The sequence below is a fragment of the Temnothorax nylanderi genome, unplaced genomic scaffold (genome assembly GCF_030848795.1).
Source record: "Temnothorax nylanderi isolate EJ_2023f unplaced genomic scaffold, tnyl_v1.0 TNYL_tig0147_pilon, whole genome shotgun sequence".
In the NCBI taxonomy this organism is placed as follows: domain Eukaryota; kingdom Metazoa; phylum Arthropoda; class Insecta; order Hymenoptera; family Formicidae; genus Temnothorax; species Temnothorax nylanderi.
The window spans coordinates 1401-73489 of NW_027249209.1; the positions used below are offsets into that span (position 1 = coordinate 1401).

The 72089-nt window shown below is 38.3% G+C and overlaps 2 protein-coding genes, 2 long non-coding RNA genes and 1 other non-coding gene across 5 annotated transcripts; 4 read left to right on the top strand and 1 right to left on the bottom strand.

The window, feature by feature from the left end:
* Positions 1 to 9009: 9009 nt before the first annotated feature.
* Positions 9010 to 9755, bottom strand: LOC139777404 (uncharacterized). Its single transcript, XR_011719349.1, has 3 exons — positions 9554 to 9755; positions 9218 to 9380; positions 9010 to 9131 (listed from the first exon to the last, which is right to left on the bottom strand). It is a non-coding gene; the product is annotated as an uncharacterized lncRNA (long non-coding RNA).
* A 7267-nt stretch (positions 9756 to 17022) lies between these two features.
* LOC139777413 (uncharacterized) lies at positions 17023 to 19902 on the top strand. The gene is made up of 3 exons (XM_071714830.1): positions 17023 to 17479; positions 17772 to 18012; positions 18130 to 19902. The coding sequence occupies exons 2-3, from the start codon at positions 17773 to 17775 to the stop codon at positions 19693 to 19695; spliced, it is 1806 nt and encodes a 601-aa protein (XP_071570931.1). The 5' UTR covers positions 17023 to 17479; position 17772; the 3' UTR covers positions 19696 to 19902.
* Positions 19903 to 23838: 3936 nt separating this feature from the next.
* On the top strand, positions 23839 to 26733 carry LOC139777410 (uncharacterized). Its single transcript, XM_071714818.1, has 3 exons — positions 23839 to 24259; positions 24551 to 24791; positions 24909 to 26733. Exons 2-3 carry the CDS (start codon positions 24552 to 24554, stop codon positions 26472 to 26474), a joined length of 1806 nt encoding a protein of 601 aa, XP_071570919.1. The 5' UTR covers positions 23839 to 24259; position 24551; the 3' UTR covers positions 26475 to 26733.
* Positions 26734 to 38139: 11406 nt separating this feature from the next.
* On the top strand, positions 38140 to 40438 carry LOC139777407 (uncharacterized). The gene is made up of 4 exons (XR_011719350.1): positions 38140 to 38491; positions 39219 to 39303; positions 39957 to 40157; positions 40390 to 40438. It is a non-coding gene; the product is annotated as an uncharacterized lncRNA (long non-coding RNA).
* A 2836-nt stretch (positions 40439 to 43274) lies between these two features.
* On the top strand, positions 43275 to 43394 carry LOC139777426 (5S ribosomal RNA). The gene has a single exon (XR_011719355.1). It is a non-coding gene; the product is annotated as a 5S ribosomal RNA (ribosomal RNA).
* The last annotated feature ends 28695 nt before the right edge of the window (positions 43395 to 72089 follow it).

Consider the following 72089-nt stretch of genomic DNA (forward strand, 5'->3'; position numbering starts at 1 on the left):
GCACGATTGTTATCTGCCCAAATTGATGCGCAAATTAAAAGCAAACGTGGAAGACGGTATAGTTCCGAATTTAACAATTCGCTTTAAGTATATACTTTCTAAGTCCGCGATGTTATAAAGAACTTCAAAAAGAATTAGCATTACCTGCCATACGCAGTCTACACAAGTTTACACAAACGTGGCAAATTAAACCCGGTATAAATGATAAAATTTTTGATGTGTTAGCTGTAAAGTTAAATTCATTGCCACTATTAGAACGTCATTGCATTTTGTGCATAGATGAAATGAGTCTACAAGCTCATTTATTTTACAATGTTTCACAAGATGAAATAATTGGTTTTCAAGATACCGGTAATGATCAGAAAGAACCGTTACCTGCAAAAAGTGTTTTAGTTATTATGGCACGTAGCATTGCAGGTAATTGGAAACTTCCCCTTTGCTTTTGTTTTGTCGAGAATGCATGTAAATCTAATGTATTGAAACCTATTCTATTTGATGTTATACGTAAATTACAACATTGCGGTGCTACTGTGCATGCTTTAATTTCGGACATGGGATCTAACTTTACACAACTATCCCGAGAATTAGGTATTTCTGTACAAAATTCAATCTTTTTAGTTGACGAACATGAGGTACTATATATATTCGATACTCCGCATTTAATGAAAAGAACTCGTGATAATTTGTTGAAACATAATATACAATTTGGAAATAACAAAGTTGCTTCATGGGATTATATTATTGAATTTTATAACAGAGACAGTAAACAGTGGATAAAATTGGTCCCAAAGTTAACTAAAAAGCATATCGAGCCAAATAATTTAGATAAAATGAGAGTATCATACGCTGTTCAAGTTCTCAGTAATCGTATGTGTGCAGGCATGTGCACTTACTTGCCCTTGGGCCTTCTTCCAAGCGCAGCAGTTGGAACAATAGATTATATCGACCATTTTGATAATTATTCGATATTTTAAATTCTTCCAGTTTAAATAGTCCAAAGGAATATGGGCAAGTATTTACAGGAAGCGAAAAACAAATTAAATTTTTAGAAGAAATGTTATGTTTGTTAAAAACTATTAATGTAATTAATGAGAAAGGATCTCGTGTAAAAGTTAATTGCTTCGAATGTTGGCAAATAACTATTAATAGCATGATGCAACTTTGGGAAAAATTAAAATGTCATAATTTTCCACATATTCGGACACGAAGAATCAATCAAGATTGTTTAGAAAATTTCTTTGGCTGTGTTAGACAACAAGGCGGTAATTCTGTAAATCCGACACCGATACAATTTAGTCGTGCCTTTAAAAATTATTTAGTATGAAGATGTTACAACATTCAGATGCGCAAAATTGTGCTGCAGATACTGATCGCATGTTAAGTTTAGTTGGTGTGTCATGTTCGAATCCGTCTACTTCCTCAGAATTTATTCCATCTACGGCACGTGTAATTTTAGATATTCCCAATCACGATTATCATAACATGGAACTACCAGAAGAAAATGCCTTTAAATATGTTTGCGGATATTTAATAAAAAAATGTACAGAAATGCATACGTGTGAAGCGTGTACAGATTATGTAAATGAAAATATGACTGTCTTAGATGATACTGCTTTGTATTGTTCTTTCCGAGCTTACAATACAGAGAAAATCCTTTTGGAAAATTAAATTTACCAAGTAATAATTTTTGTGCTATATACATCAATTAGAGGAAATATTTGTGAAAACGTTTGAAAGTAATTGCTTTAAAAAAAACATTGGTATCTATTTATTTCAACTTGCACAGAATGTAACTTTTGAAGCGCCGTGTCCACATTTCCCAACAATTTATTTAATAAAATTATTTTTCCGTATGCGCATTTATTATACTTTAAAACAACATAATAAGGCATGTAAACGTATTGGTAAAGAAACAGAAAAATGTTGAATATTTTACATTTATAAGTCTTTCTTTCATATATAATATATATTGATTTCTTTATTTCACTTCACACACACACACACACACACATATACAGGGTGTCCCATTTTAACTTGGACAGCAAATATCTCAAAAACTAAGCTCCACATACAAAAATGTTTCAGACAAAAGTTGTATGGTTTCAAGGGGGACATAAGATGGTACCATTGGTTTGACCTTGGATGGTCGTTTAAAGCTCACATAAACGACACCTTTAATTTCTTAAATGGAAACCCCTATTTTTCAATGCATATTCTTGTAGCTAATCTCGAGAGCTTTTCAAAACACTATAATAAAGTATTTTTTCGTTAAGAACTTTTGGAATTATGAGGCTTGAAAGTTCTAGTATTTGACATAAATTACAAATATTCTTGTAAAACATTAAGTTTTCGGTAATGTTACCTTAAACTTTTATGCACAGAATCATGAGACGAATCAATTGGTATGAAAAAAGACATAGTTGCTTTTAGAAAAGTATGCAGAGCGTGTTGCAAATTACATATTTTTTCTTAAAGGAACTGTGCCTTTTTTTATACCACTGATTCGTCTCATTATTCTGTGCATAAAAGTATAAGGTAACATTACCGAAAACTTAATGTTTTACAAGATATTTTGTCATTTATGTCAAAATACTAGAACTTTCAAGCCTCATAATTCCAAAAGTTCTTAACGAAAAAATACTTTATTATAGTGTTTTGAAAAGCTCTCGAGATTAGCTACAAGAATATGCATTGAAAAATAGGGGTTTCCATTTAAGAAATTAAAGGTGTCGTTTATGTGAGCTTTAAACGACCATCCAAGGTCAAACCAATGGTACCATCTTATGTCCCCCTTGAAACCATACACTTTTGTCTGAAACATTTTGTATGTGGAGCTTAGTTTTTGAGATATTTTGCTGTCCAAGTTAAAATGGGACACCCTGTATATATATATATATATATATATATATATAGACAGTTTTGTTTTTATATACTATTACTAATTTATATTTCTTAAGTGTATGACTGATTGTGACATTGTATTTGCGAGCATATACTTTCACGTGTTATGTTATAACAGTTTATGGTCATGGTAATAACAACTTATAATTTTCTTAATCTTTATTTTCTGTTTGCATGCTATGTTTATAATAAATAGATTTCATAGTTACATACAGTGTTATAAGTATTAAATATTAAAGTTTTAACTGTAAATATTAAGTTACTTTCTTTACCACTCTTTCTTTGGTTCGTACTGAGGTGGATCGAGTAACTGAAGTACGGACTAATGATTGAGTTGGACACAAGAAATTAATAAATATATTTTAGGTATAGGAATATTAGGAGTCAAGACATTTTGTTATGTTTTACACAAATTGCATATTTTTATTATTGTATACTTTTAACTTTAGTATGACGTTCTTTTATTTTCATGTATTAATATTTGTCAATAAAATTTCTATTTTATATATGTATGCTTGGAACTAACTTTGTTAACTTACATTAATATATTAATATGTGTTTTCTATCTGGCCGCATTAGCCCCGATGAGGCTAGGTGCCATTATAAAGGAAGAAGAAGATTTACTATGTATTTGGTTGGTGTAAGCTATCTATGATTCTCTTTTAGCTACTTTTTTTCACTATTTGCATATTGTACTTGTTTTATATATTTTGTGAAATTGTACACTAGAATAAAATTTTTTCAAAGAAACATGACCTCAATATACTATTTGCATTTCTATACACACTATCTTTTACTTAAACTATATTTAACATTCTTTTTACATCTTATGCACTTTTTATTATTTTTTATTTTGTTTTACTATTCTTTAATTTGCATGATATTTACATATATATTATTGTATTATTTATATAATTAAGTTTTTGTATGTTTTGTTTATTTTTTTATTTCATAATTTTTATATTTTTTTTCTTTTTTTTCACAGAATATTGCCAACACGAGTCATCAACTTATTTACATACTTTTTATCCGCTTTTTAAAAAGGCATGTAACAGATTTAACTTTTATTAGTTTTTTCATTTCGTTTACTTTGTCATTGCAATTATCATTGCAGAAATCATGTAACTTGACAGTTTATACATTTGTCACATATACATATACCTAGATATATTACATATACATAATTGTCATTGTGAATAAAAAGAATTAGATAAAATTAAGTTACAAGTTGTATTATATAATTTTCTTAATATTTCCTTGATATTTCCTTTTGTGACCGTTTAAATATTGATAGCATAAATAATTTATTGATTTGTGTTATACAACTCGTGTATAACACGAAGAAGTAATATGGCACATTTGTACAATTGCTATACAAATTATTAAAATTTATCTGTATTTTGTATATACCTATATATATATATAATTAAAAAATATATAGTGCCAATAAATAAATATATAGCGCGCGTCTGGTTGTACATCATGTTTTATTTCTATCTCAAATGTAACCCTTGTTGTTTATGCATGCGTTTCTGCGCGTTATAACGCACGTCAAACATGCGTCTCCATACATTATCCCAATCAAAACGCGCGCGTCTGACACGCAACGATAAATTAGAAAGAGAGAGAGACTTATAACAGTGAGAGGAAGTGAGACAGATTATCGGTGCTCTGATTGGTTACATACCTCGCACGCGCATGTGCAGTTCATTTTCATCCACGCTAACATCAAAAGTGCCGACAGAGAGTTGCGCTACTGTATATACTGTGGTTGGGGGCTGGCGTTTTTTTACCCCCTCTAATTCCTTAACCCTTTAGGAACAAACGATTTAAACGGTGGTACAAACGGGTACAAACGATTCTCCTTCGAATGCCGTTGGGCGTTTCCGATATCTTAAGTTGGGGCTGGCGTTTTTTTACCCCCTCTAATTCCTTAACCCTTTAGAAACAAACGATTTAAACGGAGGTACAAACGGGTACAAACGATTCTCCTTCGAATGCCGTTGGGCGTTTTCCGATATCTTAAAGTTGGGGGCTGGCGTTTTTTTACCCCCTCTAATTCCTTAACCCTTTAGAAACAAACGATTTAAACGGAGGTACAAACGGGTACAAACGATTCTCCTTCGAATGCCGTTGGGCGTTTTCCGATATCTTAAAGTTGGGGGCTGGCGTTTTTTTTACCCCCTCTAATTCCTTAACCCTTTAGAAACAAACGATTTAAACGGAGGTACAAACGGGTACAAACGATTCTCCTTCGAATGGCGTTGGGCGTTTTCCTGATATCTTAAAGTTGGGGGCTGGCGTTTTTTACCCCCTCTAATTCCTTAACCCTTTAGAAACAAACGATTTAAACGGAGGTACAAACGGGTACAAACGATTCTCCTTCGAATGGCGTTGGGCGTTTTCTGATATCTTAAAGTTGGGGGCTGACGTTTTTTTACCCCCTCTAATTCCTTAACCCTTTAGAAACAAACGATTTAAACGGAGGTACAAACGGGTACATACGATTCTCCTTCGAATGGCGTTGGGCGTTTTCTGATATCTTAAAGTTGGGGGCTGTCGTTTTTTTCACCCCCTCTAACTCCTTAACCCTTTAGATACAAACGATTTAAACGGAGGTACAAACGGGTACAAACGATTCTCCTTCGAATGGCGTTGGGCGTTTTCTGATATCTTAAAGTTGGGGGCTGGCGTTTTTTTACCCCCTCTAATTCCTTAACCCTTTAGAAACAAACGATTTAAACGGAGGTACAAACGGGTACATACGATTCTCCTTCGAATGGCGTTGGGCGTTTTCTGATATCTCAAAAATTAACGAATTTACCTCTTGGACGTTTTTTGAAGAGGTTGTAATTTCCGGTTCCTTTGAGATACAAACGATTTAAACGGAGGTACAAACGGGTACAAACGATTCTCCTTCGAATGCCGTTGGGCGTTTTCCGATATCTTAAAGTTGGGGGCTGGCGTTTTTTTTACCCCCTCTAATTCCTTAACCCTTTAGAAACAAACGATTTAAACGGAGGTACAAACGGGTACAAACGATTCTCCTTCGAATGGCGTTTGGGCGTTTTCTGATATCTTAAAGTTGGGGGCTGGCGTTTTTTACCCCCTCTAATTCCTAACCCTTTAGAAACAAACGATTTAAACGGAGGTACAAACGGGTACAAACGATTCTCCTTCGAATGGCGTTGGGCGTTTTCCAATATCTTAAAGTTGGGGACCGGCGTTTTTTTACCCCCTCTAATTCCTTAACCCTTTAGAAACAAACGATTTAAACGGAGGTACAAACGGGTACATACGATTCTCCTTCGAATGGCGTTGGGCGTTTTCTGATATCTTAAAGTTGGGGGCTGGCGTTTTTTTACCCCTTCTAATTCCTTAACCCTTTAGAAACAAACGATTTAAACGGAGGTACAAAACGGGTACAAACGATTCTCCTTCGAATGGCGTTGGGCGTTTTCTGATATCTTAAAGTTGGGGGCTGGCGTTTTTTTACCCCCTCTAATTCCTTAACTCTTTAGGAACAAACGATTTAAACGGAGGTACAAACGGGTACAAACGATTCTCCTTCGAATGGCGTTGGGCGTTTTCTGATATCTTAAAGTTGGGGGCTGGCGTTTTTTTTACCCCCTCTAACTCCTTAACCCTTTAGAAACAAACGATTTAAACGGAGGTACAAACGGGTACAAACGATTCTCCTTCGAATGGCGTTGGGCGTTTTCTGATATCTTAAAGTTGGGGGCTGGCGTTTTTTTACCCCCTCTAATTCCTTAACCCTTTAGGAACAAACGATTTAAACGGAGGTACAAACGGGTACAAACGATTCTCCTTCGAATGGCGTTGGGGCGTTTCTGATATCTTAAAGTTGGGGGCTGGCGTTTTTTTACCCCCTCTAATTCCTTAACCCTTTAGGAACAAACGATTTAAACGGAGGTACAAACGGGTACAAACGATTCTCCTTCGAATGGCGTTGTGCGTTTTCTGATATCTTAAAGTTGGGGGCTGTCGTTTTTTCTCCCCCTCTAACTCCTTAACCCTTTAGAAACAAACGATTTAAACGGAGGTACAAACGGGTACATACGATTCTCCTTCGAATGACGTTGGGCGTTTTCTGATATCTCAAAAATTAACGAATTTACCTCTTGGACGTTTTTTGAAGAGGTTGTAATTTCCGGTTCCTTTGAGATACAAACGATTTAAACGGAGGTACAAACGGGTACAAACGATTCTCCTTCGAATGGCGTTGGGCGTTTTCTGATATCTTAAAGTTGGGCGCTGGCGTTTTTTTCACCCCCTCTAACTCCTTAACCCTTTAGAAACAAACGATTTAAACGGAGGTACAAACGGGTACAAACGATTCTCCTTCGAATGGCGTTGGGCGTTTTCTGATATCTTAAAGTTGGGGGCTGGCGTTTTTTTTACCCCCTCTAATTCCTTAACCCTTTAGGAACAAACGATTTAAACGGAGGTACAAACGGGTACAAACGATTCTCCTTCGAATGGCGTTGGGCGTTTTCTGATATCTTAAAGTTGGGGGCTGGCGTTTTTTTACCCCCTCTAATTCCTTAACCCTTTAGGAACAAACGATTTAAACGGAGGTACAAACGGGTACAAACGATTCTGCTTCGAATGGCGTTGGGCGTTTTCCGATATCTTAAAGTTGGGGCTGGCGTTTTTTTACCCCCTCTAATTCCTTAACCCTTTAGAAACAAACGATTTAAACGGAGGTACAAACGGGTACAAACGATTCTCCTTCGAATGGCGTTGGCGTTTTCTGATATCTTAAAGTTGGGGGCTGGCGTTTTTTTACCCCCTCTAATTCCTTAACCCTTTAGAAACAAACGATTTAAACGGAGGTACAAACGGGTACAAACGATTCTCCTTCGAATGGCGTTGGGCGTTTTCTGATATCTTAAAGTTGGGGGCTGGATTTTTTTTACCCCCTCTAATTCCTTAACCCTTTAGGAACAAACGATTTAAACGGAGGTACAAACGGGTACAAACGATTCTCCTTCGAATGGCGTTGGGCGTTTTCTGATATCTTAAAGTTGGGGGTTGGCGTTTTTTTACCCCCTCTAATTCCTTAACCCTTTAGGAACAAACCCGAGCAGCACATAAACATTGGTCTGATATTGGATCTATGTTGATTGCCCAACTTATATTATGTCGGCCCGACGTTCCAAATTATCAATGGACCGATGTTGGTGGCGTCACGCTGGTTTACCGACGGCCAATGATTGGTGAAATATTGGATGTTACATTTAGCCAACATTGTACCAACGATTAAAAATGATTCAATCGCACAAAAACATTGGCCCAATATTGAACATATGTCGACTATTTAAATTCTAGATATTGGCCCAACGTTCCTAAATGATAATGGACCAACATTGGGTGCATCCGGTGCATTAAAATAAGTATACGGTGTTTAACTAATATTATTTTTAATAATATTAGTAATCTAAAAAATAAAATGGACGTCAATACATTTTATACTTATATCTGTTGTATTTACTAATTACATGTTATTTATACAGTTCTAGGTATTCTTGTAGGAATGAGTTAAAATTTATGTAATTATATATATATATATAATTAATTATATAATTTATAATTTAATAAAATTATAATGTATAAATAACATGTAATTAGTAAATACAACAGATATAAGTATAAAATATATATGTATTGACGTTCATTTTATTTTTTAGATTTACTAATATTATTAAAAATAATATTAGTTAAACATCGTATATTTATTAATTAAAAATTGTCGATATTAATTAAACCTCAAAAATGTAAGATTATAAGCAGCGAATGTATAAAAGTAAATAAATTTCTATAATAAAATTAACATGTCTAAAATTCGGATATAGAATTATCTTTATTATATAATATATAGTACACGCAATAAAATAAACAGTTACACAATTAAATATTTTAATTCTAAGACTGAATAGTACACAATTTAAAATAAATATGAACAAAATAATATAATTTGTATTGAAAAACAAATAAAAAAAAGTAATTTTTTTATAGAAAGAGAATAAAACATTAAAATATTTAATTCTTAACTCGAATAATTTGTGCTTCATCAGTCTGGTTATTATTTATAGTTTCCTTATTCCTTCTGTTTCGACCACCATCTCGATCCATTGCATAACGTAACCAAGATTTAATTGTTTCTTCGGATATCTTATAAGATGTTTCTTGATTAGTGCTTGCTGATCCTATAAAGTATAAGAAAACTCAATTTTACAATATGAAAATTGCATTACAATTTATTTTCAAGAATCACTTGCAATTGTAGACTTACTAAGGATGAGTTTGCATATGGCATCAAAAGATTGAAGACTTGTTTTGGCTCCTCTTCCTGCCCAGTTTAATTTTTGTGCTAATTCATTATGGATAATCCGTCTGAGAATCCTCCGCGTGTGATCCGCTTGCGAAGTTCCTCCAAGGCGGCGAAAATGATTAACCTGAGAACAAAAATAAAATAACCTTAATTTTTTGGATAATTTTTTTTGAAGACATATTCCATGAATAACAAGAATTTCTTTATAACAAAATACGAACAGTTTTGGAAAAACAAAACAAAGTTTTTACAATTTTAAAAGAAAACATAAATCAACATATATGTATAATTGCTTACGTAAAGTTCAAAAATAGATTTTTGTTTCAAAAATTCATTGAAAATTGACAGATTCCTCAATGACAAGGCAGGTATAAGAGTCTCTGTTTCCTCAGGTAACTTTTCCTCTGCAATGTTGTCACTGAACAGTTTATTTTTTATACATTTGATGTCCTTTTTTATGCTGCTTATGTCAAATTTAATATCTTCAAATGTAGTAACTAAGTTCTTGAATTGACCTAAAAGCATGTTTAATTATCAGCAATTTAATGTTTGTAATAGTCAGTATTGATTTTTTCATGATAGTATAAAAGCTTATTTTACCTTCAGATGAACTTGTACTTGCTCGCGATTGTACTCTTGCCGGGGTCTTACAATTAGTAAGTACAGAAGAATAATGCGAACTCATTTCTTTATCTATAAACATAAGTCAAAAAAAGCTATCAAAAAATTCTATAATTTACTAAAAACATAAAAATATTTTAACTTACTTTGGATATTTTTATTAGCCGGTAACCGAATAGGTTCCGGTTCTGGTAAAAGTTTGCCTTTCTTTTGTTCTTTGAAATAGTCATATCAGTTTCACTAGATGAAGATGCTGAAGATGCTTCATTAGATGACCTTTCAGATGCAGATACATCAGCATAACGCTGATTTGGAAAGCGTTTTCTTTTCTTTAATTGGTTCTCGGCGATTACCTCATCAGGCACCTGATCCGTGCCTGTTTGAATTTCATCAGTATCTAAATACTGATATCCATCTCTTTTTGATTTAGCTTTTGTTAACAGATCTGCAAATTATACTAATTAATTTCGTATCAAACAGAATTTTCAGTTTTTGTGAGAAAAGAGATAATAAAATAAAAATCAAATTTTAATTTTGAAAATTATGTTAACAGTTAATATTATAAATCTATTCAAAAATATATTTACCTGTTTGATACAAAACTCGCCTTGAATGTGTCTTCCAATATGATTTTGGTGTTTCGAAAGTTGTAACTGCTTTCCAAAATCGAGTTCCTTTATATTGAGGATAAAAAGTTTTATGATTTCCATCAGTCAACCAGGAAGTTGGTATCACTTCACAAGTTTCTTCTTCAGGAAAATCCACTACAGAAAACATTCTTATCTATAAATAAAAAGAAAACATAAAATATTACATAATTGTAGATATTATAATAAAAACAATCTCTAATCTTAGTATATACCTTTCTTCTATCACGGTGTATGCAGAAGAGGAAGACATACCGAAAAAAGAGACTGTTTCAAAAGAACATTTTTACAGAAAACAGAACTGATATTCCAAGCTTCATAGTTTTTGGATAGAGATGAAACTTTAAATATTTTCAAAGTGACGAAGGACACGGATAACTGTACATATCTTCTATTTGCAGATATTTTAATCCAATAATATATATATCCTTATTCAATGTCACAAAATTGTAAATTACTACAATGTTATTGTCTTTCATGGTGACACAGTTATTCCCGGAAAACGTTGATAAAATGAAGGCAGTGCTTTTTACCTTCTTGAATTGTTGTACATGACAAGGAAAATTAATTAGAGGTCCATCGGAATGACTTGAATTTAATACAACATGATAGCGAAATTTTTTATCTGTTGTATAATCATTTAATAGTTTTTTGTTTTCTGTAGCTAATACATGTGAACTTTCTGACAGCCTTTTCACTATTTGCTGTAATGGTTGAGTAGAAGTTCTCAAAAGTCTTTTTAACTTAAAAAGAAAAGACTCAAAGGGAAAGCACTAAATGTGTCAAGAATGCCATATTTCTTTGCATCAGCTGTTAAATGAGTTAAACAATGAATATTATAAACAACTGTGTCAGCACCATATAATTTAGACCAGTGATTAACAAAGGATCTTATTAAATCAGAAGCAAAATCAAGATAATTTACAATTAGACTTGTACTACATAAAATAGTAGAAGCTACATGTAGTAACAAGAAATGTTTATAAATTGCGGAAGGAACATTGTTATTTAAAACAACTATCCCGGAATACAAGAGGAACTGCCGAAATTCTGAAGCTTTCCAATGTGCAATTTCCTTTAAGCTACGTGGTTTCCTTTGAAACTCAATTGGAAAATGTTTTCTCTGAGCAATTAATTCATTGGAAATGCACTCAATAGAATAAGCTGATAATCTAACACGTAGATCTCCTTTTAATAACATCATTAGAATCTTACGCATGCATCCAAGTGGTAGCAAATGCATGTAATCCAAAGGAATTTGGGAAATTAACCCCATATTTAATTCTGACAGAGGAGATATTGACTTATGGTGATCTGGATCTGACATTGAAGCAAAACTTTCATCAGTACGTAATGGTGCATCTTGTAATGGAAATGTCATTCTATGATTTATATATACACCTTCTTGTTCACATCGGTCACATCCTGAATATGCATTAAATAACTTGCAACATTTGATCATACAACGTGCTGGAGTGTCACAGATAAAAGCTCTGATTACAACTTTAAATTGCATTTGACTTCTGTCATGGAAAAATCCATTTTCGCATAGTTCTTTGAGTTCTGGTACAAAATCTTCAAAATAACCAGTAATTGGTTCTGGTTTACTTTCACCAAGAAACAAAGAAACTAAAAATGGCTCATACTGATATCGTTTATCAATAACATAGCAAAGTATTGGCCAAAATTGCTTTGAGGAACTTTTATATATAGGTATTCCATCAACATTGAAAGTCAATTGAATAGTGTCGCCATAATATTTATGCTTCATTTGTAAATTGGGAGTGATGCCGATATAATGCAAAAGACCACTACTACCTAATTTTTTTACAAGTGCTTGTCTACTTGTTTTTAATAGAGTACGTGCATCTCTGGGAAGGTTTTCAATATTTGTGTACCCTTTCAGAATTTTTAATAACTTATTTATCGATGAATGCTTAATATTTTCTTCTATACACCATTTTTGTATTTTACTATTTACAGGTGTATCACTGCTACTTTGTGACATATTGTCATCTGAAGATGATACAGACTCATTATCAAAATTACTATTACTTTGTGACATATTGTCATCTGAAGATGATACAGACTCATTATTAAAATTACTATTACAATCTTCACAATAGTCATTAATATCATCACAATCACTACTTTTTGAATCATTCAAACTATCTTCATATAAATGACAATTATTGTCATTTATATTTTCATTATTATTATCAGTCAATTCCTTCAAAAATTCTTTCATATGGGCTTTTACCCTTTTCCTAACTTCTCTATACTTCCGGGCTCTCTGTGCCATTTTTATCTACAATAAAAATACGTAATTATTTAAAATTACGTGATATTAATTATGAATATGCATCATATTCACATAATGATACATAGGATATAATACATAGGACTATAACAATGACACATATATTAGAAATTGTCAAAGAAAAGATTAGAACATAGAAAAGAACATAGAAATAATATTAATAAATATTCACATGATGATACATAGGATAATACATAGGACAATGACACATATATCAGAAATTGCCAAAAAAAAGATTAGAACATAGAAAAGAACATAGAAATAATATTAATAAAAAATGTGAAGCCAATGTATATCAGTCTGGAGAAAAGAGGTACTATATGAAAGTGTTTCCAATTTTATCCTTTTTTATAATTTAATTACCAGAATTTGATTACATTAACCATGCAATGATATAGGCAATATATATTTATCGCGTGAACTGTGCAAATATATCATGTCTTACCTTACAATTAAGGATTATCATAATTTTGCCGTATAAAGTACTTCAGAAAAGTCAAAGAAATTATTGAACGATTTTATACTGGCTATGCTTTTGACGCTACGTTTAACTTTTTAATATAATTTATTCTGCCAAGCAAATACGATTATTTTAGGTTAAGAATGACTTATTTCCGTTGTTAACTGTCAGTAAATATCATAAATATCTTTATATAAACAAATAAAAAAGTTACTCACCTGCAATCCAATTAAGCAAGAACACGACTCTTCTTTTTCTTATTTTAATTATTAAACGTCTGTGTCCAATGATCTAAATGATCTAAAACGCTTCTTCTTCTTCTTCAGTTGGCTCTTATATACCTCTTGACACAGTGCAATACGGCACGTTTATCTAAAACGCAATACAACGCACTGACACGATCGAGCACGAGCACCAATAAAACATAAAACACGCGATCTTCGTTTCTTGACTGCGCGCCCGGCGCGCCCGCCCTGCGGTCCGCTCACAGCGCCGCTGTAAGCATATCATTCTGTCTTCGTTACACATCGATTATCAAACGATGGTCCAATGTCGGCTAAATATCGTTCAACAAACGGTTGGTATTGCGTTGTCAATCGATTAATAATATACACTAAAAATAGTTAAAAATACTGTAGGCTATTTCAAAACAGTTAAAATTTACAAAAAAAACACAACAATGCCTTTTAATTCGTATCAAAAAAATAAAAAGAAAGTGTCTAACGATTCATCGGATTGTAGCATTTTAACAATGTCGGTCCGACATTGTTTCCCCAACGCCGATGTTTCCGATTAAAAGCCAACCGTTGGTCAACCAATATGTGCTGCTCGGGAACGATTTAAACGGAGGTACAAACGGGTACAAACGATTCTCCTTCGAATGGCGTTGGGCGTTTTCTGATATCTTAAAGTTGGGGGCTGGCGTTTTTTTACCCCCTCTAATTCCTTAACCCTTTAGAAACAAACGATTTAAACGGAGGTACAAACGGGTACAAACGATTCTCCTTCGAATGGCGTTGGGCGTTTTCTGATATCTTAAAGTTGGGGGCTGGCGTTTTTTTACCCCCTCTAATTCCTTAACCCTTTAGAAACAAACGATTTAAACGGAGGTACAAACGGGTACATACGATTCTCCTTCGAATGGCGTTGGGCGTTTTCTGATATCTCAAAAATTAACGAATTTACCTCTTGGACGTTTTTTGAAGAGGTTGTAATTTCCGGTTCCTTTGAGATACAAACGATTTAAACGGAGGTACAAACGGGTACAAACGATTCTTCTTCGAATGGCGTTGGGCGTTTTCTGATATCTTAAAGTTGGGGGCTGGCGTTTTTTTACCCCCTCTAATTCCTTAACCCTTTAGGAACAAACGATTTAAACGGAGGTACAAACGGGTACAAACGATTCTCCTTCGAATGGCGTTGGGCGTTTTCTGATATCTTAAAGTTGGGGGCTGTCGTTTTTTTCTCCCCCTCTAACTCCTTAACCCTTTAGAAACAAACGATTTAAACGGAGGTACAAACGGGTACATACGATTTTCCTTCGAATGGCGTTGGGCGTTTTCTGATATCTCAAAAATTAACGAATTTACCTCTTGGACGTTTTTTGAAGAAGTTGTAATTTCCGGTTCCTTTGAGATACAAACGATTTAAACGGAGGTACAAACGGGTACAAACGATTCTCCTTCGAATGCCGTTGGGCGTTTTCCGATATCTTAAAGTTGGGGGCTGGCGTTTTTTTTACCCCCTCTAAATCCTTAACCCTTTAGGAACAAACGATTTAAACGGAGGTACAAACGGGTACAAACGATTCTCCTTCGAATGGCGTTGGGCGTTTTCTGATATCTTAAAGTTGGGGGCTGGCGTTTTTTTACCCCCTCTAATTCCTTAACCCTTTAGAAACAAACGATTTAAACGGAGGTACAAACGGGTACATACGATTCTCCTTCGAATGGCGTTGGGCGTTTTCTGATATCTTAAAGTTGGGGGCTGTCGTTTTTTTCTCCCCCTCTAACTCCTTAACCCTTTAGATACAAACGATTTAAACGGAGGTAAAAACGGGTACAAACGATTCTCCTTCGAATGCCGTTGGGCGTTTTCCGATATCTTAAAGTTGGGGGCTGGCGTTTTTTTACCCCCTCTAATTCCTTAACCCTTTAGGAACAAACGATTTAAACGGAGGTACAAACGGGTACAAACGATTCTCCTTCGAATGGCGTTGGGCGTTTTCTGATATCTTAAAGTTGGGGGCTGGCGTTTTTTTACCCCCTCTAATTCCTTAACCCTTTAGAAACAAACGATTTAAACGGAGGTACAAACGGGTACATACGATTCTCCTTCGAATGGCGTTGGGCGTTTTCTGATATCTCAAAAATTAACGAATTTACCTCTTGGACGTTTTTTGAAGAGGTTGTAATTTCCGGTTCCTTTGAGATACAAACGATTTAAACGGAGGTACAAACGGGTACAAACGATTCTCCTTCGAATGCCGTTGGGCGTTTTCCGATATCTTAAAGTTGGGGGCTGGCGTTTTTTTTACCCCCTCTAAATCCTTAACCCTTTAGGAACAAACGATTTAAACGGAGGTACAAACGGGTACAAACGATTCTCCTTCGAATGGCGTTGGGCGTTTTCTGATATCTTAAAGTTGGGGGCTGACGTTTTTTTACCCCCTCTAATTCCTTAACCCTTTAGAAACAAACGATTTAAACGGAGGTACAAACGGGTACATACGATTCTCCTTCGAATGGCGTTGGGCGTTTTCTGATATCTTAAAGTTGGGGGCTGTCGTTTTTTTCTCCCCCTCTAACTCCTTAACCCTTTAGATACAAACGATTTAAACGGAGGTACAAACGGGTACAAACGATTCTCCTTCGAATGCCGTTGGGCGTTTTCCGATATCTTAAAGTTGGGGGCTGGCGTTTTTTTACCCCCTCTAATTCCTTAACCCTTTAGGAACAAACGATTTAAACGGAGGTACAAACGGGTACAAACGATTCTCCTTCGAATGGCGTTGGGCGTTTTCTGATATCTTAAAGTTGGGGGCTGGCGTTTTTTTACCCCCTCTAATTCCTTAACCCTTTAGAAATAAACGATTTAAACGGAGGTACAAACGGGTACATACGATTCTCCTTCGAATGGCGTTGGGCGTTTTCTGATATCTCAAAAATTAACGAATTTACCTCTTGGACGTTTTTTGAAGAGGTTGTAATTTCCGGTTCCTTTGAGATACAAACGATTTAAACGGAGGTACAAACGGGTACAAACGATTCTCCTTCGAATGCCGTTGGGCGTTTTCCGATATCTTAAAGTTGGGGGCTGGCGTTTTTTTACCCCCTCTAATTCCTTAACCCTTTAGGAACAAACGATTTAAACGGAGGTACAAACGGGTACAAACGATTCTCCTTCGAATGGCGTTGGGCGTTTTCTGATATATTAAAGTTGGGGGCTGGCGTTTTTTTACCCCCTCTAATTCCTTAACCCTTTAGGAACAAACGATTTAAACGGAGGTACAAACGGGTACAAACGATTCTCCTTCGAATGGCGTTGTGCGTTTTCTGATATCTTAAAGTTGGGGGCTGGCGTTTTTTTACCCCCTCTAATTCCTTAACCCTTTAGAAACAAACGATTTAAACGGAGGTACAAACGGGTACAAACGATTCTCCTTCGAATGGCGTTGGGCGTTTTCTGATATCTTAAAGTTGGGGGCAGGCGTTTTTTTCCCCCTCTAATTCCTTAACCCTTTAGGAACAAACGATTTAAACGGAGGTACAAACGGGTACATACGATTCTCCTTCGAATGGCGTTGGGCGTTTTCTGATATCTCAAAAATTAACGAATTTACCTCTTGGACTTTTTTTGAAGAGGTTGTAATTTCCGGTTCCTTTGAGATACAAACGATTTAAACGGAGGTACAAACGGGTAGGGGAAGGCGGGGTATTCTTGGACACGGGGTATTGTTGGACAGCGCGATATCTTTCCCGTTTCTGCCGCTAGGGGACTCTACCGTCTACCATAGTTTCGTCTCGTCATACTCTCATTTTCTATGGTGCAGTTGACCAGTTTGAGCGCGTTTGTTACCTCGCATTCACAGTCGTCCGAATTTTGTTACTTGCAAAGTGTTTTTTTGGCCCGTTGGTGTGCTTGTTTTAACACGGTTTTTCGACGAACCAAGTCAGGTAACTATATGTATTACATTCTTTGAACTTTAAGCTTTCAAAGCATACTACGAGTTTTGTATGAAATGTGCATTGTGTTACTTATACGCAGACATGTTTGAAAAATAAGCGTTCGGGGTATTATTGGACATTTTTTTCGGGGTATTATTGGACACTTGATTTTTGACATTTCACAGCGTAACCTCGTGTATTTGATGCGTATAAGTGATTTTTCATGCATAATTTCAACAATGCATTCGTTTTTTTGGCCATTTCTAATCGTTTTTTGGTCCGTTTAAACTTTGTTTGACAGAATGCCACGTTATTATGCAAAAAAGAAAAAAACAATTGACTATGAAAATATTTTGAACGCGATTAAGTCGGTGAAAATTCATAACAACTCAATACGAACAGCTGCAACGGCGCACAACATACCCAAAAGCACGTTAGCTTGGCATATTGGGAATTTCGAGAATGAAAAAATTGACGTTGCTACTGCAAATGTAAATGTAATGGAGAATTTGCTGTTAAATCATTCGACGACTGGCAAAACGGTGAGTTGATTTAACCTCATTTTTTTGAACCACCAATAAATTTATTTTTAATTTTTTTTTAACTTTATTTATGTTTATTTATCTAATTATTTATTTATATTTATTCATTTTTTTCAGATTTTCAATGCAGTGCAAGAGCGTGCGCTCATGAAGTACATTCTGAAAGCCAGCGACATTAATTATGAATTGAGTTTGTTGGAGCTGAGGAAACTTGCATACGAATATGCTAAAAAAATCGGCATTTCGTATCCGGACTCATGGGATGTCAAAGGAGAGGCAAGTTCGGATTGGCAATTGAGCTTTATGAAACGTAATCGAAATTTGTCACTGCGAACACCGGAACAAGTGAGCCAGTACCGTTCGAAGTCCTTCAACAAAGAGAATGTCGATGCCTTCTTCAGCAATCTGTCGTCTGTGCTTAATGCTACACCGTTCGAAGCGCATAGAATTTGGAACATGGACGAATCTGGATGTCCAACTGTCCCAACGAAAGCTGTGAAAATCATTGCACCGAAAGGAAAGAAACGGGTGGGCACAGCAACATCAGCCGAGAGAGGCACAAACGTGACTCTGGCATTGTCCGTCAGCGCAACGGGACAGTCAATTCCGCCGTTTTTCATCTTTCCGCGAAAAAATATGAAAGATGTGTACATGACGCATGCAACACAAGGTGCAGTTGGTATCGCAAATGGTTCTGGGTGGATGACAGCCGATGAATTCCTCAAATACATGAAGCATTTCGTCAAACACGCCGGCGCGAATAAGGATTCACCAACTTTTCTGCTTCTCGACAATCACATGTCACATTTGTCGATTGACGTCCTTGAATTAGCAGTGGATCACGGGATTACAATGCTCTCGTTTCCACCGCATTGCACTCACCGTATGCAGCCGCTCGATGTTTCCGTATTTGGCCCTTTCAAGACAATGTACACCATAAAATATGATGCTTGGAAGAAATCAAACGTCGGCGTGGCTTTTGATTTGCACCATGTGCCACTCATTGTCGACCAATGCTTAGACACTGCCGTTACCCCAAAGAACATCAAGGCTGGATTTAGAGCAACAGGCATTTTTCCATTTGATCCGCACGTCTTCACGGAAATCGACTTCATCGCTTCGGATTTGAGCGGCGAAAATGAGTACAACGATGATGAAGAAGATGAAGATAATCAACGTCGAGTCATTGTGTCTGGCGATGCAATACCAACCACAGCACATGAAGAAGTTGTGACATCTGAACCATCTACCAGTTCTGTCCTTTCGGCCAAAGACCTCCGCGGCGCATTAAAATCGGTAGGTCCATTAAAACTTGGCACGCCAGCCAAAAAGTCTAATCGCGGTCGTAAACCATTGAAATCGGTGGTTTTGACATCGCCAGAAAATCTGTCTGACCAACGTGATAAGACCGAGAAAAGGCGTTCAAGTTTATTGGAGAAAGACGACGCAAAGAAGAAAAAAGGCCGTGGAAAATCAAAGACTCCGCAAAAAAAAATCCCGCCTCCAGACGAAACTGAGGATGAGGAAGACATCGACTTCTGCATAATTTGCATGAAAAATATGCCGAAGAACGAAAATCGGCGAAACACTGCCTATTGTGTCGCTTGTGATCGAGGTGTCCACTTGAGTTGTGCCGGAGCGGACCCGAACACTTTCAAATGCCATAATTGTGATCCGCAATAATTTTTTTTTTAATTTTCAACATATTTTTTACATTCTTTTGTTCATCTTATTATATTCTTTCAGTTTTCTCAAGAAATAAACGTTTTCCAACAATAACTTGCAATTTTTTATCGATTTACATAACTGTCCAATAATACCCCGAGATTTTTCAAAATCTCAAAAACCTACTTTTTGCGCCAACTGCTACACAGGGTACAACGTTGAACAATTAGGTACAATTTCTGGTAAAAAAGTAAGGTTACTTATCGTACAACACAATTAAGCTTTAAAATTTTCAAAAAAAGCAATTTTTTTAGAGTTTTTGGTGAAAATAAAAACGTGTCCAAGAATACCCCGATTTCCCCTACAAACGATTCTCCTTCGAATGGCGTTGGGCGTTTTCTGATATCTTAAAGTTGGGGGCTGGCGTTTTTTTACCCCCTCTAATTCCTTAACCCTTTAGGAACAAACGATTTAAACGGAGGTACAAACGGGTACAAACGATTCTCCTTCGAATGGCGTTGGGCGTTTTCTGATATCTTAAAGTTGGGGGCTGGCGTTTTTTTACCCCCTCTAATTCCTTAACCCTTTAGGAACAAACGATTTAAACGGAGGTACAAACGGGTACAAACGATTCTCCTTCGAATGGCGTTGGGCGTTTTCTGATATCTTAAAGTTGGGGGCATGGCGTTTTTTTACCCCTCTAATTCCTTAACCCTTTAGGAACAAACGATTTAAACGGAGGTACAAACGGGTACAAACGATTCTCCTTCGAATGGCGTTGGGCGTTTTCTGATATCTTAAAGTTGGGGGCTGGCGTTTTTTTACCCCCTCTAATTCCTTAACCCTTTAGAAACAAACGATTTAAACGGAGGTACAAACGGGTACAAACGATTCTCCTTCGAATGGCGTTGGGCGTTTTCTGATATCTTAAAGTTGGGGGCTGGCGTTTTTTTACCCCCTCTAATTCCTTAACCCTTTAGGAACAAACGATTTAAACGGAGGTACAAACGGGTACAAACGATTCTCCTTCGAATGGCGTTGGGCGTTTTCTGATATCTTAAAGTTGGGGGCTGGCGTTTTTTTACCCCCTCTAATTCCTTAACCCTTTAGAAACAAACGATTTAAACGGAGGTACAAACGGGTACAAACGATTCTCCTTCGAATGGCGTTGGGCGTTTTCTGATATCTTAAAGTTGGGGGCTGGCGTTTTTTTACCCCCTCTAATTCCTTAACCCTTTAGGAACAAACGATTTAAACGGAGGTACAAACGGGTACAAACGATTCTCCTTCGAATGGCGTTGGGCGTTTTCTGATATCTTAAAGTTGGGGGCTGGCGTTTTTTTACCCCCTCTAATTCCTTAACCCTTTAGAAACAAACGATTTAAACGGAGGTACAAACGGGTACAAACGATTCTCCTTCGAATGGCGTTGGGCGTTTTCTGATATCTTAAAGTTGGGGGCTGGCGTTTTTTTCACCCCCTCTAATTCCTTAACCCTTTAGAAACAAACGATTTAAACGGAGGTACAAACGGGTACAAACGATTCTCCTTCGAATGGCGTTGGGCGTTTTCTGATATCTTAAAGTTGGGGGCTGGCGTTTTTTTACCCCCTCTAATTCCTTAACCCTTTAGAAACAAACGATTTAAACGGAGGTACAAACGGGTACAAACGATTCTCCTTCGAATGGCGTTGGGCGTTTTCTGATATCTTAAAGTTGGGGGCTGGCGTTTTTTTACCCCCTCTAATTCCTTAACCCTTTAGGAACAAACGATTTAAACGGAGGTACAAACGGGTACAAACGATTCTCCTTCGAATGGCGTTGGGCGTTTTCTGATATCTTAAAGTTGGGGGCTGTCGTTTTTTTCTCCCCCTCTAACTCCTTAACCCTTTAGAAACAAACGATTTAAACGGAGGTACAAACGGGTACATACGATTTTCCTTCGAATGGCGTTGGGCGTTTTCTGATATCTCAAAAATTAACGAATTTACCTCTTGGACGTTTTTTGAAGAAGTTGTAATTTCCGGTTCCTTTGAGATACAAACGATTTAAACGGAGGTACAAACGGGTACAAACGATTCTCCTTCGAATGCCGTTGGGCGTTTTCCGATATCTTAAAGTTGGGGGCTGGCGTTTTTTTACCCCCTCTAATCCTTAACCCTTTAGAACAAACGATTTAAACGGAGGTACAAACGGGTACAAACGATTCTCCTTCGAATGGCGTTGGGCGTTTTCTGATATCTTAAAGTTGGGGGCTGGCGTTTTTTTACCCCCTCTAATTCCTTAACCCTTTAGAAACAAACGATTTAAACGGAGGTACAAACGGGTACATACGATTCTCCTTCGAATGGCGTTGGGCGTTTTCTGATATCTTAAAGTTGGGGGCTGTCGTTTTTTTCTCCCCCTCTAACTCCTTAACCCTTTAGATACAAACGATTTAAACGGAGGTACAAACGGGTACAAACGATTCTCCTTCGAATGCCGTTGGGCGTTTTCCGATATCTTAAAGTTGGGGGCTGGCGTTTTTTTACCCCCTCTAATTCCTTAACCCTTTAGGAACAAACGATTTAAACGGAGGTACAAACGGGTACAAACGATTCTCCTTCGAATGGCGTTGGGCGTTTTCTGATATCTTAAAGTTGGGGGCTGGCGTTTTTTTACCCCCTCTAATTCCTTAACCCTTTAGAAATAAACGATTTAAACGGAGGTACAAACGGGTACATACGATTCTCCTTCGAATGGCGTTGGGCGTTTTCTGATATCTCAAAAATTAACGAATTTACCTCTTGGACGTTTTTTTAAGAGGTTGTAATTTCCGGTTCCTTTGAGATACAAACGATATAAACGGAGGTACAAACGGGTACAAACGATTCTCCTTCGAATGGCGTTGTGCGTTTTCTGATATCTTAAAGTTGGGGGCTGGCGTTTTTTTACCCCCTCTAATTCCTTAACCCTTTAGGAACAAACGATTTAAACGGAGGTACAAACGGGTACAAACGATTCTCCTTCGAATGGCGTTGGGCGTTTTCTGATATCTTAAAGTTGGGGGCTGACGTTTTTTTACCCCCTCTAATTCCTTAACCCTTTAGAAACAAACGATTTAAACGGAGGTACAAACGGGTACATACGATTCTCCTTCGAATGGCGTTGGGCGTTTTCTGATATCTCAAAAATTAAAGTTGGGGGCTGGCGTTTTTTTCTACCCCCTCTAACTTCCTTAACCCTTTAGATACAAACGATTTAAACGGAGGTACAAACGGGTACAAACGATTCTCCTTCGAATGGCGTTGGGCGTTTTCCGATATCTTAAAGTTGGGGGCTGGCGTTTTTTTACCCCCTCTAATTCCTTAACCCTTTAGGAACAAACGATTTAAACGGAGGTACAAACGGGTACAAACGATTCTCCTTCGAATGGCGTTGGGCGTTTTCTGATATCTTAAAGTTGGGGGCTGGCGTTTTTTTACCCCCTCTAATTCCTTAACCCTTTAGAAATAAACGATTTAAACGGAGGTACAAACGGGTACATACGATTCTCCTTCGAATGGCGTTGGGCGTTTTCTGATATCTCAAAAATTAACGAATTTACCTCTTGGACGTTTTTTGAAGAGGTTGTAATTTCCGGTTCCTTTGAGATACAAACGATTTAAACGGAGGTACAAACGGGTACAAACGATTCTCCTTCGAATGCCGTTGGGCGTTTTCCGATATCTTAAAGTTGGGGGCTGGCGTTTTTTTACCCCCTCTAATTCCTTAACCCTTTAGGAACAAACGATTTAAACGGAGGTACAAACGGGTACAAACGATTCTCCTTCGAATGGCGTTGGGCGTTTTCTGATATCTTAAAGTTGGGGGCTGGCGTTTTTTTACCCCCTCTAATTCCTTAACCCTTTAGGAACAAACGATTTAAACGGAGGTACAAACGGGTACAAACGATTCTCCTTCGAATGGCGTTGTGCGTTTTCTGATATCTTAAAGTTGGGGGCTGGCGTTTTTTTACCCCCTCTAATTCCTTAACCCTTTAGAAACAAACGATTTAAACGGAGGTACAAACGGGTACAAACGATTCTCCTTCGAATGGCGTTGGGCGTTTTCTGATATCTTAAAGTTGGGGGCATGGCGTTTTTTTACCCCCTCTAATTCCTTAACCCTTTAGGAACAAACGATTTAAACGGAGGTACAAACGGGTACATACGATTCTCCTTCGAATGGCGTTGGGCGTTTTCTGATATCTCAAAAATTAACGAATTTACCTCTTGGACTTTTTTTGAAGAGGTTGTAATTTCCGGTTCCTTTGAGATACAAACGATTTAAACGGAGGTACAAACGGGTAGGGGAAGGCGGGGTATTCTTGGACACGGGGTATTGTTGGACAGCGCGATATCTTTCCCGTTTCTGCCGCTAGGGGACTCTACCGTCTACCATAGTTTCGTCTCGTCATACTCTCATTTTCTATGGTGCAGTTGACCAGTTTGAGCGCGTTTGTTACCTCGCATTCACAGTCGTCCGAATTTTGTTACTTGCAAAGTGTTTTTTTGGCCCGTTGGTGTGCTTGTTTTAACACGGTTTTTCGACGAACCAAGTCAGGTAACTATATGTATTACATTCTTTGAACTTTAAGCTTTCAAAGCATACTACGAGTTTTGTATGAAATGTGCATTGTGTTACTTATACGCAGACATGTTTGAAAAATAAGCGTTCGGGGTATTATTGGACATTTTTTTCGGGGTATTATTGGACACTTGATTTTTGACATTTCACAGCGTAACCTCGTGTATTTGATGCGTATAAGTGATTTTTCATGCATAATTTCAACAATGCATTCGTTTTTTGGCCATTTCTAATCGTTTTTTGGTCCGTTTAAACTTTGTTTGACAGAATGCCACGTTATTATGCAAAAAAGAAAAAAACAATTGACTATGAAAATATTTTGAACGCGATTAAGTCGGTGAAAATTCATAACAACTCAATACGAACAGCTGCAACGGCGCACAACATACCCAAAAGCACGTTAGCTTGGCATATTGGGAATTTCGAGAATGAAAAAATTGACGTTGCTACTGCAAATGTAAATGTAATGGAGAATTTGCTGTTAAATCATTCGACGACTGGCAAAACGGTGAGTTGATTTAACCTCATTTTTTTGAACCACCAATAAATTTATTTTTAATTTTTTTTTAACTTTATTTATGTTTATTTATCTAATTATTTATTTATATTTATTCATTTTTTTCAGATTTTCAATGCAGTGCAAGAGCGTGCGCTCATGAAGTACATTCTGAAAGCCAGCGACATTAATTATGAATTGAGTTTGTTGGAGCTGAGGAAACTTGCATACGAATATGCTAAAAAAATCGGCATTTCGTATCCGGACTCATGGGATGTCAAAGGAGAGGCAAGTTCGGATTGGCAATTGAGCTTTATGAAACGTAATCGAAATTTGTCACTGCGAACACCGGAACAAGTGAGCCAGTACCGTTCGAAGTCCTTCAACAAAGAGAATGTCGATGCCTTCTTCAGCAATCTGTCGTCTGTGCTTAATGCTACACCGTTCGAAGCGCATAGAATTTGGAACATGGACGAATCTGGATGTCCAACTGTCCCAACGAAAGCTGTGAAAATCATTGCACCGAAAGGAAAGAAACGGGTGGGCACAGCAACATCAGCCGAGAGAGGCACAAACGTGACTCTGGCATTGTCCGTCAGCGCAACGGGACAGTCAATTCCGCCGTTTTTCATCTTTCCGCGAAAAAATATGAAAGATGTGTACATGACGCATGCAACACAAGGTGCAGTTGGTATCGCAAATGGTTCTGGGTGGATGACAGCCGATGAATTCCTCAAATACATGAAGCATTTCGTCAAACACGCCGGCGCGAATAAGGATTCACCAACTTTTCTGCTTCTCGACAATCACATGTCACATTTGTCGATTGACGTCCTTGAATTAGCAGTGGATCACGGGATTACAATGCTCTCGTTTCCACCGCATTGCACTCACCGTATGCAGCCGCTCGATGTTTCCGTATTTGGCCCTTTCAAGACAATGTACACCATAAAATATGATGCTTGGAAGAAATCAAACGTCGGCGTGGCTTTTGATTTGCACCATGTGCCACTCATTGTCGACCAATGCTTAGACACTGCCGTTACCCCAAAGAACATCAAGGCTGGATTTAGAGCAACAGGCATTTTTCCATTTGATCCGCACGTCTTCACGGAAATCGACTTCATCGCTTCGGATTTGAGCGGCGAAAATGAGTACAACGATGATGAAGAAGATGAAGATAATCAACGTCGAGTCATTGTGTCTGGCGATGCAATACCAACCACAGCACATGAAGAAGTTGTGACATCTGAACCATCTACCAGTTCTGTCCTTTCGGCCAAAGACCTCCGCGGCGCATTAAAATCGGTAGGTCCATTAAAACTTGGCACGCCAGCCAAAAAGTCTAATCGCGGTCGTAAACCATTGAAATCGGTGGTTTTGACATCGCCAGAAAATCTGTCTGACCAACGTGATAAGACCGAGAAAAGGCGTTCAAGTTTATTGGAGAAAGACGACGCAAAGAAGAAAAAAGGCCGTGGAAAATCAAAGACTCCGCAAAAAAAAATCCCGCCTCCAGACGAAACTGAGGATGAGGAAGACATCGACTTCTGCATAATTTGCATGAAAAATATGCCGAAGAACGAAAATCGGCGAAACACTGCCTATTGTGTCGCTTGTGATCGAGGTGTCCACTTGAGTTGTGCCGGAGCGGACCCGAACACTTTCAAATGCCATAATTGTGATCCGCAATAATTTTTTTTTTAATTTCAACATATTTTTTACATTCTTTTGTTCATCTTATTATATTCTTTCAGTTTTCTCAAGAAATAAACGTTTTCCAACAATAACTTGCAATTTTTTATCGATTTACATAACTGTCCAATAATACCCCGAGATTTTTCAAAATCTCAAAAACCTACTTTTTGCGCCAACTGCTACACAGGGTACAACGTTGAACAATTAGGTACAATTTCTGGTAAAAAAAGTAAGGTTACTTATCGTACAACACAATTAAGCTTTAAAATTTTCAAAAAAAGCAATTTTTTTAGAGTTTTTGGTGAAAATAAAAACGTGTCCAAGAATACCCCGATTTCCCCTACAAACGATTCTCCTTCGAATGGCGTTGTGCGTTTTCTGATATCTTAAAGTTGGGGGCTGGCGTTTTTTTACCCCCTCTAATTCCTTAACCCTTTAGGAACAAACGATTTAAACGAAGGTACAAACGGGTACAAACGATTCTCCTTCGAATGGCGTTGGGCGTTTTCTGATATCTTAAAGTTGGGGGCTGGCGTTTTTTTCCTCTCTAATTCCTTAACCCTTTAGGAACAAACGATTTAAACGGAGGTACAAACGGGTACAAACGATTCTCCTTCGAATGGCGTTGGGCGTTTTCTGATATCTTAAAGTTGGGGGCAGGCGTTTTTTTCCCCTCTAATTCCTTAACCCTTTAGGAACAAACGATTTAAACGGAGGTACAAACGGGTACAAACGATTCTCCTTCGAATGGCGTTGGGCGTTTTCTGATATCTTAAAGTTGGGGGCTGGCGTTTTTTTACCCCCTCTAATTCCTTAACCCTTTAGAAACAAACGATTTAAACGGAGGTACAAACGGGTACAAACGATTCTCCTTCGAATGGCGTTGGGCGTTTTCTGATATCTTAAAGTTGGGGGCTGGCGTTTTTTACCCCCTCTAATTCCTTAACCTTTTAGGAACAAACGATTTAAACGGAGGTACAAACGGGTACAAACGATTCTCCTTCGAATGGCGTTGGGCGTTTTCTGATATCTTAAAGTTGGGGGCTGGCGTTTTTTTACCCCCTCTAATTCCTTAACCCTTTAGAAACAAACGATTTAAACGGAGGTACAAACGGGTACAAACAATTCTCCTTCGAATGGCGTTGGGCGTTTTCTGATATCTTAAAGTTGGGGGCTGGCGTTTTTTTACCCCCTCTAATTCCTTAACCCTTTAGGAACAAACGATTTAAACGGAGGTACAAACGGGTACAAACGATTCTCCTTCGAATGGCGTTGGGCGTTTTCCGATATCTTAAAGTTGGGGGCTGGCGTTTTTTTACCCCCTCTAATTCCTTAACCCTTTAGAAACAAACGATTTAAACGGAGGTACAAACGGGTACAAACGATTCTCCTTCGAATGGCGTTGGGCGTTTTCTGATATCTTAAAGTTGGGGGCTGGCGTTTTTTTCACCCCCTCTAACTCCTTAATCCTTTAGAAACAAACGATTTAGACGGAGGTACAAACGGGTACAAACGATTCTCCTTCGAATGGCGTTGGGCGTTTTCTGATATCTTAAAGTTGGGGGCTGGCGTTTTTTTACCCCCTCTAATTCCTTAACCCTTTAGAAACAAACGATTTAAACGGAGGTACAAACGGGTACAAACAATTCTCCTTCGAATGGCGTTGGGCGTTTTCTGATATCTTAAAGTTGGGGGCTGGCGTTTTTTTACCCCCTCTAATTCCTTAACCCTTTAGGAACAAACGATTTAAACGGAGGTACAAACGGGTACAAACGATTCTCCTTCGAATGGCGTTGGGCGTTTTCCGATATCTTAAAGTTGGGGGCTGGCGTTTTTTTACCCCCTCTAATTCTTTAACCCTTTAGAAACAAACGATTTGAACGGAGGTACAAACGGGTACAAACGATTCTCCTTCGAATGGCATTGGGCGTTTTCCAATATTTTAAAGTTGGGCGCTGGCGTTTTTTTGGGAGCGTCCCGTTTGATCACGTTAATATTTACCACGGTCCCGATTGACGAACGTCCCGATTGACCACGGTCCTGATTGACCACCGTCCCGATTGACCACGTTCACGATTGACCACCATCCCCATTGACCACCGTCCCGATTGACCACTGTCCCGATTGACCACCGTCCCGATTGACCACGGTCCCGATTGACCACGGTCCCGATTGAACACGTTCTCGATTGACCACCGTCCCGATTGACCACCGTCCCGATTGACCACGATTGAGCACGAGTTACAATATTAAACAGTTCCTGAGATATATACAGGGTGTAGAAAAACTAAGTTTCGTAAATTTGTGTAATAAAAGAAGGAATAAATACACCAACTTTAAGTATAGGAACCATGAGTCAACGACGCTTCGTTACGGGCGTTTAATTAAATCGTCACAACGACTGCGATGAAATGATTTTATTCCGTCAATTTGTCATGTTTACAGTAGAGACCCTCTATGCAGAGTTTGGCCATAAGAGATTTTATCCAAATCCTGCGAGAGGAAAGATATACATTATCTCTACAATATCGCTATTATTCACTATCTATTGCTGCAATACTTATAACACTTTTACAGCTGCCAAATGTGCTTGAGCGTATCAGATGAGGCTAGGTTAAAGGGAAAATTATATCCGTCTCTCTCGCAGGATTTTGACAAAATCGCTTATGGCCAGATTCTGTATAGAGGGTCTCTAGTTTACAGTAAATGTTCAAAATTACGACCGCCAACGTTACAACAAAAGTCACAGCACCGCGTCGGAGCAATGACTGCCGCGTTCTTTGGAATATTTTAGGCAAGTGTCGGATGGTTTCAGATGCCTTAACGATGTGACCAAATTCTTCTCGGATTTGACTGGTTGTGAATAAATTATACTTTTCATTGCACCCCAGAAGGTAACTTTGAACATTTATTGAAATAACACGTAACTGTCTTCTTGCCTTATTGAGAAATTTTTAAATACGGAATATTTACAGAAATAACAAATATAATAAATTTAACATACTCTTATGTTTCATTTTCTGATTACAGTGTTCTATACCTTTTATGACACTTTATCAAGAAAAATAGATTTGGACAATTTGCAGTCAAGTTTGAATGTGTAAAAACTATAACTATAACTTATTATGTATGTACAACCACTGAGATATAAGTAATGTCTCAGTACTTATACAATACAATAATTTTACGAAAGGTTAGGAAATCTGTCATAACAACTTCGTGGAAAAAAATGTATGTTAACTGCTATCAAGGAAGTATATCTCTACTTTTTGTTGGTACTTTGCGTTCCCGGCGGGCCATTGTCTCCTCACTGTCGTGCCGGACCGAGCGAGGTGAACCACCCTTGGGCTGCCTATCCGGACACCCGGCGAGGATTATAATACAATACATATATTGTATTATACAGTATATAATACAATATATGTATTGGTGTCTCAGACTACCAATAGTCTCCAGTGTTTAAAAATGCAAAAATATGGAAATGAAGGATTCGAGGATTGCAAACAGCCAACAAAAAGGATTATTTTACAAAACGGAAAGCAGTAGTGTATCCTACAATATGCACATATAAGAAATCGTGCAAATTAAGTGATATATACTAAATTACTAGAAATTTGATATTATGGGATTAATATTTTTCTTTATATATATATATTTTTTTAACTCCGCCTTGGACGGTCCCAAGCCCGGCCTGAGAAAGGAGGAGGATTAGAGTGGGCAGTCTTAGTACCCACTCCGTAAAACTAATTATATAATTTTAATATTGTTTAAATATTGTTTAAATATTGTTTAACTTTCGCTCACAAAGCTTCCTCTATGAGGAAGCCAAAACAAATAAATACAAATAATTATGCATCGAATAAAATACAAGCTTAAAATAGAGAAACCAATGCAGGTTTCTACTTGCACACTTAAAAATTATAAGGAAACAATGTACAAGTTTCTACTTGCTTACTTAAAAACTATGAGGAAGCAATGTGCAAGTTTCTACTTGCACACTTAAAAACTATAAGTAAGCAATGTGTAGGTTTCTACTTGTTTTACACAGTGGACATTTAAAATAGGAAAAGTTGTTCGATTTTGCCAAGGGAAACATTCTATTTAAGGAATGTCGTACTTAAAAGTATAATTTTGTGGGCAAAATTATGTACAGCTATTTAAAAAAACAACGTTTTAAAAGACTGTTATTCAAAAGCGTACATTACGTACGAAATACGTACATTACGTCCGTACATTCAACGTACGTTGAATACCTCGTCAAATAATAATTTATTTTCCTCCTTACCAATGACTATTTTTAACATTTTGTAAAATATATTGTAATACAGACCGTAGCTGTGTTCCGAAATTGACTGCCAGTGCTGAAAATCTATAATACATGTGACGTGACCTATACAGTTTTAGTACTGGCAGTTTCGGAACACGACCAAGAGTGACATAATTTATATTATATTAAAAGGAGAGTAATAATCGCCCTACGATAAAAAAGATGAAAAGAAAGTATAAAGTATAAAATGTCAAGTTTAAATAACTTACAAGTTTGCGCGTCATATGTAAAAGAAGTGGTATATGAGGGAAAAGCATGTCAGCAACCCACGAGTGACAAAAGGCACACTGATCACGATCGACGTTAAATGTTCTTTATTATTATATCATATGCCCCGGTCAAATTATCAGTGTTTTTCTGTAGGTTAATTGTATTGTTGTTTTGTTTTATGAAGAACATTTCTGCGATCTCGCGTTTCCTAACTTGTTTTTCGCAATGTAATATCTCTGTTTTATGCCATTCGAATTCGTGATCATAAGAGGTACGGTGCCTATTAACAACGGAATGATTGCTGACATGTTTCTTGAGATATAATAAATTTATATATTGCCAGTCAGCGTCGATTATTACTCTCCTTTTATTTATTCACTGGCGAAGAAAAGGTCTATTAATTAAAGTAATTTAAATCGACCGTGACTGGCAATATATAACGTCTTTCCGATGTGAACATAGAAAAACTGTGAGCCAACTTGGTTTGTCGGATTCACACAGCACTTTTCCGGACAATCATCGAGACATTAAAAATTTCGACCATGGGTTTTGGTCCGTTGATGTAATTTCTAATTTAAATAGTTTAAATTTTTTCACATCGGAAAGACGTTATATATTGCCAGTCACGGTCGATTTAAATTACTTTAATTGTTATTCTATACTGGCGTAAGAAATTTATTAAAAGGTCTATTCTTTCTTGGTTTATATTATATTATTTATTATATTTCTTTATTTTATAAACACATAAAATATACAAATATAATATATAATATATATATATAAAAGCAATATAAAGAATAAAATGAATAATAAAATAAAAGAAATTATATAATCTGTTTTAGAATTTATAATATAAAGTATTATGTGTGGAACTTGTATTAAAACTAGCTGGTTACCCGGGGCTTCGCCCGGGCGTCTTTTTTTACAACTTTATTATATCTAGCTAATCTTATATCCACCAATATATAATTCATAAACACATATTGTCAATAACTTTTTTACATCGCCCATGATCCTCGCCGAATTCAATAACAACCTTCCTTAAGGTGGCTCTATAGTAAACTAAAAGACTAGCCACATAAATAAAACTTTGGGAGGTTGTTCTTTAACATATAATAAACCATCTTTTAAAATTTGAGACCCTGTTGCCATGTAAATTATTGCAAACGAGCAATATAAAAAATCACTTTTTAACATAGCTCTTATGGGAGGTTATTGAATTTTTACCGGAAATGATATGATATCTTTTAAGAAAAACTAGAGATGTTAATAAAAAACTGATCACTGAAAGATGAAATCACAAGCTTTCCAGTGGTATATGAAAGGTTGTGTGTTGCCATGGATTTTTAAGAAATATTTGATCGAGAAAGTGATGATGCATGCGTGTCACGGAAGTAAAATGTCTATCCTGCGAACAAGCAGCTGCTCTGCGAACGAGCTGCAACGACTTTTTTTTTCGCAAATTGGCCTTTTCTTTTTCCTCTCGTACGACGAGCAGGATACTTTGGAGGCATTTTGTTTTGCTTGGAGGCTTTTGTCTTGCTATGTAGTATGTACACTCGTGGACAGAAAGGTTGTCCGACTTATACACCCGTATTCATACTATGAATACGGCTCAAAGTCGGACAACCTTTCGGACAACCTTTCTGTCCGCGACTATACAAGCATGGACACGCTAAGAGGTTATAGACGCCAGCGGGGAGACGGCGAGTCGGCTGCTAGATCTACACTATCTACACAGTACTTGCGCACTGACGCGAAAGAAGATGGGTCTTGCGATCAAGACAACATTAATCAATCGACCTTTTATAATTATTATAAATTTATAAACTACTTATAAAAATCAATGGGAACATTATCAATATTAATAATTTTGGTAAATATGCAGAATTGTGGCTTCCTCACCGATTTCGTTAAACTTAGGCTTAATCGACGCGTTTTTGCGTGAAACGAAAGAATCTGGCAGAAAAAAGTGTCGCTCTGCCCCGCGAAGCGAGATATTAACAGTTAAAGTTGACGACTATCAGGTTATGAGACTTGTCATACCGACGAGATGTAGCGACTACGAACAAGCCCTGTGGCCATATGCGCATGCTCAGTGGCCGCACGCGCATGTAAGAGGTCACGTGACAACTGTGGTTGGTAAGTCAGAAGTGTAACATAATTCAAAATGATATTCTTTCGGCGTATAGATTAGTGACGCGCTTTAAAAGTATTTAAGTGTTTAAAGCGCGTCAACTAACCTATGTAGATTAGTGACACGCTTTAAAAGTATTTAACTGTTTAATGATTTTCGTTAAAGCAGGGCACACACACAGGTGTGTATTTCCTGCTTTATAGAAGTTGTGATTTTCGTTAAAGCAGGGCACACACACACGTGTGTATGCCCTGCTTTATAGAAGTTGTGATTTTCATTAAAGCAGGGCACACACACGTGTGTATGTATGCCCTGCTTTATAGAAGTTGTGATTTTCGTTAAAGCAAGGCACACACATGTGCGCCCTGCTTAGGTTTTAGTGACGTGCTTTAAACACTTAAATACTTTTAAATCGCGTCACTAACCTACATAGGTTAGTTGACGCGCTTTAAACACTTAAATACTTTTAAAGCGGGTCACTATTATAATCTATACGCCGAAAGAATATCATTTCGAATTATATTACACTTCTGACTTACCGACCAAACAGTTGTCACGTGACCTCTTGCATGCGCGTGCGGCCACTGAGCATGCGCATATGGCCACAGGGCATGTTCGTAGTCGCTACATCTCGTCGGTATGACAGGTCTCATAACCTGATAGTCGTCAACTTTAACTGTTAATATCTCGCTTCGCGGGGCAGAGCGACACTTTTTTCTGCCAGATTCTTTCGTTTCACGCAAAAACGCGTCGATTAAGCCTAAGTTTAACGAAATCGGTGAGGAAGCCACAATTCTGCATATTTACCATAATTTTTATTTAGATAAGATGTTTAGGAAAAATCATAATGTATTTTATCAAGTTTTATGTGAGTTGTATTATTGACTAACGATGTCACTATAGAGCCACCTTAAATGATAACCAATCCATCAAATAACTTATACATTTTTTAGACATAAATCGGCAACCCCTTCACCGATTTTCGCCAAATTCAATACCACCAACCTACCTTTAATGATACTCCATCTATAAAAAAAATTAGCTCGATATCTCAAAATTTACGGAAATTAGAGCAATCACGTAGGTTTTTTTTTAGACAGAAATCGGTAACCCCTTTATTATTAACAATTTTTTTAATTCTATTATATTCGTCAGTTTTTCTACCCCTATTTCATATATAATACTTTAAGATTTTTGGTTGATTAGTTTTTAAGAATAACGTTCAAACATACACCACCCGTAAGAATTTTATATATTAGTACATTATTCCCGAAAAGTTAGACAAATTTTGGCACCGGTTTCCAATAAATCAGTCCATTAATAAATGAGTAGTTCGCAGTCAGTCAGACAGACAGACAGACATTAGGAAAATTTTGGAACCGATATCCTAAAAAATCGGTGATGATGCGGTTCTCAAAATACGTCTACGGTCTAAGTTAGAGTATCACGAGATAGTATACCAAATTTGGTTGTTCTAATTTGAAAACTGTAGATTTGCATAGCGGACAAACATACATACATTCATTTATATAGAGATAGAGATAAAAATATGAATTTATTACAATTATAAGTATTTCTTGTGCTAATAATATAATAATTTGTAACAAGTTTAATCGCTTATCCATTCTTATTAGTAAGCTCAATTTTTTTTAAATGTATGGATGCAAATTTAGTAGCTTCGGTCACTGCTGTTTCTATCAAAATCTTGTGACACATGTGTAGATTTTATACTGGCAATTAACATGGATTTGAATCCTTTAATATAGGTCTTTGATTTGCATTAAAAATTTGTAGAACAACATCCATCCAGATTTGTGCATTGAATGCATTAGAAACCATCTCCTATATAGTTCCTAATAATTTTTTTCGGTTTTTTTGTTCCTTGCCTATTTATTTCCATACAAATAAAATGAATGATGTTTTACATCATTCATTTATATTACAAGGAAAAAAATTATTAGAGGTGCAAGAGATGCAGTAACTCTTTACATACATTATAATTAGTATGCAGGAAATAAATAAAAACATAGATGAATTTTGTGTTTTGCTAATATATTTAGAAAATCCGCAATAAACTTGAATAATTTATCAAAATGATTTTATATCATATCATACTTACTAAGGAATCTTTGAGAATACTTTCATTCAAATACAATTATACATACAATAGAAGTAATTATAAATTTTCAACACCAAACTCCTTGGCATTATTATCAATGGTAAGATTAAAGTAAATGCTATAAGTATATCTGTCATATTCTCTGTGATTAAAATATGAAGTAACTTGAAAATAATATCTATTTTATATATTATAGGTGAATTAGTTATAAATAAAAATTCCAAAACTACAAAATTTAATAATAGAAAAGCAGTAAACATCATTAAGATATTAAATAGTACCAATGAAGTTGGTATTATATTGGATAAGACTGTGTGCTATGCATTAGAAGGTGGCCAGAGAGGTGCAGTATCTCAACATATATTAATTAGTATGCAAGAAATAAATGAAAACCTAGATGAATTTTGTGTTTTGCTGATGTATTTAGAAAATCCACAATAAACTAGAATAATTTATCAAAATAATTTTATATCAGCGATACACACGTAGTTTTGTTGTTGAAATTTTGCAGCAAATATTGAGATCCTGATGTATTTAAAAATTATATGGATAATAATGTTGATTACACTCCGTTTTTTGTTCTTTTTTTTATATGTAAGTTATATCACATATGTCATTATTATATATATATATACATACTTATTGCAAAGTGTTCTCATAATAATATGTTTTTAATTCTCATTTATTTAAGATTTCTGATATTGACGTATTTTAGAGAGTGACTATAGAAACTATAGCAAGTAAAAAAGTCGTTATTTTATTTTTCTTCTAATTTTTTCCAATACAGAACTACCTAATTGCGTAGTTTTGTAATAAAATTATTTTAAAAATTATTTGACGAAAAATTGTCACATTACTTGCATGATTGCATCTGTTCCTGCAATCTATGATGAAATCAAGTTCTTTCTTATGCTTCTCTAATTTATTTTTTATGACTCAATGTAATTTTCATTGAAATAAGTATGTAGTTTAAAATTTTGATCTTATACATTAGGTACTGTCTAATATAGATTAGAGAAGCATAAGAAAGGACTTAATTTCATCATAGATTGCAGGAACAGATGCAATCATGCAAGTATTAAAATGTGACAATTTTTCGTCAAATAATTTTTAAAATAATTTTATTACAAAACTACGCAATTAGGCAGTTCTGTATTGGAAAAAATTAGAAGAAAAATAAAATAACGACTTTTTTACTTGCTATAGTTTCTATAGTCATTCTCTAAAATACGACAATATCAGAAATGTTAAATAAATGAGAATTAGAAACATATTATTATGAGAACACTTTGCAATAAGTATATGTATATATATAATTATGACATATGTGATATAACTTACATATAATATTACAGAAATAAAATTTATTGTGAAATATTTTCGTATAATGTGAAATAAAGTTTTATAACATTAAAAAAAAGAACAAAAAACGGAGTGTTTAATCAACAATATTATCCATCCAATTTTTAAATACATCAGGATCTCAATATTTGCTGCAAAATTTTAACAACAAAACTACGTGTGCACCGCTGATATAAAATCATTTTGATAAATCATTCTAGTTTATTGTGGATTTTCTAAATACATCAGCAAAACACAAAATTCATCTAAAGCGGGTGCTTGTTAGCCTTGGTACGTTACTGCCTTCTGCTACGGACGGCCAGAAAGCATTTTCTTGGCCGTATTGCTAAAGCGGGGAGCACGCGGCAACGCCGCACAGACGCGGCAACGCCGCAGTCTTAGCATTTGTCTCTCTACCGTGCGTCCGCGTGAGCAATTCAATGGTGTGTGTTTTCTCGACGTTGGCAACACTGAAACGAAGTTTCGCATTGTCACCGCGCGAGGTCTCCAATATCAATTCGGAGTTCGGCCGTGACTCCTGTCGACCCTTAAACTGTAATTCTATATTATTCTTCTGTATAAATGTAACAATTTTGTATATTTTTTATTAAATATTCATATATAAACGCAATATCCTGAATGCAGTGTTGCACATGATAAAAGTTTTATCAAAAAGAATGGACATTTTGTCCGTGTTTTTTTAAGTGAAACTCGTCCACTGGCGCCGTACAAGACGTATACATTGAACTACATAGCCATGTTCACGAATATTTCCAACGGGTAACACGCTATGTACCCACTGCAGTCCGGTTCTGACCTATTACAATCACAACCCATCCTTCGAAATGGTTTCCTGTGAAAAATAAAAAATTAAGTACGTTATGCACGTTATGGGACATTTGAGCTGTTGCGTTCTCGAAATATTTAGCGCTTTATGCGATAATTTTTTACAAGCGCTTGCATGTAGGAAAACGATTTACATCCGATGCATGGCTCCTCTTTCTTTCGAATGTATTTTACACGATTGTGCATATAATTAATTGGCAAATAATATAATGGTCATGCGAAGCTTTGCACTTTGGTTTTGTTCTAGATGCATTTAGAACAAAATCTGTCGCGCGAACGTTTATTCTTAGCGCTAATAGTGCGTTCCGCGAACGCACCCGAAATGTGAAAAGTCCGCGAAAGTGCAGTTGGGAGCAACAGGTGTAGCATCGCCGCGGCAGTATAGCTGCTCCTGAGCGCGCGAAGTTGACCGCGCAATTCACGCGAGTTCTCATTCGCGATTTCCTGATACATCCGTCGTGGAACGTCGACGAGTGTCGGGCGGATCCGTAATTTCGCGAGATTGTATAGTACGCATTTTTCGTTCGAGCGTAAATTTCGCATCATCAAATAGAAGGCAAGGAAACAAGTAATTAAGTAATATATCTGCGTTGCACAATTAAAGTAATTTGTAAAGAGAAGAATACTTGTTAATACTTGACGATCGTAAAGGCGAGCATACAGTACTTGCTACTGGAAGTACCGCGGAAAATGCATAGGGCCAAAGCACATATGACAGTCGTAGTCGTGGACGTAATTAAGTAACGTACAAACTTTGGCGTATCCTGATCTGTCAGGTCGGGGACTACGACCGTCGTATATCGCTACGCCGCGCCATGTTATGTGCTTTGGCCCTTAATCGCGTCAAGTTAAGAACAGACGCGTAGCGCGACGGCGCGGCGCGTCGATCTTGTCGCGTGAAGTTGACCGCGCGGGAAACGAAGCGCGCCTCGATCCGCCATGTTGATTACGCCGCGGTCTCCCTTCGTTTCCGGACAGTCCGGACACGGGACGGATCGGCTACGGGACGAGTGACGTCGCGACTCGTTTAACTGGTAAGAATAAACTATATTAACCTTGCGTTCGTTATTTACTGTACCATCTATCGCGTAGCACACATTTCACGCTCCGATATTGGTATAGTTCTTGAAAATACGTATATATTCGCGGTACTTGTTCGGCCGAAGGCGCGTCGTGCGATCGCGAAATCGCGGATATCTGCCAAGAATATCAATACGCTGATTCTCGTTAGGAGGCAAAATAATAATTGTAGTAAAAGGCAAGCGTATATAGTATTTCCTACTCGAAGTGCGAGAAATGCATAATTCGCGAAGTTAAGAGCGGGGCGCGTAGTGACGCCGCCGCGCCGCGTCGCTTTCGGTGCGAGACGTTATGTAAATTAACTTTGCATTTAATATTTAATGAGGTACCTATCGCGAGAAGTATAGATTCGGCGCTCGGATATTGATAATCCGTTTGAACGCATATTTCGAAAGTCTTGTTCGGCCAAAGATCTGTCGCGCGAATCAATCTATAGCGACGCCGCGCGTTTCATTGATGCATTTCGATGCGTTGATTTTTATTTGTGAAATAAAATCTGATATCGAACGTGCTATAATTTTTTCTCTTATTCCTCCGCTGTTGCAATATGATTAAGTACGCGTCGCATGTGATTAATTTCGAGAGTATCGTAGAAAGTATAGCATGCAGAGCCGCGATTATTGTATTCTATAGTGATTGCTTGTAATCGATTAATTGTAATCAATATTTTGTTTGTTTTAGGAAACAGATGTAAGTGCGAAGAAATAGCAACGAAGAAAGAAGAGAAGAGGAGGAGCCGAGGAGGCGGCCAGGTGTAACAGATAAGGTAAGCATTTCATAATCTATTTATTAATTCAGAAATTAATTATTTATTCATTTCAGAAATAATTATTTATTTACATTTCAGAAATAATTATTTATTTGCGCAGTTTATCATCGTTTTCAGATCACTCTATGTAATAGTGTAATGAATGTCTAATACATTGTATAATAAAAAAAATATTTTAACCAGCCTTTCCGTAATTTGATGTTGACGACTGTATGTCTCATACGGTCGTATTCCACTCCGTTTGTTCTTTTTCGAAGAACTTCCTGAACTGATGCACACTAGTGCAATAAGTTAGAGTGAAACAAAATATACTTGTCTCAGTCTAACTTATTGCACCAGTTGCAGTTCTGGAAGTCCTTCAAAAAAGAACAAACGGACTTACTTATTCCACTTATTTATTGTTAAAGTATTTTATGTTATTGAAATATTTTAGCTTATATTTTAAGATTTTTTAAAATATTTAATAAATTATTTATGACTTGATTAATATTAATAAATGTATATAAAATATTACTTGTTAATATATATACAATATTTCTAAATATTTCTAAATAATTAAAATTTATAATAGTTCAAATTGTATTAAGATTAGGATATCAGGATATTCATTTTAGACATTATTTTTATTTGAATATTTTTATATGTTACAGATCAATCTTGTAAACATATACACTGTTGTGTGAAAAAAAGGGATGGAAAAACCCGAGAGGAGGATGAGGAGGCCTAAGAGAGGTATCGGACAGACATATACGCTGTTGTGTGAAAAAAAAGGGTTTAGATGGAAGAACCCGAGAGGAGGAGGGAGGAGGCGGCCTAGGAGAGGCGTCAGGCGCCGGCAAAACAACATTGTGGTAAATATTATTTTTTGCTTATACTTGAATCTGTTTTATTTCATCGTGATTTTGAAATAATAATTAGAAAGAAAGAAAGAAATAATTTGAAATTTTATAAGAAATTATTTTTGTAAAGATCTTTTTCCGAAAATGTATAATTATTTAAATAAATGTGTAATTGAATGATGAATAAGAAGTTTAATGTGTAAAAATTATTTAATATCAAATCGTTTATTTATATATGCTTCAGGAGATAACGACGCCCAAAGTGTTGCATCGAGGGAGCTGACAACCCGAGAATTTTATATTTGTTTATTACAGAATTTGTTTATTACCGAATTTTATATTTGTTTATTACAGAATCAACCTATCTACGTGGCAGATATAATTCCGCTGTTGCGGCTCGGGGTCGGTGAGTAATAAATTAACATATATCTATTGAGGTAATTGATAACTGGATTTTACCAGTTAAAGTAATATGACGTGAGATCCGATATATGTATATATATTTATTGTTATGAAATAGAAGATTTTTTTCTAGTTAATTATCTAGAGATAATTATTTTAGAATCGATCAGTTTTACATTACTGAAAAATGATTTTAAAATAATATACTATACGACAAAATATTATAATTTTAATAATTTACAAAATGCAAAGACATTTTTATCAATTTCAATTGTGTGGGAAATTTATTATCCCTTCCGGATCTTACGTCATTCATCTGAAAATCTCATCTCTGCTTCTGAGGTGAGATTCAGCAACGAATCGTTCGAATCGAAATATGCATATGGGCCTTAGATTCTATCGAATGGCGCGTCTAGCAATTTTTATTCATTTATGTTTAAATTTAAATTTTATTGTTCATATTATAAAGTACATGATAAAGTTATAATATAAAATTAAAGTTATAATATATTCAAAAATTTAATATCATAATCGCGATCAAAACTGTCAAATTTATATTTATTTCCAATCGGACATCTATTTTAATTACTAGATATATATTTTAATTGCTATAAATAAACGCGTGTAAAGAATAAATGCAAAATTAATTTATATAATAATAAAATTATTATTGTTATTGTTAATTGTTAATATCGTATTTAATTGCTTTAATTAATGTGATGGCCTCTTCGTAACGCGTTCGTGTTTCGCGCATCGTACAAAAGCGTACAATCTTACGCTTATTGCCGGCGATGATTAGCCGGCAGAAGAAGAAGTATTTCTTCTTGCTACCGATCTCTGGCTATATGAAGCCAGGATACGGCCAGGTGAGGCACTCTGGCCAGAAGAACGAAGATCAAGGTAGGTTGAGGCAAGGTAGAGAAAATGACTTACAATACACGCTAAAGCGCAGATGCAGAGCTCGAAGGCTTTCATCTTGCTGATATCGTTATTTGCGAGTAAATGTTGTTTAGAATTTTCGTCGTGGTTATCGGAAGATGTCGTATTTATACTAATTACAAATATAAAGTGCATAGGTCAAAGATACGAAATCAAATCAGACTCTGCGTCCCAGAATCGCATATTTATCATAGTCAATTTATCGATCGCATTTATATGAACTAAGCAAATCGTTTACTTGATTGATAAGATTGCAAAGTATAAGTTTAAAAATTTGACATATTAAATATTAAATCGTCAGATACTAAATAATTTTCGTGTAAGTTGTTGTTGATCATTATTTTAAAAATATTATTAGTTTAGTTTTAAAGAATAATGGATAGAATTATATAGATGGATAGAATATATTTATATGTATATATGCAATTTTTATTATATATTTTGCATTGTATATACTTTATTGTGCATTGTAACATATTATATTATACTTATATAATTATTATACATATGCATATATGCATTCCACGATTGGTTATATGGCATTTAATAATTTTATATGGATATTTAGATATCAAATTAGATTGTATGTAAAAAAATAAATAATTTAAGAAATATAAAACGTAAAGAAAAGAGGATCGCCAATTGTAATTGGCGGGGGTGGTTCTACAAGTTGCTCCGTTTTTGCTGAATTAAACTTTATTTAAATTTTTAAATTAAAAATATATAGTTTATGCAGACAATTTCCAACTTAATCAAGGTTTCTGTCGTAATTATAACCGGTCATAACGAAATAAAAAGTTAGAACTACTTATACATCTTTTTGTCATAAATTTTTAAGCAATAGCATTATATTATTTGGTTTTCTCTATTGCAAGTTTTTTAGTATATATGTTTTACATAGAAACATTAAAATAAAATATACATTTGACACTTCTTCTTACCTTTTTTTCAAGCTTAAATTATTACAATTTTTAGTTATTATTTTTATATTGCATTATTACACTTTATGGACATAGCACGGAATAGAACCAAACAATCGTGCACATGCATGGAACAGAATCGTGGATATAGTATGTTAACTGCCGAAAATATATGTGGCTGCCTATAGTTTAGTATGCACGTTTTGCATACATAAAGGCGCCAGTGGACCAAGCTCCATCTAAATGTCTAAAACTGAGCACGTCCATTCTTAGGCCGGTATTCATAGTCGGATCTTATATTTAAAATCGTCTTAAGTTTATCTTTAGATGCTGTACGACTCGTTTCATTGGCTACGGAGTATCTAAAGGTGAACTTAAGACGATCTTATGTATAAGATCTGACTATGAATGCCAGCCTTAGAATTCTCTCTGGTTTTATGAACAAATTATCGTTTGGTACACATTATCCACCATCGTGCTCAATAGGTATTACTTCCTGATGGAAGCGAGTTGAGGAGATCTGTTCTAGAGTGCAGCATGAGTCACATTTCCAAGCTTTTGACCGATGCGATTAGAACTTGCGTGCCTTTTCATCCTTATATCGTTGAATTCTTGCGTGAAAAGTATTGCACGTGTACGATATTTGCATTCACAAGTTTTTATAATTAAAATCGTGCACAAAATACACAAAATTACTATTAATTAGATAAAAATACATAGATGAAAATAAGTATTAAATGGCTTTCTGATTGTACGTATTGATTAATCAGTTAACGATTTTTATGATATTTATTGCTATATTAAAAAAAGTAAAATTTTGGAACAGAATCAATAATATAAAATTGATTACGGATAACTTACATATCAGGGTAACGTTCATATCACGTTGTAAAGTACCAGTTCTCGTCCGATCACTGAAGTCAAGCAACGTTGAGCACGGTTAGTACTTGGATGGGTGACCGCTTGGGAACACCGTGTGATGTTACCATCAAATTTTTTTGCATTTTTTTTGCATTTTTATTATTACACAAACGCGCGCGCTATTTGGCTTTAATATTATATTATTATATACTATTATATATTATTTATATACATCTGTAATGATATTATATACAATTATATTACATTATTAACCCCTTGATACATAAAACTGTCAAAATATGCGATGACAGATGCTTACGAAGTAAGCGTAGTGAGAGAACCAATCGCATCGCGGAAAAGCGTCAACAATGAGTCTGTTTTCTGCTGCTGAACTGGCTGCACTAGTTTATCTTTTGCAGAGTTTATCTTTTTCCTTTCAATGTGGAGTAAAGAAGATAAACTCTGAACTAGTGCAGCCAGTTCAACAATAGAAAACAGACCCAATAAAACCTCTTACATGGCTTTTTTAAGAGTGGATTTTTTGTTACATTCTGGATTTTACATTTCAGATTTAGAGTTAATGGCCCACACCGATCGTTTAGTACGCGTACCAAGTACTATATCTGTATCAAATCCGTATTAAATCTCGGGTTATACCGGTGTAAATCGAGATTTGATACGAATATAGTACGCGTATCAAACGGTCGGTGTAAACTAGACCATTAGATATCAAAATAACAATTAATCACTAATATTTGTTATATAGTCTTTGAAAATAGGAAGCTAAATATACACTGCTCAAAAAAATTATGACATAGAAAAAAATTTGCCAAAAATTGGCCAATTTTGACTGCCGATCACTTCGCTAAATATTATCGTAGACGAATGATTTTTTTCTCAAATTGAACCTTGAAGTCTCTACTTTAAGAATGTACCTAGATTTTTTTGCATGCGATGCACCCCTACCCCTGTAACCCCTGAAATCCGAGGGCATGTTTGACATATTGAAAATTGCAAAGTTTAACGGAATGCACGGACGTGGAAAAATTTCTTTCGGGGACGCCGTTTGTGTCGTCATAAAATTCAAATCTTCCACTTCAATTAAAAAAAAAAAAAACAAAGTCGCTACGATTTTTTTTGCAAAGTTACAGCTCTTCAAAATTACCGTTGTTTTTTGGCTTTTGAATCAAGTACCGGCCGGCGGGTTTAATGACTGTAAGCTGTAGTAGAGCAATGGTAAAAGTGTTTGTTGACACACACGCGTGCACAGAAGGAAGGGTTTGAAGTCAATAATTACTGTGGAAGTGACGAACCACGGGGTCCTTATCTCAAAAACCAAAAAACAACGATAATTTTGAAGGGTTGTAACTTTGCGAAAAAAATCGTAGCGAGTTCGCTTTTTTTTTAATTGAAGTAAAAAATTTGAATTTTATGATGATGCAAACGGCGTTTCCGAAAGAAATTTTTCCACGTCCGTGCATTCCGTCAAACTTTGCAATTTTTAGTATACCAAACATGCCCTCAGATTTCAGGAGTCACAGGGGTAGGTGCATCGCATGCAAAAAATGGAGATACATTCTTAAAGTAGAGACTTCAAGCTTCAATTAAAAAAAAAAATTATTCGTCTACGATAATTTTTCGCGAAGTGACCGGGAGTCAAAATTGGCCAATTTTCGGCAAATTTTTTTCTATGCTATAATTTTTTTGAGCAGTGTATTTAAGATATGTTTATACTGTTTTTGTTAATATATAAAATTGTAACTATTTTCTTAAATACAAAGAACGAGAAATTAACTTTATAACAAAAATTGCAATAAAAATCGTGATTTTTAATAATATTAATAAAAATTCTAAACATTAACTGCAGTAATTAAAATAAGCTAATAATAATGAATGAAAATCTAAAAACAAAGAGTCAGCAGTCGTCTAAACGTCATACTTCAAACCATAGTTGCAACATGCATTAGAAAAGGGTTGTCGCGTTTTCTGGCAACTGGTATGTACGTTGCGGGCAATAAACAAGATCACGGGACCGAGGGTCCCGATGGTGGGGCACGATGGTAAGGGCAACAGGGATGAAGGGAGGAGACGGGTGGCCGATTTTAATATGGACGCCCCCGCAAGCGGTTGTGCGTCCGATCTGAGTAGGCGTTCCTACGACCCTTTGTCAACCGACAACGCTGCATCTTATCGCGCGATCGTAGTCGGGGATCTCCCCATTCCGCCACGTTCGGCCCTCGAGGCCATCGCTGTTGCTGCCGCTTGTTCAAGCGGAGAGTGAGAGAGAGAGAGAGAGAGAGAGAGAGAGAGAGAGAGAGAGAGAAAGAGAGAGAGACGCCGAGTCCCTTCCTCCCGTTACATCGACGGTTATAACTCTTTGCGTCGTTTTTTCCACGTTGGTTTACGTCGCCGCGACTTCGTCGTCGCCGTCGCGCCGCGATCTGGCCCGCCGATCGGCTTCGCCCAGTATCGCAGTTGCGCGATCCCGCATCGATCAGAGATGGAAACTGGTTCAGATACCCGACGTGGAGATTTACATACGAGGATACGATACGCGTGGATAGAGGCGCAAGTCTGATTTATGAGTTTCGATATTTTTCGAACGGTTAATTGTATTCGGCAGCGGCAATAAATCGGTTAATATTTATGGATTCGACTACCTGCGAACATCACTGATTTATAATTAGATGGGAGAAATTACAGTCTTTCCACTTTTATACGATATAAATAGATAGATAGTGAATTTTCATTTGTATATAGCCAGTAACCACATTGTTAATTTTCTTCCATGTTTTTATTATACAAAAAACAAGCTCGTCCAGTTTAAATATCTACGAAAATCAGTTAATTCATCATTTCCGCGGTGCATCGGTCGTTTTTCTAATATCGCGGTACACAACTGCGATTTATGTCAAGGGCGATCGCGCTATCGATTCGCTGTATCACCAATGTTCACTGCTGAAAGCTCTTTTGAGCTTTCTGATCGTAATTGTAAAAATAAGATATCGAATTCCAAAATTGGTGGATAATCCACAAAGTCTAGTTGACGCCATTCGAAGAGGTTATTTTCGTCGGAAATTCCACGACGGGCGAGAGAGAGAGAGAGAGAGAGAGGGACGCCCTCCGAAAGTGAAGTACATCCGCCATTAATCTAATATTGCGGTCGCCGCTGCCCTCGGTGTTGCGTGCTGCAGCTCGGCCGCGTCAAGCTTCGCTCCCTTTGAACGAATGGAGTCGCGGCGAGGGCACGTGAGCGCGTACATACACGCGCGAGCGTTATGTACACATCGGCATCAGCGGTGAGGAGGAGAAGAAGGAGGAAACGGAATGGGCACGATGTGTCGGTCGTGCTAATGCGAAATCAATGCCCGGGTTAGCTTGCGAGGTGTGACGAATAAAGTGGATTACCACTCGCACCTTTCCCGGCATCGTCGCAATCAAGAGGGACTTTCCAGCGAAGTCAGAAGATACCAATAAATTATCGTCCGACGATTGCAAAACGTGGACAACAGTTACAGACAGATATTGATGTCAGATGTTGTTTGTGTGGGACAGAAAAAAGGGCGTTTTGACATATGGTTAATGCTGTGTACTGTCATGTGCTTTAGCTCTAACGACGATATTACACGTCAGAATATTTCTATCAATAGTGTGTAGTAAATAAGATAGATATAAATGAGTGTACTCTACGGACCATGTGTACTCTATATGAGCAAGCAAAAATTGGTTTTTAGGGAAATTTAAATAAATTATGCCGGCTACAGTTACTGCCGCAAGCGTGCATCATTATCATAATTATTGAAGAACTACCCCGTAATCCGTTGCTTAATTTCTTAAAAAAGATGATGAGTTTTTGCCGATAAGGACTAATCGAATCTACGGTTTGACATGCAAACGGACATGCGACCTGGCACCAATAACGTCGTTGGTTAACCAGCAAAAAGCGGTATCACGCTCGGTTTTAACACTCATGATCGGTCGATCTGCGTGCACGCGAACTTGGATCGAAAACGCGTCGCTCGACATGACAGATGTCATATGCTTGCATATTATATCGAACCGATGATCACGGGCTGTCTTCCGAGCGAGTGACTCTCAATATGGTGACATTTACAATCCTTCATAAGTCAGTACTCTCAATAGTCTATTTTTGTGCGCTAAGAAACGATGTCAGCTGTGTGAGAAGACAGACAGAAGACAGCTTGAAAGTGTGAAACAGAAATTTTTCTATGCTCTTCGATTTTCATAGAAAATCAGCTTTCGACAGTGAAATTCTTCAGTTGACATAGACTTAAAAGATGATGTAGTACAATAATAATCATGAAGATTAGTTGCTTGACATGTTCGTTTAATAGATGTATATAGTCTGTCTAAAATTAATTTAGCGGATATTCCCGCGTAAGAGAAAATATACGCAAATATATTTTCAAATAACTGATTAATTAAGCAATATGTAATTATAATAGCGACAGTAAATTAGGTTGATGTAGATATTTTATCATTGAGATCTCAGGTATTACATTCGCGTGATATAACATGAATAACTATTTAATTCACATAATTAGTGAACGGTCAATTAATTAATTACCTACCGTCTGGAGGGACGATGTATTTAAAAATATCCTATATGTATACATAAATAATGACGCTGCAGGGAGGATCACCACCGTCCTTCCGTACATGCATGTGCAAGAAAATTAAAATCTATGAACCGAGGAAACGTTTCCCACCAAATTACGGCTAATTAAGGAACTTGTGAAAGAGTACGAGTCGCAAGCCGTTTGCACAGATTCTGATGTATGCGAATAAATATCTAGATAAAAAGAGAAATATGTAAAAACCCAAGAAGAAAATAAATCGACCGCGACGCCAGATTTGTGGAAAGATTGTGGGCAAGAGATCCCCGTTAATTCTTTAATTCGTTTGATTCGTGTTAACAGGCAATATTTCACGGCGGTGGCAGACATCGTGCGTTATCTTTTATCAGGTGTCTCGGATAGCGTTAGTTTATTAGTGAAACGATTATGTAGGTACGTTATGGAGCAACGCGTCTGCACGCGGCATCTTAAATATGTGTAATAAAACATAAATCTATGTACTAGCAAATATATAACAAACGGAGAACCAAGATAATGTATAAGTAGCCTGCACAAGTGTGCATGCATGCACATGTTTTTTACATACTTTGCCATTCATTGATCCTATCTCAAACCTTTCTGGCAGCTAATCCATATATTATTTGCGAAAAAAAGTAAAAAAGTGTAAAAATTTCAAAAGTCTTGAATTAATATTGAAATTAATATGCATTTTTATGTAGTAATTTCGGAAAATTGCATTTTACTTCCATATGTCGAGATTTCAAAACTAGATTTTTAATCTAGACATAGAAGTTTTTACGTATTGAACTGCTCATGCTGTAAATACTTTTGAGAGAATTTTTTTGCATACAAGTTAATGCAGTAATCAAGATGACATATTTTTATAGCAATATTAGCAATCCAATAATAATTACTATTGCAAGTGACAATATTCACATTTATACATTACGTACATGCATAAGTATTGTACGCAAATCGCTGCATACGCCCGTATACTCGTCCCGGTATTCGCCGATCATATCTACGATATGAGTCATAGCGTTTAACTGAGATTACGGCAATTTATCAAGGCTACTGTGGACTCTCGTTATAAATCGAGCCATGCTTGACACGTCACACTGGACTGGCGTCATTGACTTTTACATGGACATCTTCGCCAAACTCTTCTCATGTTGTAAGATGAATAAAAGAATCAAACGATTTTATATGCTAAACTTACTAGCTATAAATAACTATACTCATTATTTGCACACTACTATGAGTAGAAGAGACAATCTCATAATTTATAATATAAATAACATCATCGAATCGGTAATATATTTTGATTTATATACTCTATTACATCCTAACTATGACATATCTTCGTTTTACACATGCATATTTCGAATTTATAAAATTATCTCAAATATTATACCCTTTTATCTGCGAATCACGGAAATAACAATAATCAGCCGTTCATATAACAACAGAAAGAAATAGAGCGAAAGATAAACTCGATGCAAGTCCGCACAGCGCAATGACCTAGTCATTCTTTTTTCTTTTCGTCTCCGTGATTATACACGGTGGCACGACACACGCAGATGGCCGTCTCGATAATGTACAGAATAAATAAGCCGATAGAAAAACAAAGCTGAAGAAACCTGAGAGGGTTGCGTACCAATCGTCCGTCAGCAGGCGCCCGGCGCGTTTTTCACGAATATTAAATCATCGGAAATCGCTATCGCGCCGCCGCCGCCGCCGTCGAACGACGTCGCTAGATGCGTATCGAGATACATATCGGGGTGATCGCGCGAACGAAATGGCGCTCCCGAACCAATTACCCCTCTCTCGAATATCCACAACGGGGCACCGACCGCTCCGGGCGACCGAGATGCAGATGATGCGCCGGTACTCGTTGAATATCGGCCGCGACGATGTCCGACGCAATGAATGGAGGGTACGCGCCACGCCGCGCCGACGTGCGTGCGTGTGCGTGAGATAATTGCTCGCACGATTTTGCGTAATGCGGTAGATACAAGATTGCGAAATCTCGAGATCAGAAAAGCGCCTCGCGGAGCGCGGCAGCGCGCAGCTGAATACACCCCCCTGTCCCGTAAATCAAGGGCGCGCGCTACTTGTAATAATTTCTCAGTGCTAATTACGCGCCGCGTAAAGTTAATCTCGATACGACGATAAGAGAGCAATAACGATAACTTGATAGTCATGCTTCAGGAGTGTCATAGTAAAAGGTTGGGACGCACGACTTATCGTCTGTTGCAATCAAACGGGGCTGTTCTTACCTCGTTGAAGCTTATATAAAAATAATATACAACGACTACTTATACTTTAATAACTAGTGCTAATTATAATGCAGGATCATATAGTTATATAAAAATAGTATTACGTAACGTGATCTTTGTTCTCTTAAATAAAAATAGATGATTTTGGCATATTTTTGTATTCCCAAATTATTATTCTTTTTTTTTTTACATTTGACTGTCAACGCCGGGTACAAGGGGTAGTTAATTATTAAAAGTAAGAAAATCGACATGTCGGAGTCGGACGAGGACTTGCGGGAGATGGCAAGGGAGGTACTTGAAGACGGCTGTTCGAGCGCAACCTTCGCCCCCGGCGGGACCACGGCGAGACGTACGTTGAACAACACGAGGTATCGCTGAGGAACAGAAATGTACGGGGAGCGAAGGGAGAGGAGTAACGCTCTCTCGGAGAAAGAGTAAAGCGGCGGTGGGCTGTACACGGTATAATTACAGAGGGCAGAGCAGTGGCTAGACCCACTGCAGCAACTTACCGTTGCCCAAGGCGCCAGTATACACGAAATCGGCCGGGCCCCGATCCCGCTGCGACTCGGTCCTAATTCGTATTCGTGCCCCGGGTGTAGCAGATAGGATACGCCTCGAAAAACGGCGGAAGGACTGGCAGGAATCTCCCGCACTACGCCCTTCTTTCTGTCCGTCGCGTTCTTTCTTCTTCGCTTCTTCTCCTTTGCAATGCAGATCTCGATGGGGTGAACAAGAGTCTTTTGTAGGATAAAGTAACGTCTTTGTAAGTGAAAGGCATAGGAGAGGAAATAATAATGTAGCTGATCTTGGATGGATCAAGTGTGTTTTAACAGCCTTAATATTTCTTTTTTTGTATTTTTTTTTAATATTTTGTATTTCAGTGTAACATTACATGTAGCAGCCGTTCACGGCTATGTAATTATTTTACTGTTCCATTGATTTAAGCGTTGCGAGGTTTAATCGCACAACTGATCACAAAGAGTCAATCTGAATTAACTACCTCTCTTACCCTCGTACGGGCAAACCATGTCGAAGCTGATTAATATTTTTCTTTTGGTACGCAATGCGAAGGAAGGCTCGACCTTCGTGCTCTTATTCTCACTCCGGCTTAATACGCGCGAACAAGAGTGGCGACTTCGAATCCTCTAATTTCGGTTGGCCGCGGCCACCGATAATTAACGAACTATAATCAGTGGGCTACGTAACGCAACGTAACGAAATGTAACATGGCGCCTTTCGGGCCCCGGCTGGCTGGGCCGCATGAAGCTCTCTGCACACCGGTGTAATTGCGCGTGTACAGGGACATAAGAAAAATTTATCAGATGTCACTAATTAGATTATGATGAGGCCAGTCTACCGCTCGGTCACTGGTGCTGAATGGGACTTGAAGCTTTACGCTCGCGAAACAGTCGTCTATGCACGTGATTAACAGGACGCGACAAATTGTCTAAGCCATTAAATTCCAGTTGATTTTAAAGAAAAGAAATTTTGTCATTAACATTTCGTCATTAACTTAATATGGAAATACCTTTCCTATCTTCTACATTGCTAAGAGTCATCACCGAAATCTATTAACGTAACTTTCTATCTTCGTAATTTTGTATCTTTGTGAAACAATGTTTCACGACAGCTATTAACTTTTCATACCTCAAAATTTATGCGGGGAACAAAAACACCATTACTTAAATTATGATCTTCCAAGATACTAAATCCCATTTCCTCTTCCTCCGGTACCGCTCCGGAATACGTACTATGTCCTGTACATGAAGGGGCGTTTCTTCAGCGACGGATGAGAGCAGCCTAAACATTTCGCTCTTACTAATTACACGGTGCTGCGGTACTGCTGCGAACGGGAGCCGAGGGCCTTGCGGCGGTAAAACCGGGTGAGCGACATTGCGAGCGCGATCTGCGGATTCGGGTCGCGTGAGATGTTTCTTCGCGGTCATCAGGAGAGAAGTAATACGTGTGTATGCGTATATATACACACATCCAAGCGAAGTATCTACAATGATGAATGACGTGCGCGAGGAAAATGATGGAATTTATCGCCGGTGGCATCCTGCGCGCCTATAACAGAAAATACTGCGAGTGATCGCGGAGAACCGTCATCCCTTAATGTTGATTGGTATACTATTTGGCTTATGATAACTGACTTCAACTATGATGAATGACATATCCGTAAATGCTAATGAAGCAAACGTATTTTTACGACATGTAGTTCTGAAAAGTGCAGCTTCTTTCTATTAGAATCCCATGCTTGCTAAATACATACTTGCGCAAGATATAATTTTTGCAAATGCAAATAATATAATGCAATATTGTGTAATAATGAATTTTTCTATTCTTAAAGTTAATAGCTGAATGTTATTGTTGTTAGTCGCGCAACTTAATTAAAGAATAATTCAAATTTCTATCTATTTTTTCCATCTTCTTAGAAATGCTTTTTCGTCTTCTTATTCTTTGCCTGTTTTTGTGTCCTGCAATTCTGCAATAAGTTTAATATGTTTATCTCCCCTATCTATTACTTCTTCCAACAAACCCCTATGTTTGTTCGTTCTTCTTTCCCCCTGCGTGCATTTCCTTCGAGCATTCAAGCATTCCCGCTCCTCTTCTTCTTTTATCGTAATCATTCCCTAAGAAAATGACATAGAGCATAGCTATTCCGTGCGGTTATTAATTTATCGAGGTTATTCGTATCGATTCCTCTCATTCGCTAGACTCTATCAAAGTTCTTCCTCATGAAGGTTTCGAAACTGGATCGGGTACGGCAGAGCGGTACACAGTGGACGGCCTGGTGCGCACCCCGCAAGCAGAAATTATCCACTTTTGCGGTAATTCGTGGCTTCCGACGCGCATGCAGCACCGCGCAAGATGGCCGCTGACTCGCGAGTCCCGATTGGCGACGACGGGGCGGGTTATTTGAGCGGCGGTTGGTGGTTCAGCGTTACCCGGCGCGAGTAATTTTGATCGTGATTATACTAATTTCATAGTATGCCCCTTCTCGGTGGCTTAAAGCATCGGCCGGGTTCACACGAACGGCGACGCGAGTCAGGGAGTAACAGTGCCCGCGAAATGCAGAGCGGTTCGAGGAGTCTTCTCCGCGCCGGTCGCATCCGATCTCGAATTTTGAATTTTGAACTGATCGCAACTGCTGTCGATGGACCGCGCCGAATTCGAGGTATGTTTCTCGTAGGAGATACAAAATGATCTAACGAGACGACGTAGTTTGTTTCGACGATATCAAGTTGGCAGTTCTCTTAAGATCGGAAATCGAGGAAGAATTAAATAGAGGTGTCCATTGTACTATTTCTAATCGTTCGCTTAAATTGTACGGAAATTATTTTTCGCACGTTTGTTTTGTCTTCAACATTGTTACTATTATTTGATAGCTGATTGGTTATCATACATGTGGTTCAGCGTGTATGCAAGCGCGAATTCCGTGCAACTCACGTTCTCCTTTTTTCCCTACGAGAGGAATAGAAGCCGGAACACGAAGAACGCCGAGCGTGCGAAGCAGCCGCTATTGCTATTAACGTCGGCTATATTGAACCATAATTGTCCCGTGTTGTTAGTGCGGTGTATTCACAGGCGAAAGGCCCCCGTTTCGCCTGCGTCTCTCTCCCCGTCCCTCACCTCTTCCTCTCTCGTTCCCTTTGCGGTTCTCTCTTCGTCTCGCGCTATCACTCTTCCTCTTTTTCTCTCTGGAATTCCTCCTCTCGTTCTCCCTCTCTTTCACTCGTACCCCCGATGCCTCTCCTCTCTTCGTGGGCAGCAAGCGGAGCAGCGCTGCCGCCGCCACCGTCGCCATCGTCGTTCTGGTGGGGGCTAAATTACCACAATTTTGTACTTTTTATACCGCGAGGGAAAAAAAGAGGATAATTTTTGGTGGAAACGCAACAATTTTATCGGCCGTTGTTATGTGAGATCAGTTGGTGTCTACTGCCGCTGCGCGTTACACCTGTCCGCCTCGTGCGCTCCGATCCGCAACGGGACCAACGTGTTCCCGAATGTCACTTCGGCCGGGGGATGACTCCGCGACCTCTTTAGCACCGAGACGCGCGTCGATAGCCGCCATCTTGGCGACCTTGAAAAATAATCTCTGTGGAATCTATCGCGCGTCGGCCCGTCCATCAACCTTGCGATTATATTCATCGAAATCGTGACAGGTGACGTAATGTCAATTGTATTATTTTATCTCTTTTGATTCCGGTGACATTAGAGTGAAGTGTTCTCGCTCACACGTGTTATGACGACGCATGAGAACCGTAAAGTATCAATGAAACTTTTAGCTTTTTAAGACATGTGCGTGATTATACTCGTGCTACCAAGTGCGTGCAGCGCAGACAGATGATCGCCATTTTGGTGAACGTTCATCCTTCTCCCGCTAGGCGTTACATTGCACTGAATTTTTACGTGTGGAACAGCATTGCTGTGATAATGAAGAATGACCGACTAAGATTTCCCGTAAAAGTTTCGTTTCTTTCTTCTAAGCTACTGTTTGGCTAAGTGCTTTACTTCGGATGTTTGGCATAATGGGAATATGCACATGTGATGAGCTAGGTCTTCTAAATAGTTTATAGCTTAATAACATCCTTATGTAGCTTACACAGAACAATGATATCTGCTTCAGTGTTCAAGTTTGCTCAAGAAAAACCTTTAACATTAAACCTTACAATAAAATTATGGAAACCGATATTTGCTACATTTTCTAAAACAGATTGAATATTAATTTCCCATAGTTAATAAAATTTTGCAATTATTTTATTTTATCAAGAGATTGGAATATTATTATCTGATCAATCGCAGTAGCTCGAAAAGTGGCTTTTATATAGAGTTGACTGGTTGATAGAAACAATCGGCTACTAACAGACGACTTTTAATTATCAGTTGTTGCTACGAAAAGAATTCGCTATCCTGCACGGCTTCTTCGTCTTCAACGTGTAGCGCCTCCCCAAATGAATTCTTCTCGAATTCCCTGCCGGGGGCAGGAGCATCACTGTCCCGGGAGATTTATATCCTTGGAAGTTACGTCCTCACGGGGGTGTTCACTTTGTGCTCAAAGTTTCTTTTCTTCGTCGCTTATTCAGCCGTGAGCGTCTCTCTGCCCTACGCAAGAATTTCGGATACCGAGGTTATTGCAATAAGAATGAAGGAAGTTCAAGAGGGATGTCGATGATCCTTTATAGCCTCCGAGGCGATCTAGATGACGTAACGTTGTTAGAACTTATCTGATCTAGAGCTAGATGCTATTAAAAACCTCGATGCTATGAGGAGGGCATTCTTCGCCCTTTCGGTCATCGAGAAAAAAATCAAGAACCCAGAAGATCGATCGTGCAACTGTTCCCAGAAGCCATGATGCAAAAATTAAAACATGAATTGGTGCGAGCGTCCTAACGAGATTTATTTTGTCGATGGTAAAATCATCTTGACGGAATCATCTTTAAACATGTGTTAAAGTTAAACGCGGGTATTACCACGACGCTAAAATATCGTAAATACCATGGTACGACGGGTGGCACTTACAAGCGCCTGTGTTTACTCGACTTATGATCGTTAATGGATGCATAAAGACGCTATTCATTGTCCACTGGCAATTTCAGAAAATATACAACGAGTCAGCGTTTAACCGTCAGTTTATGAAATCAGATAACACGGAGGTACACGTATTAAACGCATTATTCTCTACCGTATCATAATAGTAGTTAGGTTTTGAGTGTAGGTATTGTTGCCAAGGTATATTGTGCTGCTTAATGATATAAGGACTATTTGGCTGATGCTTTATCCGTCGGAATTTTATAATGCGTTATATTATAGCGCAAATACATATATGATCCATAATTCCAGATATTGCTTGCAAATAGTTTATAAATCATCAGTTGTTCTGCTATCGAATCTGAAACTAAATCTAAGTCTGAAATATATACATAAACATGAGGAAAAACTAGTTATTGCTAAAACGCAATGTAGATAATCTTGTCATTGATCATTTACTATATTTTGCAACTTTTATACGTACAGCAATACTGTGATTATTTTCTTTACAATTAACTTAGCAAAATAAAGTTATGATTATTATATTCGAATCCACAAAATTTAAAATAATCATTATTATTATCATTATATAAGTTTGCATCTTTGCTATTATTTGATGCATTATAGAGAATGTTTATTTCTCGACGTGAAAAGAAGATCTTCCGTATACATTGTAATTCTTCGTAAAGTCGACGAGATCGACGGAGCCCAGTTGCGTCCATTATTGATGCCGAAGGTATCTATCGCTCCCGGGCTTGGTGGACCAACGTCGAAAAAGGGGGAGAAGAAGGCAATAAAATCGCAAGGGCGAAGAGGACGGAGGTAAATAACGGTGGAGGAGGCGTGGTTGGCGCGATGCGGCGCCCTCAAAGCACGGTCGTCCCTCGAGGGTACATCCTTTAAGAGCTCGAGGTACGGCGACCGTCGAAACTGGGAGCCCTCTAAGATAAGATCCTCCTAGTTATCGAACGGACTCCCGTTCTCGATCAATGTACCGAAACCCGTTCACGGATTTCGATGGAGCCGCGGGCGAGTCGGTCCACCTTCCGATTTCATCTTGTGTGCCCGAGACACTTCAGCCTTGAACTACCACAAGGACGCTTAATCGCGATCTCGTCCACGCGGATGTCCTTGATTGATTTTAAAAAGTTCTCGGTCGATTGAACTCGCCGCGCGCGGGATCACCGTCGGCGATTTCTTCCGCGAAGCATGCGCGCCGACCGTCGCAACGCTCATTTGTCTTTCCGACGGCAAAAACATTAGCACCTGCTACCACCCATCAGTCTTTGCAACAATTTTTATACTTTTGTATCGATTGAATGTGATTATCAAATTCATCAAGTTCACATTCGAGGAGATAAATACATTAAATATAACTTGAAATTATATTATAGCAGATGCATTTGTCTAAAGTTAGAAGAAACTCATAAGCGTTGACGCTGAATACCATGTGTTTACTGGATCGGACGCAAATGTCTAAAATTGAGGAACGATTGGATTATTTCGTTCAAAAATTAATGACAAAGGGCGCGTGACAACTACTCGTGTTCCGTTTCCTCGAAAACGAGACGGAGTACATCCGTGCCGGACAGGAGAAATAGTCGAAACACGCCTAAAGCCCGGGGCTCTAAATGGGCACCTTCGACCCGAGCCAGCCGCGGAGGATCATTTTAACGATGATACGATGAACCCGCGGCCACGGAAACAAAGACTGAGACGTAAGAGTGAAGGAATATACGTCGTTTAAGGTGGTAATTACAGCCTCTTTTTATATCTCTCCTCTCGCAACCGCACGGCAGATGCGGCTAATGATAGCCCGAAATGTGCCGATGTGTCTCACAGCGACGGGGGACGCGACCGGGTTCCTCGGATTCTGGCGCCGTCGATCAGGCATTAACGGTCGGCTACCAATCGGGGATTGTCGGAATATCGCGTGTGATCCTGATGACGGAAACCTCTACATGAGGAACCGAAACTGCCGCCGAGTGTGAAGGATTGAAGGCTCCCAAATTGGCCGGGGTCTCAGATTTGATGATTTTCTGCTGAACCTTCCGCGTACCTTGCGACGCGTGGACGCGTGCGCGATAATAATAGTCGTCATTAATTCGCGACTATTATTAGATCGAAGTAATTACAAACTAGCTTCCGATCTTATTGGCAACAGATGTCGAAATTAAATTTTTTTTCTCGCATGTATATTTCCCTTCCAGTAAGCAAGAAACATCAAGAAACATTTCAACTACATTGTATTAACGTTACAACGTTGTAATGTAGTTGAAATGTTTCTTGATGTTTCTTGTTTACTGGACTGTTTCATGTTGCATCCAGGTGTTTAGGCAGTTCTGGAATATGTTAGGATATTTAATGGCAAAATGGCTGATGAGGTGTTAATTTTACTTTTTATGCTACTGTTTTCTCGCTGTATTTATAAATTTATTACAACATAAATTTATGAACATGTATAAAATTATTATATATGAATTATGAATCGACTAACCTACTTCATTTAACGATTTAAGTTGAGCGCAAGGAAGTATCTTTTCCGTTTATAATTATATCAATTCTACGAACGCGGCACATAGAATTGTTAAACGTCGGGGGGATAATTATAAATGATAACAACGTATTAAATTCCCTGTCTATTGTTCGTGATAAGAAGCACGATCTCGCGCGTAACAACTATATCGTTCGATCTGGGTAGCATCTGGAAAGAAACTGCGCGGTGTCTCGGAACATGCGCTTCACGCGAGCCGCAAAATTCCGAGAAAGTCGAGAAACGGCCGAGTTTTAGAAGAAAAACTCTGGAATTCTCTACGAGATTCGTTCCTACATCTCTATTACACAGAAGACCCTATCTATATGCAGATTCCAGGCGGGTTTTGTCGCCCTCGGTAAAATTAAACTTGCTGCACTCTTTTTACGCGTGATCCCATCCGTGGTGGAGTATACGTCCACACGAAGAAACGATGTTAGGTCTGGTCCTGACCCCGCCCTGCGCCTCCAGCAGCCTCTAATTACCAAAAATTTTACGAGCCGCGCTACGAGTTCTGTCATTTGTTTGCTCAAGCACACCGGAAGTTCGAGCTAATTGATTATCTGCTAATTTGTAACGTTGTCTGCTTAGAAGATACCGATGCATAGAAATCGGTCCCGGTGCTATCTTCTCTCCTTTCCATATCGACTTGTTAAATGTCAAATGATGATTATTAGATGTGACAATAACGTTGAACGTATCAATCTGTATTATCATTATTTATTTTATACATTTATTTAAATATTTTTATGTAATAAACTAATTTTATCTTTAATTTGAAATTTTGCCTTATATTTTGATCACAACGCAAATGTAAATAGCGTGCAATGTTTTATCAATTGATGGAATTTATACGGGGGAGAACTTTTGTACGTCGCGATCCGGACAATGCATACGCGTGTTTTCAAACGCCCGACACGCGATCAATGATTGTGGCTAGGTATAGGCCAGGTGAATATACAGCTGTTCCGTCCATGAATTTCTAATGCCTCAAAAATCGCGGCTTACTCGTATGAATAATAAACGGCCATGCGAAGTGTTCATGTACAAGAGGATCGATTTACTTTTTCTCATCAATTTTCGAAGTTTGATAACTAAATGCACAATAAATATTAATGAGTAACTACTCATTGATTTATTATAATTTAATAGTAAATAAAAAACGATGCTCTATTACGTACATCTTAAAAGGAATTATTTAAAACAATGAAATTATGACAAATTCCGTTAGTTTGTGTACACATAAGGCTTTTTTACCAGGTGTGAAACTATAAATACATTGTCTTTTATTCATATGAAAGTAGAAGCGAGTGATGTTTACCCTTGTCTCATTAGCGGATTGGATAATTGTATAAAACTCGATCTGATAGGGACGATGTAATTTAAGGTCGTTGACTGCGCATTTCTACAGGGCGTGTTACAGTTCTACGATGAGATTTGTCTGTCGTTATATTATTTTTACCTCTGTGTTGATTCAATCATAGGAAGGGGAAAAATGCTGTTTAGATTCAGATAAAATTGCAGCTTTAGGAGGCGTGATTGAACGTCGTTAACGATTAAATAATCATTACTCTTGAAGTATTAATCATTCAGCGCTAGATACTTAAATGCATTAAGCGCTATTGAATATACATTAAATGTTAATATACCTTTTTTAAGGATATTATATGAGGAAAATTGTCTTAATTATGTACTAGTATTATAGGACTTTTGTTGACTTTTCTTATTTTGCTCCTTTCTTTCTTGTTCGAAGAAAGTGACTCCGTGTAGTAATTCGAGAATGCGATAGAATTTTAAGAAAACAATTTTAAATGTGTATTAAAAAGCGACTAGAAGACAATGACTAGAAAATGAAGTTGACTATAATACTAAAAAAACTGACATATCTGGAACAGAGCGCAAAGAAGATTGCTTCATATCGAAGAATAATTTGGGCAAAGTAAAGAGGCTGTATACTCTTAAGATACTTTAAGCTCAACTCGCTGGCAAGTAAACGTTACGAATTCTTTGAAATTCTTGAAGAGCAAAACAGGACCTACCAGGAAGTTGGTCGCGAAACGCGTTGTGCCTCACTGAAATTTACTCGACACGGTACGAGCCGCTAATTATTAGTCGCAAATCTTTCCGTCAGTAAAAGTAACCTTTTTTCGTAGCTTTTTGAAAATGGATTGTAAACTTGTCTTCGGCAATGTACAACTTCAAAGAGACATTTCTTCTTGTATTTATTTTCCTATTTTTCTCTATCGCTTCTTTATCGCTGTACTTTTCTCGATATACAGTCGTTGAACATCCGTGTACAAATTACAAATAAGCCATTTACATAAAAAAATATTTCTAGATGCGCGTAAAAATTTGATATCGCCTTGCCCACATTATCACATTTTTTCTTTTATAGTATAATATTTTCTTTTATAACTTAATTATATGTTTATGTTATTGATAAAGATTATTGGCAAGCATTTATATATTGATTAAGAAATTATGCATTCACGCAACTTTATTGAAAGCTGGTTTGAACTGAGCGGCAAAGCGATATCGTTATTGCGTATCCATACGATTATTACGTCTTATATGCGTCTTACGTGTTATCTATGCAAATCATCAATGATACAACATGTTATTACTATCTGGCTATGTGTGTAATTTGCTCATTATTGGTTACCTAACAGTTTGCTACTTTCACCGTACCGTATGGTGCTCTATTGGACACTTTGGTCTAAACAAAATGGAGCGCTGTTCCTGTTGTCAAACGACGCAAGCAATCGCGTCGTTAAAAGAATGTAACATCGCATGATGCATAAAACGAAGATAGTTTTCAAGAACGCCGTCTTGAAATCGCCGGCTTTCGGGGTCAGAAGCAGCCGCGGCCACATTTCGCCGCGGATCGCAGGAACTTGGCGCTCCGCGTTGACCCACTCTACGCGGGTCCGAACTGTAATAACACGGCAGCACGAAACAAACCGACGAATTAGTACTATCGGGTTCTGCGAAAGCGGTCGACAGACGGACGTTACCAGAACGAACGAAGGAACAAACGGACAGACAGCTAGCGCGAGGGCCAAAGCGAGCCGTGCGGAGCGAGGAAGAGAGAGACCGTGGGGAGCGCGAGACCTGGAAAGGGCCTGGTCTCGTGCAATTACGGGGCCCCGGCAACCCCGACATTATCCCCAATTATCCGCGTGCGTTTTGAGGCTAGGTTTTCGGGCCCCCTCGGGGTCCAGAATCCGCGCGAGAGCCACCGCGAGGCATCGCGACCCAAACGTCCGCACAGGCCTCGGAGATACGGAGCACGGAATGAAGGGGTGGAGGAGGAGGAGGAGATGCAGAAGGAGACTGGAGCACCGGCGATCCATTATGTGGCGTCTGCCGTCAGACGCGGATCGATTTCACCGTTTTGGCGCGGTGTCTGGTCTGCACGTCTCTTCCTACGACCGCAAAAGCCACGCGATCGGAACGGTCGCATACTTTGCGGCGACCGTCGCGGAGAGTGTCAAAATTTCGACGGTTGTGTGATTTCGAAGTATTCGAATTAACATCTCGAGTCTGAGAGAGAATGTCAGTTTCCTTACAGAAAAATATTTTATAAATATTTAAGTAATATTCTTAAGAACAGTCACCGGGTCAAATTTTTTATGTGTAAACCCTTCTTAAACAAACCGATTTTGAATTACATTGGTCTACTAAACTATTTAATGAAACTTTTATGTACTCTTTTATTTTTGTTTTCATATTTTATATTCTTACGAAGATTTGTCCATCTGAGAAAAAAGAGTAAATCTGTAAAATTGAATTTGACTAATATTATACCAAAGAACAGAGATGGTCAGGAAAATATTCCATTCGATCATACACTAAATTAGAAATAGTAGCGATCTATTACGTGGCGTCTGGCATCAGTCCCGAATCGATACCGATGATTCGAACCTGCGTACCTCTTAACCGCAAGGCATGCGACCGATTCGCCGCGAAGAGCTGATGCAGAGCTATTCTGACGACCGCACGTCGAATGCCTCCGGTGTAATCGTGAGCGGAAGGACGAGTGGAGGAAGGTCGAATAGACGATTATAGCTGCTGGGTGAAAACCGTTACAGATCTACCGAGAGTGGCTTTGAGATGCAGTTAATGTAGCATGTCGATTATGAGATCTTTTTTTTTGGATTCAAAGCGTTGTTGAACATAACGTGGAAAGATAAATGGGACAACGATGCTTTCGAAATGGTGATAATGGACCAAGATAAGCAGGAGACTTGCCGATTGAAATTTATCGCAATATCCTAACGGGAACGCCATAAAGTGCGATCAAGTATGTCTTGGAGACGACGAAGGTAACAGGACTAACAAAGGAGAGACGGGTAAACGATGACGAATATCGGAGGTGGAAGCGGATGGCTATAAATGCATTTTTGTGGTCGTGCGCTCCTTTTTTAGAGCCTAGACGCGGTGTTTACATCGGGAAAACTTCGCCGTGGCATGAAGTCTCGCTTCGACGACGCCGAAGGATGAGATAGAGGAGATAGAGTGAAAGAAAGCATTCCACGTAAACCGTTATGATGGCACGGCGTTAATAGAGAATTGTTTATCGCATATATTTTTCGCACCGTTATCTTCTCACGAATATATTCATATAATTACTATATGCCTATAAATATGTGAAGTAACCGGAAGCTGATCAAGAAAAATTATAATATCTAAATATGATATCTAAAGAATGATTAAACGGTAGTGATAGTTAACGTCAACTAGTTATTGACTTGAGAAATAATTATATACTGATTTATGAGATATCTCATCTGGATATTACAATTTTATGAAATACATTTTTTAATCTACTTGCTATCCAACGAGAAGAAATTCAAGCGCGATTTTATCACTGAATATGATATTAACACAGTTTATGTAAACAGTTCGGGCCTCAAGACTCTGATACAAATTTCATACGTACCTACCTCTCATGCATAAATCATAACAACTAAAAGGCGGCCTACGCGAATCTTTCATTTACGCGTAATTAAGTATGACCGATGCGCGCGGGATACCTGGTATTAGCTGACTCGTCTGAGCGAAAACGAAACCGAATAACACATTCGTAAGTGCGGCGGTTAGCCCCGGTCAACTATAACCACCGTATAGCTTACCGTGTTCCGACAGAAACTTCCTAGGCGCCTGAGGAGGGTGTAACTCACCGCGCGGTATACCTCGTAAGCTTTCGTCGATCGGCGGAGGTGATCTAAGCCGCTCAATCATGGAAGGGCAAGGCCGGGGGTGAGCCATGAAAATAGCGCACCTTAGAGGACTCTGGGCGAGTTCCACGGAACGGTTGGCGTGCCACGGGAGATTTACAGTCTCCGCACCGGAAAAGGTACCGAGAGGGCGGCCAGTGAAAGAATGGTTTCCGGTGGCGGTAGCTCATAGCCCAGGCGCCTTGTATACATCCACTACGACCGATATACGCATGCCAACGTCTGCAGAACTAATGCCGGACCGACCGCCCGGTAGACACGCTTGGATACGTGCTCGCATGCTATAGGGACTTGTATCTAAAGCAGATTCCTCGCTGTATGTCTGCATATATCAGAGCGCATCGCGTACGGCGAGAGACTCTTCGAGGGAATGTGCATCAACGTAGTTCTTGTTCGAAGGGAGAGACTTCTCCAAGCATTTCCATCCGTCGGAAGTTGCCGGTTCCGTAGTTAACACCACGCGATTCTTGCTGCGTACGCTCTCGCTCTGCCGACGGCTTACGCCGCGTTATTTCAGTCGCCTGGGAAGTGTTCGTGAGAAGATACAGTGAAGAATTGTCAGAGTGTGTTGCGAGGCAAATGTATGAAGCCATAATTTTTAATAGCTATGCATCACCGTAATTACGGTTAAATTGGGCGAATACCACCACTTTACAAACTTGTAATTTTTGTTGTAAATTCCGCGTTACCTCGAAATATTCCGGAATAGCATTTCTCTGAGAAAGTAAAGCTCACTTGCGCTTTGTTCTATCTGGTATTTTCCACTTGCCCTTGTCGCACCAACCCTTCGACACAGTACGCGGAATGCCAACCGAACCCCGAGCAACTATAAGATTATAACGCGCAATGGCGGCATGAGCATTGTTACTCATTTCGCGAAGCGTACGGTCTGTTTACGCCGGCGATTACACGCGAGGCTAGGAGTTAAAGTGTTAAAGGGTTTCCAGCTTTTGTTCGTTCCGCGTTCGGGCGTGAACCACGTGTCGGTTACGGTCGAGCCTGCTATTTCTCCGCGGACGATCCCTTCAATCAGGAATTACATACAGCACGCATGTGCCCGCGTGCACGCCGCGCCGCCGCCGCCGCCGCCGCCGCCGCCGCTGCACATGCACGGCCGTGCGGCTTACAACTCGCGGCTTACACCTTTCGAGCACAATTTTCATAATGATATGCGAGAGCAAGAGAGGTCGAGTCGCGCAGCCTGCTGCATGGCTCCATCTGACATACAGAGCGGACCACGCGGCAGATGACCACCGGTCTCCGACATTATATACGCCTCCGAAACCAATATTCTCCGGGGATAATGAGCGTCCCGGTAGACGAACCGCCCTACCACCATGTCAACCGCGCGCACAACATTGACATTGTACACCGTTCTTGGCGCTGTTACCAAAAATCGAGCGACGTGATGGTTAAAAGAGGGAAGAAAGAGCCCCGACATAGCAAGGTGCAACGAACTCCACCGGCCGACCAAATTGCTACCTTCTTCAGCACACCCTCCTTATTGCGGTTCTAGTTCCGTCGTGGAAAATCACTTTGAGGCAGTTTGCGACGGAATTGGATTTAAGGAGCGACAACTATGATTGGATGAACGTATATACGACGAGCGATGCACTCGCGTGGTTAGAGAGAAAACGGTTTAGAAATTTAATATTAAACTTTTATATGTGCGTATTTGACACATGGCGATTTGCTTTTTAAAATTTACAGATAATATGAACGTTTCCTATCTATTTTTAAGTTGCTACACTTTATTTAAACTTTATTATTAATATTAAAGTAATTTTATGATTTCTAAAGCATTAAAAATGAAAGGAATATTGAATGGATTATTTAATGCGTGACTACTCTCAATTAGAAAAATTGAAACATTCCACAACGGACACAATCATGTGAATAAAGTGTAACAAAGCCGATGTGTCTAATAACTGTTCAAATAATTTTCGGTATTCTGTTGCATACAATGTCTTGGCATTATTATCCGTTACCAGATTGAAAAGGAAGATGCCCCGTATCAGCTCGTAATAAGATAGCGTGTTTACGCGTTGCGGACGAAATATCAGATTATCGATTTTTCTCCGTCCGCTGCGAAACTAGCGGCCTTGATCGCTCTCCACGTAGGAAGTTCATGACCGTGATCCAGGAAGATTGCATCCGAGTCCGCGGGCGGACTCGGCCGGAATACAGTGAGATTCTCACGCGAGTTTCCGCGTGCAGGCGTACCGCGCGCCTTCCTCGCATCACGAGCTCTCGGCCGTCGTTTTCTTGCCCTGCGCGTGCAGCTTTCGAAATATCGTGGCGCTCCGCTCTACGGTTCGGTGCCTATCAATCACTTGACGCATGGTCCGACAATAAGACTCCTCGAAAGGGAGAGCTATTATCCTGCCAGACTCTGGTGATGCACGACCTCCGGGCCCCGACGCTGGACCTCAAGTCCTCCCGCCGAACGACTGTGAGCCGCACGAAAATTTCACAACGTTTTGCGAAATAGCGGGAACGAAACTTCGATGCGAACGCAACGTAATAGAATTTCACGTATTGTGTTTTACGTACTAATCCTGACGCCACCAGCGAATAATATAATTTTATTGTATATTTAATTTTAAAGGAATTTTTTTCATAAAGATTTAATTCAAAGAATTAATTAAAGAATTTAAAAAATCTGTAATGCCTTAAAAAATCTGCAGGAGATACACGATGCCTTTTATTATGTAAATATTGTATATAGTCGTGCATATATTCTATATCTTTGAAAAATTCCTTTGAGTCGTTTGATTACAAAATCGATATTACAAAGTACATCGTAAACGTCTCTTTAAAATGGATGGAGTAATTCAGTAAGAAGTACATGTTGGAATTGAGGGAAGAGAATTATGATAGGCTCTCAGGAAGCCTCACGTTCGTATTAAATCTCAGGCCAAGTACGACGGCATAATGAAAAATCCGACAGTAGACATAAGTCAGGGCCGTCGCGAGGAAGAGCGATCGGGCTTGTTCTCCTCGTGAATATTCATCGATCTCTGCCGCGTCGTACAATGGTAGCGCTGAGAGCGCCGAGGAAAGAACGAGATTCCGCACTATTAGTGCGGAAAGAACGTCCGCAACGATAAGATATTCTCCGTTAGTATAACATGTCCCGATCCCTGTAGAACATGTTATAGAATCTACGCCGATTAACTTTTTGTATATTTCTTCACATAAATAGTAATCTTCACTACTATATTATTTAGATTTTCAGCAATCGCCTTCTGCGTATTAAAATTACAATAACTATAAATTTCTGAATGTTTAAAATAATCAACTATCATGTATAATTCACACTGCCTTTCACTCCATTAACTTTACACACTCAACATAAATATTTTATTATTTTTAATATACGTTTAAATATTAAAGGATCAACTACTTTAATTTGAATGTCTCAAAGCTTAATAAAAAACGGTGATACGTTTTTTGGAACAACAGCTTTTTGAAATTTCTCAAGTCCTCGAAGCAACAGCGGGATTCGATGCAATTCTTGCAGAAGAATCGCGTGACAGGCTAGCGTCCGCGTATCCTCGAGGGAGGAAAACTCGTCACACGTGTGTTGATGTATATGTAGCCGAAGGCGCATACACGTGCGAAGACGATCTATCGTTGCGTACGGGAACGCATGCTATACGTACTCGCCGACGGCGCGAATCGTCACGAATGCAAGTACAACGAAGGCTAGAACCAACCGCGGGGAATTCACGAATCACGCGACACACGTCGTTCCCGAGGTTAACTTCCTCCCATGCCCACGTTCATTTTATTAATCCCATCAAAAATTCGTAGAACTCGCCGCATCGTGGAATTGCTTGCCAATTATTCACCATCGTGGCACTTTATCGCGTTCTTTGTAGAAGCACTGCATGTATACATACGCGGTTCATCCGCACAATTAAGTACACAAAATGCATCTTTAATTTTTTATCGAATTTTATCTTAATTAAACTTTAATTAAATATAAATCCGAATTTCAACAATTTTGCACTAAAGATATGAATTTCGATACTACGTTGATCAAAGAATAGAAATGTCAAATCAGATATATCACGCTTGTGCGTCGTATACGTAAGAAAGACAATGAGCTTCATCGAGAAAGAGTGATTAAAAAGACCGTATACATCGGACGGTTTTATTGAGCTTCTCCTTCATTCTTAGATTTATTCGCGGGATATAGTTTTCTTCGAAATGACATGCAAATGCAATAGGCATCCAAGGCGAGTCTGGGTTTTTCAGGGCGTAACCCTTGGAAATTCTGGTCGGTTGGTTGGTCGATGCAGAACGTCGAGGGCGGTGCATCTGTCAGCGGAAGATTTATATCCTGAGGCCGAGGTTGCTTCTACCCATTCCCCATACTCAGTCGTGCTGGGCAAGCCGGCAAAAAGCAAAGCTTTATTTCGGAATTCGCGAATCGGCGACGCCTTCGAAAAAATCATTTCTTACATCACGCAAGCGGATTAGAATGTTCCAATTTGATTTACGCGTATATATCGTTATATATAATTACCCAAGCCCAATATCGGTTAAATAAAGCTAAAAATATGAATCGAATGAAATCATGTTTGTGCAAAAGATTTGCACGAGAATGTTTTCAGCGATTAAACGGAAATCTATATATAACAACGCCTATTAACAAATTGGATGACGGCCTTTGTTCATTAGCGATCCCAGGAAAGTAATCAACTAGCACTTAATTAATTATATATTTACGGCTATCGTTTTACGGCACGCGAAACATGACGCTCGTATGTTACTTTGTGGATCACGATAAAGATTCAAATCTAGCTATCGTGCTGTAGAATTAAATATGGTTTACCAATATTAATACATAATTCTTATGCCAAAGAGCAAATAAGATGATAAATACACGAAAATTCGTACATTAATTGTATAGAATGAATTGTATTAATCTATTCTTATTGAAATAAGCGTTTCATACATTATATAAGTTGATCTTAGATAACTTAAGGTAAAATATAGAATGAATAAGTTCAATACTCAATGAAAAATATGCAATTAAAGAACGCGCGCGCAATATTCACAGGAAATAATAATTGTGATTTGAGGAGGAGTTGAAATCCAATGATCCCGCGCTGATCCTTTCTACGGTATGAACACCAGGCATTAACGTTACCACGGCGTGTGTTTCAAAATGGAGGATTCCGGCTCGGCGAGAAAACGATGCGATGCGCGGCGCGATTATAACTCGGCCGCGAGGGCCGTCGGGTCTATCAAAACCCGCTCGGCCATACATCAATGCCACCTATACGTATAATTTCGATGTCGACTGACTTTTGGTTTTATTTGCCACGCGTAAAAGCGAAGGCGTACGCGCCGCAATGCGAGATTTGATGTTAGGTAGACGCAGCGCACTTTGTTTCATTCTTTTACACGCTGATCCGCTGATCCAGTCCTTTCGAGACGCTGCACGCGGCGAGCTGATGGAATAGGCATGTGAAAAGAAGGCATTTTGTAACTCGTTATTATTGTTCACTATATCAACATATACTCGTATATAAAGTATGAAGAAAAAGGAAACATAATAATCATTTATTATCTGTCTAAGTCTAAGTTACCTAAGGTCAACTTATGATTACATGTGAGAAACATGATTGTATTTACATCTCATAGTACATTTCATAGTATTTTATACCGTTACATTACATGGTACAATTCGCATATAGACATCGCGACTTGTCGTGTCATTACATGTTTTATTTGCAGTTCAATGACCATTATTATATAGTTTAACTAACTGGAGACTAAACACGAAAAATACATAGCGCGCTTGATCGAAGAAGATACAGAATTATTGACAGTTAAATGATACGGTATTTATTCGAAAGTAATAAATGTCACATTGTGGTTTAATGGCCGTGTAATTTTGATCACTTAACTGGCGTCGCACTACAAATTATAAAGATATAAGCAGCGCAGTCAATTGGTGCTTCTTTTTACTATGATTTTTATTTGCGCGTTGAAATACGGTTCATTAATCTCTTGTCACTTTTACTTTTAGTAACATGAAATTTATACGACTATATTTAATATTTTGAACAAGTGTTGCAATTTCTTTGCGCGAGTCTCTTATAGATTTTTAAGCAAGCTTCCATCAATTCTTTATGTTGCCGTTGTGACTACGTTCGTAGAATATGCGTACGTTTAACAATATTCTTCTCCGCCATTTTGTCAGATCTCGGAGGACCAGGTCGCGGGCGAGGCAGCCCATACACCACGCGTTCTTCTTGCGCCGAGATCGGTAATAACCCAATAAATCAGGGTACCCCAGCCGGTGCAATTACGTTCCGTGGCTGAACCCGACTCGCAGAACCCAACCCCTCTCGTAAATATTGCCCTCTGCGCACCGACGCAGCATCCACGCCGGGGTCCACCGCCGTTTCTTCCTCTCTCGGTTTCCATTTCTTTTTTTACTGCGGTCTCACGACTCTGCCGCAACGCAGGGGATCTTCCTCGTGCGCATCATGCCAGGGTTGTCGACGATACTTGTGCCTCATCCCCCTCGCGAGCATCTCGCTCGTGTTCTTTTATTACCGCCCGCCGTGCTCTTCCCGCACACCGACACCATAGCGCAACCATGGGAACCGTCGTGGCACGAAGTGTTCGAATCCTTTTTGGGGGGTTTAATTGCCACTGTGCGATCTGTTAATTCGCGAGTGTCAGCTTGAGAAAGCGAGCTGAGAAGCGAGAGGGAGGATTTATTTCTCCACTGTCGACGTGAAGATTCTAAGGGAGCGTGTGTTCGCGAAAATATGGGGATCGAAATGCGATGGACAAGAATGCGTCTGGGCTCCGTGAGAGAACCAGAGAAAAGCAAGATAGGGAGAGGACTGATTGTGAGATGCTTCTATTGTAAAGTACATTAAACGAAAAGAAAACGATATATTTAACATCAAATTGACAGCTTATTCCTAAGATATAATTAATAATTAATTATGTATGAATAATAAATAAGGTATTTATAATATTTTCTTAACATTACATTGAAAAAAAGACTACTGTAATTTGAATATTTTATATCCATCTTTCACTTCTTTCTAACAATGGCTCCGTTAGATGCAGCGCTGATCAACATTTGCACGATTATCTTTCAGGGTGGCGAGGAACTACGAGAAGGGCCTATCCGTGATGGCGTTTTCCGAAAATTGTCGCCAGCATGCGATGCCGTGCCCGCTTCACACATGGCATACGACAGATATACCATCACAGGAACGCAATTCTATCAATTTCGTCATTCTCGAAAATGGGCAGGAGATGCGCGTTCGTTACTTTTTGACAGCTGGCCCGCACCATTACGCTAATAATACATCATCGTCGCGCAACGATTGGCAACGATCCGTTTGTTATTCATGGCGAGGCATTAAGTAGGAAAGCGTAAAATGACACAAGGCAAATTACATCGTTTGGTGACTGAAATTTGTACGAAGAAAAAGAACGGTCAGCTAAATGACTACGTTTACACGGCGGCTTGTAATCGGTTTAGTAACTACCGTATACTCCAATATACCAAATACCGTATCCGTTCCAAAATTTTTCTTCTTTTGATTATAATGATCATTTAAATATGAACCTATTTTGATACTCTAAACATTTGAAACAATCTTTGATATATATTGTATACTAAAAGTTGTAGTTTAAATATCGAAAAAGCTCATATCTATAAATGATCATTTATGATCAAAAGAAGAAAAATCTTGGATCGGATAGTATTAAACGGTAGTTATTAAAGCCGCCGGATTACAAGCCGCCGTGTAAACGTAGTCAGTGTCGCGAATAATGCATCCGAAACGGCTTTAGTAATGCCCGTATTGTCCGTCAATTATAAATAAGTACATATGACATACGATATAAATAACAAGACAGTCTCAGCTTGCAGTACATCGTTAAATCGACACTGGGACGTAAGACTTGCTTAACCCTTTAACTTACACAGGACTTAGCTGCTTTACTAACTACGCTCATGCTAAGACGATAGAATGTTATGCATCGTAGGCACTTGTTTGATAATATCATGAACTTTTGCAATTTTGTAATTCTTCTTAGTGTTAATATCATGCAAACGGTATGCAATAAAAACGCTGGATGATTATTGACGGAACAAAAGTGACATTGTCGTTTCGATGACAATCGCTCTCGACTATTGTTTTTGGCTTAAGGATGCCTTCGTAACATTTCTAAAAATTTATTGTACTAATCATGAGATTCTGATATTTATTTGCTAATCCAAATTGAAGTGTTAGGCTACTTGTGCGTTCCGCTTATTTTGTGTACATCTTGCTCTGCTATCATTGCGACTGCAATTAATATTAATCTCTTTTGCTACGAATAGAGTATACAGATATTATTTTATCGTTTTGAATAGCCACTGAGAAACTCGAATAGCAATGATGCCTTTCTAGAGCGATTTAGTTCGCCATCGGCATTTTGGCATTAGGCGATAAATCTCGAGGCGAGTTGGCTTTAGGAGTTGCCCTCGCCGTGTTAGAAAAGAAGAAAGTAGAATGCGAAAACGAGAGAATGCGCGCTGCCAATAGATTTACGAGGCCATCCGTCTTCGTAGTACGCACTTGATGCTCACGCTCGCGATAAAAGCGC

Excerpts from the sequence above, each read along its gene's own strand:
- LOC139777413 (XM_071714830.1), top strand. The coding sequence starts at position 17,773 with ATGCCACGTTATTATGCAAAAAAGAAAAAAACAATTGACTATGAAAAT. Across the intron at positions 18,013-18,129 it reads ATTCGACGACTGGCAAAACG|ATTTTCAATGCAGTGCAAGA; the intron begins GTGAGTTGATTT and ends CATTTTTTTCAG.
- LOC139777410 (XM_071714818.1), top strand. The coding sequence starts at position 24,552 with ATGCCACGTTATTATGCAAAAAAGAAAAAAACAATTGACTATGAAAAT. Across the intron at positions 24,792-24,908 it reads ATTCGACGACTGGCAAAACG|ATTTTCAATGCAGTGCAAGA; the intron begins GTGAGTTGATTT and ends CATTTTTTTCAG.